Source organism: Camellia sinensis, chromosome 10 (assembly GCF_055761805.1).
Source record: "Camellia sinensis isolate YWXY chromosome 10, ASM5576180v1, whole genome shotgun sequence".
Classification (NCBI taxonomy): Eukaryota; Viridiplantae; Streptophyta; class Magnoliopsida; order Ericales; family Theaceae; genus Camellia; species Camellia sinensis.
In genome coordinates, this window is record NC_138970.1 from 54,730,953 (window position 1) to 54,803,041 (window position 72,089).

The following is a 72,089-nucleotide window of genomic DNA, read 5'->3' on the forward strand; positions in this document are numbered from 1 at the left end:
GCCTGGTTTGTTGATCTCTTCTGAGTGCAGGATTATAGCTGAAAGGAACGTTTCTGATACAACAACCCTTCTCCCGGCTTGCCCCTTGATTCAAACTGCCCCCAACTTGAGTAGCAAAAATATCATCCACAGTTTTTGCAACCACTGCAAGCACTTGCTGTTTGTTTAGTCCTTCGGCCTTCAAAGCCTCAACAGCCAATAGAAGATGTTCATGGGGACCAATGCCTGCCCCTACCTTGTTCTTACCATCTGCCTCCACTTTGCCAGGGGATTGGCATTCCTCAAATATAGCCCGTTCCAAGACTGGGGAGCCTTTTGACATGAACTGCCTGGTATGTGACGTGGTTAATGACGAAGCCGATGTCCCGGAGGCCAAATCTGTCACAGTTCTCTGAAGATCTTCGATCATTCTCTTCAGCTCAGAAGTAGTGGGTTCACGGGTTTGAGATGATTGGGGTCCAGGTGCATCCATCATGCATAAGTCCATGCTTTCTGGAATGAACACCTCAGGCTTGGGTAGATGGGCTAGGGTGATGTATATGCTGGGGTCGAAGGTGGATAGTAGTGTATGGATGAGGTTGAGATGGGGAGGTGATGAATCAATACTAACCTGAGGTCCTTATGGTGGAGCTAGGGTCTCTTCGTCAATAAGATCCTAAATCTTATGATGGAGGCGGATGCAACGGTTCATATCATGACCGTGTTGTTGATGATAGGCACAGCATTTAGCTGGGTCATATCTTGTTGGAAGAGGATTTGGAAGGGGTTGGGGTTCTAGGAGTTCTAGGTGCCCTTCTTCTTGCAGCTTTTTCAAAGCTTGGGAGAGACTCATGTAAAGGGGATGGAATTTTTGGGCTTGGGGCCGAGTTGAAGTGGTTGGTTCTTGGTCATTGAGGGAAGTGATGATAGTGTCTACTTCTGAGCATTTCGCAGCTGTGCTACCATCAGTAGTAGCATTGGAACTGCGAGCAACATTTCTCTTCGAAGGCTCATTATCTTTTGCAAAGATCCCTTGTCTGATGGCATCCTCGATTTGAACCCCCATTTCATGAAGGGCTGGAAAGGTAAACAGAGGTAGAGCGACCATCTTTTGAAACAACTTGCCATGCAGATTCTGAACAATCATCCTGATCTGATCTTTGTCGGAAGGCCTTGTAGTCATCATTGAGGCCTTTGCTCTCCATCTTGTCACGAGTCATGACCTCGATCTGTGTGTTGTAGGAGTATTGAGCAATAAAGGCCTCAGCCAGCCCTTCCCAGTTCTGTTTCACAGAGTTCTCCAATTTTGCATACCAGATTGCGGCTATCCCAGACAGGGTTCGGCCGAATAGTGACAATTTCTGGGCTGTGGTCAAACCTATTGGCCTCAAAATATCAAAAAATAGTTGGAGGTGCACCATTGGGTCTTCAGAGCCATCGAGTCGATCAATATGCGACATCTTGAACCGATCCGGTAATGTCACCACTGAGTTGGTATAACCATCCTCTATATCATGAATAGAGTGGGCCCCCTGAGACTTTTTGAACAATTTCTCAAGCCTGCTCACTTTCAATGCCGTGGGGTCCGTCTTGAACTCAAAGGGGGAGTCTGGCAGGTTGGTGGGTGTTTTAGACAGTGGGGTAGCACCAGGGGCGGAGCTGGCCCGCCTGGAACGTCCGTATCATCCTGGACGTGGGTTGCCTCCCTGAGTATGGGAACTCTTGGTGGGGGAGGAGCCTGGTGTGAAGTAGATACTCCAGTTTGCTGCTCTAACCTGGCAATTGTCTCTGCCTGTTGGGCTATGACCACAGCCTGTTGCTTGGTGAATTCCATTTGACGGACAGCATCTTGCTGCATGGCTTTCATACTATCCTGGAGTTAGCGCACCATCTCTTCCAGACCCGACATATTGCCCTGATCTAACTGAGCAACTGGTATACCTGTGTCGGCAGTAGGCTCAGAAATCTCAACCTGGCTGTTCAAAGACCACTGAGCTGGTAGCTACTGTACTGGTGGTCTGTGCCTGACCGACCTTTTCACCCTGCCTCTGGTAAAGGAACACTGATTGCCCTTGAACTGAATCTCTGACCCAACAAAGTTTATCAACACAAGTTCGGTGTACCCGGGGAATATTGGGGCCTTCTGAAGCTATGGTTCCAAGACTGCCTAGCAAAAGAGAAAACAGACAGCATCTCAGCCTGATTTCACCTGAACAGATATGAGCATAGTTGAATGAGTGTGCTCTCTATTGAATTCTGCTCAAAATTCTGCCGGAAAACTGATACCCTCAGGTAAAACTGATTCTTCCAAATACTGATGCCCACAGGCCTGATGCCCAAACTTGTAGACTGATACATGCATTCCTGTAGAGACGCACTCTAAAAGCACAAAACAAGCAAGTGAGAGCCAAAACAACCCTATGTTGGGGTAGGGTTTCCCTGTCCTATTTTGTCAGGAGCTAGGGTTTCACTACGCACGCAGTGATTTCAAACAACCTATATCGGGTAAGCAACCTGTCCTAGTTTGGAATGGTCACAATGGATTCCGAATATGCACTAGGTTGAATGGTCAAAAGGGTGCCCCGGTAAAACCGGGGTTTGTGTTCCCATGCTGGCAGAGCCCACAACCGGTCAGCCTTATGGTCATGCCTTGACAAGACAAGCCTCCGGCAAACCGTTCAGGAATAGCAGATGGCAAACACGGTGTCCTAGGCGCACCAATGCAAATGCAATGCAAAGAAACACACAAGTGTAGTCAAAACAAGATATCATGAGTTCGAGTCAAGTTCTCTAAATCCTCAGCGGAGTTGCCAGAAACTGTAGACGTCCCCGAATGCCCCGGGAGGACGAGTCCCGTTCTGTTCGTTTTGGGCTCACTACAGTTCGGACTCTCAAATTGTCACGGTTCTAAATCTGAACCAAAGAGTCCAAATCCGGCAAATCGTTTTGAGAAAACAGATTTTTTAGAAAGAAGTGCCAAACATGGACTGCTTTGCCAGATACAGAGTCGCCACCTAAATATTTTATTTTGGGAAATTTAGGAAACCCTGACTCGTTGCCTAAGGCCACGTGTCCGTCATCACCAAAGTTGCCTCGGCTCGGGAACTTGGGTACGATTAGGGAAGGTCACTTCGTGAGCACCCCCGCTCGCCCAATCAAAGATCGGCCTCTACTAACCATGATATCAAGTTTTGAAAACATTGTGTGTTCTTATTCCGATTTTTTAGCCTAGGTTTACTATGTGATGCGCACAGCATACAAGTATAGACCGGGTCGCCTGAATTAGAACAAAACATTTCATGTGTGTTTATTTGAAAATGGTTTGATGGTGCTACCCGTAAGTAGGCTAAGACGTGGATTTGCCACCCTCGGGTGGGCTTAGAAAAACATGATTTTGCCACTATCTAATGGGCTTTAAAACACACATTTTTAACGAATTGCTCCAACTCAAGTAACCCAACCTTCACCCACAGGCATTCAGGCAGTTATATCACATAAGCAGTTAGCCTCATGGTAAGCATGCTATTCATTGCAGTCACTCACACGCATGCAAGGATGCTAAAGCATAAAAGCTTACCGAGTACTCCAAGCCAAAACAGAAGCTAATTAGAAATCCATGCATGATCCTAATTATACAGAAATGCCTAATGCAACACATGCAGAATGCAACTATAGCAGGCTCGGCTATTCTAAACATGGCATATGAAATGCTACAACTAACATGTATTCAACTTCGAATTGAAAATACAATGCAGTTAGTATGATGCGCCGAGCCCGGTGCATGAAAAACAGATGAATGAATGCAAACATGCTATCATACTGTATGCTAATTGAAACATGTCCTAATCTAACCATCATAAGCGGATAAATAAAAGGGAGAAAGACGTAGGGTTGGAAGACATACATCACACGCACGCACACTTATTACAATATTGCCCTCGCACAAAGGGTCCGAATAAATATACAGTCCCGAATGAATAAATAATACAGTCCCGAATAAATAATACAGTCCAAATATGTACAAAAATCCTAATTAATCACCAAATTAACTAGGAAAACAATAAAACTAACATGCAAGCCAGGGACTGCCTTGACTCTTCTTCAGATGAAGAATGATGCACATCCGGGTTGCCTTGCGCAGAAATCCACGGCGATGCCCCGATTAGCCTCTGTTTTGCAATAATTTCTTGGAAAGCGCGCCAAGCACCGAAAGACTGTTGATTCATGATTTGCTACAACAGAGAGCAGGAAAGGGGCATAGCAATGTATTTTCACAAATGTATGCATGCCTCGATCCTCGTGCCACCAATCATGCATCTCGATGCATGATGGCCGAGGGGTCGAACTATGCAACTCGATATAGAATGAATGCATATGAAAACACGACAAGACCTAACACCATCACGGATAATCCGGAGTGTCGGCGACTGGGAATTGAGACACGTTCCGTCACTCGGAGTACGAAACGTACCTCGTTTCCCGTGCTTGGGCTAACTCCTATCCCAAACACAATGCAATATACATGAGATGCATGAATGCAACTAAGATACAACCTAGCATACACAATGCTATGAAATGGCATACACGATGCACGAGGTAACATGGCATACACAATGCGCTAACAAACAACCTAGCATACGCAATGCTATGAAATGAAATGACATACACAATGCATAATGGACTTACATAAACATGAGTGGACCTCAGCCACACTCACATAAGAGGCCATTAAATGAAAATGAGACTCTCGAAGTACGTGCACGCATGCACGCAAACCGAGGACCGACCCTAAGGCACCAAATGCCACTCTAACAAGACATGGCAAGGCATGGAATATGATATGCATATATGAAAATTTCAGAAGCGAAATATGATGCAAAACAGCCCCGGATCATGGAAACATGGCACCCGATGCATGAAATGGTACCCGAAATGCAAAACTAGGCATATGCATTGGCCTATAGCTATACAAAACATGCATTATTTGAACATGATGTGTGAATACAGATTCAAGGCAGTCCCAAAAAAAGCATATTTACAGTTTTAAGCAAGGCCAAACAATGAACATAAATAGGGCTAAACCAATATACAAAAATGGCCCTAAATGTGAGATAAAGAAGCAAGTCATGGTTTCTGGCCTCAAACAAAAGAGGGCCCTTCTACAATGTTGAATAGGGGCCCAAAATATGGTATTCTACAGTTGGTGGCCGAGCCAAAAACAGTACACAAGCATGCTCAAAATACTATACAAAATAAGGCCTAAAAAGAGGTCTAAACACAAGGAGGAAAAAGGAAACATCAAACAGCAAAAGACCCTTGATGAAACATGAAGAGGGGGTCAAAATAAGGCCATTTACAGTTTGGACCAAAGTCCAGAAACACAAACACAAGGGGCTAACAAATCATGCAAAAATGAGGCCAAAAGAGGGATATAAAGGCAAGTGGCAAATGGAAGCCACAAACAGTGATGAGCCCTTCAACAATGTTGAAGAAAGGCTCAAAATAAGCTTCTTTACAGTTCATACTAGAGCTCAAAACAGTTTACATATAGGCCTAAAATAATATGCAAGAAAATGGCATACAAAGAAGGTAATGAAGCAAGTGCAAAAAGGGAGCCTCAAACGGTGAGAGGCCCTTAAAAAAACATGAAATAGAGCTCAAAAAATGATATTTTCAGTTAGGGTCGGAGCCCCAACATGCAAGCACAAAGAGCTAAGATGTGAACCAAGAAAAGGGTCAAATGGGGAGAAGAGGACTTACCCTTGAAGACTAATCTTTGACAGCCTTTTGGGCCAAGAAATGCTACCTCCTAAGCTCTGAGAAGACCCTCCAAGCTGCTGGAATGGAGTGGTGGTGTGGTGCTAGGTGATGGTGAGGAAATGGTATAAGAATCAAAGGGTTTTTTAAGGCTTAGAGTAGAGAGAGAGAGAGAGAGAGAGAGAGAGATTTAATGTGAGAGCTCCAAAACAAAATTTTCTAACCCCTAAAACACAGCTGGGGGGTCTGTTATATAGACACAAGAGGGTGGAAAAAAGGGGGGAAAATGGGGGGGAAATGAAATTCAAATTTCCCCACAAAATTGGCCTAAAAGGGAGATAAAGGGGCAAGTGATAGTAGGAGATCTCAAACCAAAGAGAGCTCTTCAACAAAGTTGAAGAGGGGCTCAAAATAAGACACTTTGTAGTTTATGACAAGCCACGAAAATAAATACAAGTAGGCCTAAACTATCATGCAAGAAAAGGCCTACAAGAGGGGTAAAGAAGCAAGTGGCAGTAGGAGGTCTCAAACAGCAAAAGATCCTTAATCAAACATGAAAAGCACCTCAAAATATGACTAACTCAAGTTTGGGTCGGAGCCCAAAAATGCATAATGAAGGTTCGGGAGCCAAAACACGCAGTTCGGGGCCCCGAAAGTGGGCTGTTAGGCACCGGAAGTGGTGTCCGACCACGAAGTTGGTCTCTTGGACCACAGTGTCCCTCAAAACGGAGGAAATAAGGTATGTACCAAAAATCGGACCAAACAGAGGTGGTTAAGCGGTCCCGAACAGAGGCACACGGCCGACAGCTCCGAAAAACCAGGAACTGGGCTCCAAACGGGAAAAATGGCCTACGACCACAAAACGTAGCCTACGGCCACTGAGAGATGGTCTACGAGACCTCTCCCTCCCTTTGGGAAGAAAAAAATAGAGAAAACAGGGCTTGGTTCGCAAACCGAGGCAAAGCACAAAAGAGTCCGGAAGTCCGGAGGCAAGGCTTGCAGCCGGGACTCCGCAACCTCAGAACGAGCACAATATGCAATATCACCGAGCACTCAATCGGTGATGTCTGAGTCTAAAGGTCGGTCAAAAATAGGGTGTCTACAGTTGCCCCTCTTTGACAGAACTCGAAAGTCATAAGGGACGGGAGTAAATGTCAAAGCCCAAAGACGACCCATTTTTGACAAGGCCGAAGACTTAGACAAACATACAAAATAACACAGATGTGCCCGTAGGCATGCCCGCAGGCAGGGGCAAAATGCAACTACCAATGCAAGAAGCTGAACATAACTTATGATCATGCAAAGAAAACTGTAATGAAGCATACCATGCAACAGTTTTAAGCAAGTGAATACAAATCTAACTTCATTTCATCCAGAAAGGATGTAAGAAAATTATGCAATTCTCACTGCGTCTCACGCGGAGAAGGCTAAAAGCGACTACTGAGAATACCTGGAGTCTTACACACAACATCTCTTTGCGTATCACACATAGGAGAGGAAGAAGGTAAATCTCTCAACGTATCACACGCAAAAGAGGAAAGGTAAACTTCTCAGCGTATCACACGCAAGAGAAGAAAGGCAAAATCCTCAGCGTATCACACGCAAGAGAAAACCTCTCAGCATATCACATGCAAGGAAGGAAAGATAAATTTCTCAGCGTATCACACGCAAGAGAAAACCTCTCAGCATATCACATGCAAGAGAGAAAAGGAAAATTTCTCAGTGTATCACACGCAAGAGAAAACCTCTCAGCATATCACATGCAAGAGAGAAAAGGGGAATTTCTCAGCGTATCACACGCAAGAGAAAACCTCTCAGCATATCACATGCAAGGGAGGAAAGATAAATTTCTCAGCGTGTCACACGCAAGAGAAAACCTCTCAGTATCACATGCAAGAGAGAAAATTGAAATTTCTCAGCATATCACACGCAAGAGAAAACCTCTCAGCATATCACATGCAAGAGAGAAAAGGGAAATTTCTCAGCGTATCACATGCAAGAGAAAACCTCTCAGCATATCACATGCAAGAGAGAAAAGGGAAATTCTCTGCGTATCACACGCAAGAGAAAAGGGAAATTCTCAGCGTATCACATGCAAGAGAGAAAATGGGAATTTATCAGCGTACACACGCAAGAGAAAACCTCTCAGCATATCACATGCAAGAGAGAAAAGGGAAATTTCTTAGCGTATCACACGCAAGAGAAAACCTCTCAGCATATCACATGCAAGAGAGAAAAGGAAAATTTCTCAGCGTATCATACGCAAGAGAAAACCTCTCAGCATATCACATGCAAGAGAGGAAAGGTAAATTTCTCAGCATATCACTCGCAAGAAAAAACCTCTCAGCATATCACATGCAAGAGAGGAAAGGTAAATTTCTCAGAGTATCACACGCAAGAGAAGACCTCTCTGCATATCACACGCAAGAGAGGAAAGGTATGAATGAACACCGGAACTTGTCCGAATGTTCGAAACCGAAGATGTCCTAACGCACCGCATGCGAGACGAGAAAACACGACAATTGCAAGTGAAAAGGTGCATAACGATACAGGTGAAGTGTACATAACAATGCAAGTAATGAGCATAACAATGCTAGATAGATGTGCATAACAATGCAAGTAATGAGCATAAGAATGCTAGATAGATGTGCATAACAATGCAACGAATGAGCATAACAATGCTAGATAGATGTGCATAACAATGCAACGAATGAGCATAACAATGCCAGTGGAACGCGCGTGACAACACCCGTTTGAAACAAAAATACCGAATAAGGGAGTACAAGCCTTAAGTAGACCAAATTCCAAACGCAACCTCCGATTTACCTCTCGAAGGGGTCACGATACATTCCAAAAAGGATACACCTCGTGCATGCTGACTGACGATGAGCTACACATCGAAGACATGAGTTGAAAATTCCGCAGAAATATTTTGAGCTGAAAAGAGTGGGTTCTTCTTGCACTTTCTTGATTGTACTTCCAAACCGCAGTTACTACCTTTCCTTCCTGGCCATGTTCACACTTGTGTTTATATACATTGTGTATGTAACTGTGTTTATATACTTGAATATAACTGTGTTTATATACATTGTGTATGTGTCACACTTGTGTTATTATGCATTCTTGTATGTTGAGATGGTTGGGAATGTGCTTGCACTTCGAATGAAAGGTACCAGTACCTTCCAGCTAGCGCATAGAGAACTTGGCGGCGCTTAAAATGAGAGGTACCAGTACCTTCCAGCTAGCACTTGGAGAACTTGGCAGAGGTACCATTACCTTTCAGCCGGTGTCTGGTAAATTGGGATTTTAGTATGGAAAGGTGTATCCTTGACTTGGCATTTTGTTACGGAAAGATGTACCATTGACTTATTGTACTTAAGGTAGATAGAGCAGAATTCATTTATCATTATTGTCTCAGTGTATCTGGGTATATCATGGGTTATGATGGTTATTGTTCTAAAAGGCCGTGTTGCCTCAATTGTTGAAGCAAATAGTTATTGATTTCTTGTTGTTTTCCTTTTGTATTAAAGGCATAGTTAAATAGTTATGAATGTGTTGGAAACGAACGTAAGTATTATGGTGTGATGGTGAAAAATGTGAAAGACTTTGAATACTTGTGTAAACATGTTTTGAAAAGGCAAATTAGGTATAAGTCTCGGAAGTGAGAGAAAACGTAATGGGCTTTGTGAAATTGTTTTCGTGAACATGTTATTGTCATATGAATTTTGGGAAAAAGGGTGACAAGAAGAAAGAAAAAAATAAATTACTTATGTTGTTGAATGAAATCAATGATTTTGAGAAAAATTCTTATATAAGTATTTTCTGTATAAACCGTCACTTTATGTATATGATATGATCTAAAGCATTCATGATCATAGCTATCTGTATGTTGTTATTGTTTAAGATCATATTGGGATCCCTACTGGACTTTGTATTCATCTCACGTTGCTAATCCTTTTTCAGGTGAACGTCGAGAAGGGTTTCAAGATCAAGGATCTTCTTTATGTGTTGGCCACAGGGGCCTTTTGTTTGTAGGCTGAATGCCATAGATGTAAAAGGGTTAAACCATTAATTTTACTTTAAAGATGTAAGCCTGCAGGCAATTTATTTAGCTATGTACATGTTGCATTTTCGGATGAGAGAATCTTTATCTATTCTTACAAATGATGTAAAGAGTTTCCGCATGTTATCTCTGAAATTGAATAAACTTAACAAATTTGGTAATGGATTCCGAGTAATAAAATGTGGGGTGTGACATTAATTTTTGTCAAAAAAACAATATAGAAAACAATTGATGGTGCTCTACAAAAATTATGAAACCCCTTTATGTGAATACTTACCTCATTTTTGATGGGTTGCTTGAAAAAACTATTTTGATTATTACTCTCATCCATTATTTAATTTTGTTCAAACTTTCTTTTAGGGTTTAGGGTTTCAAATTAATAAAAAACAATGATGTCGATGATGATGGTGAGTTTTGGTAGGGTGGCAGAAGAAGAAGAAGAAGAAGAAGAAGAAGAAGAAGAAGAAGAAATAACTTTGATTTCTTGGAAAAGAAGATACAAAGATTTAAATAGGAATAACTGATATCATGAGAGAAAAAAAATTATTTTAGAGTTTAATATGTGTTGTTCTTTTTAGTAATTTCTTATTAGGATATAATAGAAATTTAAATTTATGAATTTAAATTAAGCATACTGAGACATTTTTTGGGTTCAAATACAATCCCCCGACTACATAGATAGGAAGTTTACGTCAAAAAATTTAGAGGTCCATCTATCTGATACCAATAAATTTTGAGTTGTATGTTGTCAACATGGGTTTACTAACCTAGTCTGCCAAGCCCAACCCAACTCTCTTTTAATAGAACTTTAGTATTGATATTTTGATCCATAAGGCTGGGTTGGACTAGTTTTTTTAATCCATTTAATTTTTAGGCCTAACTTGAATTTAATTTGAATTTGAATTTAATTATTTATTTATTTTTGTGGGTGTTGGACTTAAATTACCACAATGGTCCTATGATTGGACTAAGCCGAATTTAGGTAAACACAAAATTTCTTAATAAATAGGGTAATTTTATTTAGGCTTCATTTGGGAAGAAGGATTGGGGCTATTTTAGTCACAAAAATACAAAATAGATTTTTTAGCTCAATAAGACAAAACATCACATTCAACCCATAATCATTACATTCTTTCTCTCACAAAAAATCAAAAAACCCAAAAACCCCTTTTCAAACGAGACTTTTTAGTCCCAAGCTAAAATAGTTAAAAAGCCAAAAAGCCAATCCACTTCCCAAACGAAGCCTTATATACCATTGATCCTGTCAGCCCATATCATTACTTAGTAAACATACATAATAATTTTTAGATTGTGAATATATTTCAGTTCACACAATAACTTTCCCTAAGCTAATAAATTGGTACACATCACAACAAAAATGTTCTTTTTTTTTTAATATATATATATATATGAATATTTATTTTTTTGATCAACATGAATAATTTGAACAAACTAATTTTGTTCAAATGTAAATAATTGAACTTTTTATAAATGTTCAACTCTAATTGCTTGAATACGTGACAAACGAATAAGCCACCTTCAATACGAACGAGACCAACAAAAAAGTAAACTGACCTTTCCATTAATATATTGTTTCAAATTAATAATCTGAGTGTCATCCATGGTGTGCAAATCTTCGAAACCAATTGATTTCAACATTCTCAAAAATCCTAAATGTAGCATTTGTACCCCTTTTAAAACTTTTGGGAAGTGTATTTGAATCATTTACTATGTTATGGGAATCTTTGGTGTTGTTGTATCTTCGTTTTGGATGAGTGAAAATTGGTTTAAACTTGTTGGGATTGCTCATTCACTCTTGTTTAAGTTGAAAATTTGTTTGGAAGCTTAAAATTCTATTCTAGGGTCGACACCAACCTTCCTAAGGGTCGACCCTTACCTGTTGGTGAAGTTTCTGGAAGTGTTGCTAGAAAATAGGGTAGACACCAGACTGGAGAGGGTCGACCCTCTTATGTCCGTGTGTTAGATGCTGGGAGATAGGGTAGACACCAAACTGGGAGAGGGTCGACCCTCTTATGTCTGTGTGTTGCTTACTGGAAGATAGGGTCGACCCCCTCCTGTCTAAGGGTCGACCCCTGCTTGTTTTTTTCCAGATCTTTGGGGTTCGAATGGGCCCCACCCTTGGGGGGTTTTTGGGCCTATTATTTTATTTGACCTTGGGGCTATTTGCTACTAGTATAAATAGACCCAAACCACTTTCCTCTCATTACTTTTTCTCCTTTTTTCCTCTCAACCTGTGATTTCTCTCCTCTCTCTCTAAAACTTAACTTTTCACATTTAGATCTTCAGATCTACTCACCTAGAGCCATCTTTTCACCTTGGTCCTTTGGGAAAGGTTCTAGATCTTGTCAAGGGCTTTCTATTGATCCAAGTGGTTCGTGGTTTCGTCACCGATAATTTTTAGATTGTTTTCTCTTCGCTTCAAGAGGTAGGGATTTCTTTGCTCCTTTCCAATACTTCATTTGTGGATAAACATGTGGTAGTTTTTATTGCATAAAAACAATATTCATTATGGATTTTCTGGAAAGCCATGAAAAGGGGGATCTAGGGTTTGATATTTGTGAATGGTGTTGTTAAATTGTTTGTTGTTGAGTAATTTGGGAAATGATTTACTATGTTTATGAAGAAAGGGAGGAAGGCCCTAATTTGATATTATTGATATAATGGGTTTAAAAAGTGGGGAGTTGAATAATCTTTATATTTTGCTTATATGGGTTGGATAATTGTATTTATATCAAAAGAAAATAAAAAGAGGAGTAACCACGGTGTCGGTAATGTTTTAGACTAATCACGTGAAGTTGAGTTGAGTTATGGTTTTGATACCAATGGGATTGGTTTGTAAAATAAAGAGAATATGGATTGGGTTTTGGTTTTGGTTTTGGTATTGTAAAATGACGAGAATGAATTCTTGGAGAATGGTTGGAGTTGTGTGGATTGGAAAAAAAAAGAAAAGTGGTCTGTTGAGGTCCGATCTTGGAACCTTCACATAATATCATTGTTATTGGACTGAAAGTCATGCGAGAATTGGATTTTTGTTTTCCTTTCATATTAGATGCAGAAATGGATAGATGTGACTGTAAATGGTGGGATTGGATATTTGGAATCTCTCACCTATGAAAATACTGATGGTTTATCTATTCGGAGATTGTATATATGTTTAGAAATACATGTTTTGAGCTATCGGTGGAGGATAGCTATGATTGTTGTAGAAATTGCATGTGGATTAGGTGAATTGAAATTAATCACTTGTGCTTGTCATTGAATATGACTATAACTATATACATTGGATATGTATGGCTATTTGGGAGTGGAAAATGGATGTACTCCATATGTGATTATGTGTTCATATAAATTGTGTATGTATTACACTTATGTTGTTATGCATTCTAGTATGTTGAAATGGTTGGGAATGTGCTTGCACTTCGAATGAGAAGTACCAGTACCTTCTAGCTAGTGCATGGAGAACTTGGCAGAGGTGTATCCTTGACTTGGAATTTCATTATGGAAAGGTGTATCCTTGGCTTGGCATTTTGTTATGGAAAGGTATATCCTTGACTTGGCATTTCATTATGGAAAGGTGTATCCTTAGCTTACCTTGCTTAAGCCAGATAGAGAAGAACTTATTTATCATTATTGTCTCAGTGTATCTGTGTATATTATGGGTTATGATGGTTATGGTTTTGGAACGCTGAGTTGCCTCATTCGTTGAGTAGATAGTTGTTAGTTGCTTGTTGTTTTCCCTTTGTACTGAATGTATATATGTGTAGACATGAATTTGTTGGAAACAGACATAAGTACTATATTGAGATTGTGAATAATGTGAAGGACATCAAATACACAAGAACATGTTTCAAAAGATAAATCAGGTGTAAGTCTGGAAAGTGAAAGAAAAGGTAATGGCTTGGTGAATTTGTTTTCTTCTGAAATTTGTTATAATCATATGAATTTTTGGAAAAAGGTAACAAGAAGAAAGAAAAGTGAATTGCTTATGTTATTGAATGAAATGAACGATTTTAAGAAAAGTTCTTATATTCGTATATTTCTGTATAAACCGTCACATTATTTATACAGTATGAGACTAAGCATTCATGATCATAGCTATCTGTAAGTTGCTATTGTTTAGGATCATGTTGAAATCCCTACTGGACTTTATGTTCATCCCACGTTGCTAATCTTTTTTTAGGTGAACGTCAAGATGGGATTCAAGATCGAGGATCTTCTTTATGTGTTGGCCATGGCGCCTTTTATTTGTGGGCAAAATGCCATTAATGTAAAAAGAGTTAAACCCTTTCTATTACTTTAAAGATGTAAGCCCGCGGGCAATTTATTTAGTCATGTATATGTTGCATTTTCGGATGAGAGAATCTTTATCTATTCTTACAAATGATGTAAAGAGTTTTTGCATGTTATCTTTGAGATTGAACAAACTTAATGAATTTGGTAATGGATTCCGAGTAACAAAATGTGGGGTGTGACATAAACAATGGAGTACATCCCCTATCTCCTCCCAAACAATGATACGTATACAAGGTATTTAAAAGCGTTGTCATATACAATGACTAACCAAATCACATATCCAATGGTTTAATCAAACTGTCATATTCAATGACATAATTCAAATGATTAGTTTCAATTTACCTAATCCTCCTGTAGTTTCTACAATAATTGTAGCTATCCTCCACCGATAGCCCAAAACAAATATTTCTAAACAGATATACAATCCATCAAATAGATAATTTATCAAATTTCCATAGGTGAGTGATTTAACAAATCCAACTACACCATTCAATTATACACCCTTCCAATTTCATATTTCTCACATCAATTTCATTGTTTATTCAAAATAGTTCTTTAACACAAATTAGGGAAAACTTTCCCCTTTTTCCCAATATCATACCTAAAACCCAACCTCACCATTTATTTTCATATAACATCACAAGCAAGCCCTCATCTACATATATGAAGCCAAATATAGAAAACCCCTCTTTCAAAATTCAAACCCAAACCCTAGCGTCACCCAAATCTTTCCAAACTCCACCATTTATACAAAATGACAAATACCTAGGTTAAAACCCATACCAAGGAGTAGAATATCCCTACCTCAAGAGTAGAAGCCCAAATGAGAGGAAGAAGAACTTCAAAAATTGCTCCAAACTCGGTTTTGTCGGATCAAGAGGAAGCCCACGAGATGGTCTAACTCTTTAACAAAGGGACTAGGGTTGAGAAGTGCATGGATCTTGAAGTATTTGTAGAGAGAGAGAGAGAAAGAGAGCTTTAGAGAGAGAATGTGCCGGATTAGGGTTTTGGGAAGAAATGAAATCGAAAAGTGATGTAAAAAGACCCAGCTGCGCATTGATATGTGCGTTCTTCGCTCGAGCGAAGGAGTTGTTGCTCGAGCGATCAGACACAACAAATGACCTCGCTCGAGCATAAGAAGCTTCGCTCGAGCGCAGAATACAAAGCTTCAGGTCTACCATAGATGCACACGCTCGCTGTAGCGCAAGAAACCTCACTCGAGCGAAGAACCAATTTCACAAGACTCGCTCGAGCACATAAAGCCTCGCTCGAGCGAAGAACTTCACCTTCCCAGAAAAGCTGTGTCTGAAAGAGAGACCTGAGGACTCTCAATTCTCACTCGAGCGCAAGAAACCTCGCTCAAGCGAAGAAGCAAATTACACAAGGCTCGCTTGAGCACAAGAAGCCTCGCTCGAGCGAAGAGGCCAAAATCTGGGCAACAACAATCTAAACCAAGTAACAACCAACCTGTTCCAAACACGTCCAACATATTCTTAAGCTCAAATTCAAAGAGTTAAAGGAGGAAAACGAGACATAGACGCAATATACAACCACGGAACCCGAGTCCGGAACGTAATAAAGGTCGGGTCAAAACCAGGATCACTATAAGTGGTGAAATTACTACTATATATTGTCCTTAAATATTATATATTGTCTTTAAATGTTATAGGGAGAATAACATATCATTGAGTATTTTGAAAATAAAATTCAAATTAATGATAAATTTTATAATTTTTTCCATGAATTAATAATTATTTTTTTAAAGTACAATTTATTTATATCTTCCCCTATATTATATATACTCAGGGACAGAGGCAGTGTGTGCCCAGGGGGGCACATGCCCCCCCTCACACTACAAGAAAAATCAGTTTTGGTGGCTAAAATTCAATTTTTCGTCGCTGAAAGTAGCACAATTGGCAACTAAAATGGAATTAGTAGCCAAAAGTGAAGACTTTTGGCGACTAAAACAGTTTAGTAGCCAAATGTATGGTTATTGGCGACTAAAAATCAATTTAGTCATCGATTATATGGGTTTTAGCGACTAAAGGTTTTTTAGTAGCCAAAAGTGAAGCTTTTTGGCGACTAAAATAATTTAGTAGCCAAAAGTATAGGTTTTGGCGACTAAAAAATAGTTTGGTCGCCGATTATACGTGTTTACCGACAAAAATAAAATTTGTAGCCAAAAGTGAAGCTTTTTGGCTACTAAAAAAAATTTAGTAGCTAAAAGTCTACAATTGCCGACAAAAATTCAGTTTAGTAGCCAAAAGTGGAGGTTTTTGGTGACTAAAAACAAGTTTAGTCGCCAAAAGTGGTTATTTTTAGGCGAAACTTATTTTTTTAGAGACACAAAAATAATTAGTAGCCCAAAATTATAGAATGGGCGACTAAAAAATAGATTTAGTCGCCAAAAGTTGCCTCAATTTTTTTTAGTAAATAAGTTACTTTTTCCATAAATTATATTGAATAAAAATAATTATATTTATATATATAGTTTTATATACTATATAAATAATATATATTACATATACTATATAAATAATATATATTACATATATATTCATGTGGTGTTGTAATGGCATGGAGGAGGGAGTGTGTTGCTCTGCTAAAGGTGCAGAAGGTAGAAGGTCCGTGGTTCGAATCTCAGAAAAAGCAAAAAAGTTAGTTTTTTTTTTCCACCGAACAACCTTTGGCAACTAAAACTATTGGTCGCCAAAAGTGTTTCTTTTCGCGACTAAAACTATTGGTCGCCAAAAGTGTTTCTTTTCGCGACTAAACAGTTTGGTCGGCGCTCATTGACTATTGGCGACTAAAACATTAGTCGCTAAATGTATAATTTTAAAAAGTGGAATTGATTATTGGCGACCAAAACTTTGGTTGCTAAAGACTTGTGTTTTTGCCGACTAAAACCTTTTTGGTCGCCAAAACCTCCGGCGACCATGTTTTCGCGACAAAACCGGTGACAAAAAAATTTAGTCAGGAAAACTAAAAACAAGGTTTTTGGCGACTAAAAGTGGACTTTTGGCGACTAAAAATTTAGTCGCCAAAGGTGATTTTTCTTGTAGTGTCAAGTTTTGATAATTATATTGATACCCCTATATATATATATATATTATCTATATATAGATTATATTATATATATCTTCTATAAAATTATAATAATATCCATTCTTCAAATTATAATAGCCTCTCTATTATAAATTTTCTTTCTAATTGCAATGAACCTACTAAAATAAGTCCTTCTATTATACACCTCCAAAAGGGGTGTACCATATACTAGTTATTACTTTATGGTATTGATATTATAAATTTTCATAACCAAATTATTTTCATTCATAACTAAAATGACTACTATATAAATTATAACTAAACAACACATCTTCAATTATAAAACACACACACACACACGCACGCACGCACACACACACACACACAAAAAAAATTGTTTTTACAATAACTCATAACTAATATCAGAATGAGTCATTACGAATCATTACTTGATGTATAATCAAAGATCTCTTCAATCATAACCAAAATAACAACCACAAGAAGTTATATCCAACACTATACTGTGTCATAACTAAATACCACAAAGATTATAACTGCGACATATGATAGACATTTTTTTTGGGGGCAAATTACACTAATAGTCCCTATAGTTTGGGACTCGTGTCACTTTGGTCCCTGACTTTTTAATTGTAATACATTTGACCTTGAATTTTGAATCTTGTTCCAAATAAGGACAATTGAAGATATAATTGTTTAATTTCAAGGGCAAAATCGTCAATTTAATAAAATATAACTAATTTGAAAAAAATAAATGTCAAAAAAATGTTTTTAATTTTTTAAAAATTATTTGTATCCACCAATGATAAAATTATGTAAAATTGATAAAAATTAATAAAAATTACATGATTAATTTTTAAAAATTAATTTTACATGATCATTATCCAAACACATAACAAAAATTAATTTGGTAAAAAAAATAAATAAATGTCTAAAAGATTTATCAATTTTATATAATTTTATTTTTAGTGGGTAGAAATAATTTTTAAAAATTCAAAAATGTTTGTTTGACATTTATTTTTGTGAAATTAGTTTATATTTTATCAAATTGATGATTTTACCCTTGAAAAATCTAATGATATCATCAATTGTCCTTATTTGGAATAAGATTCAAAATTTAGGATCAATGTGTCACAATTGAAAATTCAAGGACCAAAGTGACACAAGCCCTAAACTATAGGGACTATTAGTGTAATTTATCCTTTTTTTTTTTTTTTGCATTGTGTTTTATAGAATTTATCTACTAAAATATATCATTTCTATCTCAACTTATCTTCTTTTTTAATTTTTCAATCCACCTAAAATAGTTACTCCACAATATTTGTATAGAATTTAACCTCAAATCCTTTAATTTAAAATTCACATCTATCCAAATAAATTCTTAATATTTACGTTTAGTAATATCTCATTGTTGTTTATTATGAGGAAAAAATAAAATCAATATTGTTATTAATTTGTGCCCTCTCTTCACTGAATTCCTGTCTCTGCCATTGTATATATTGATGTCAAATTAAACAATTACTCTCCCTTGTATCTAATGAATTTACCTAATTATTCTTATTTTTCCAATAATATATACATTATTCAAAAATAAAAATATGAGTGCTTAGATGCAAATCATTATTTGAACAAAATAAAATAATTTTTTTAGTCTACCAGACAGCATGATTATTTCTTATTCGTTTAACCAACAAATGACTAACAGTATTGGCCAAAGTGTTAAGCCAAAATTGTAATGCAAACTGTAATTTCATTATTACATGAGGGAGATTAGTCTAATTTCAATTTAGCACCAAATTTCCAATTAAATTTGATGTCGTATTTTGAAAATAAAAATTGACCTGGCTCACTTCAGTCTTTACACAGGTACTCTATCTGAATTTCTGAAACCCATCAAGTTCTAGCTTGGAACTTCACATCCATTGAATTGCCAACAAATCTCTGGGGACAGAAGACAACATGGGAGTGAAAGTAGCTGTTCCAGTCATTTATGGGTTGTTGTTTCTTGCAATATTGGCTTTACCATTTGTGCTTAGAGCTTTTAGAATACAAAGAGAGAGGCTTGCAAGGAAAGTAGACATTGAAGTGATGATAGCAGCATCAAATGGACCACAACTCTTCCCTTACAAGAAACTTTCAAAGGCGACTCGCAACTTCAGCAAAGACAACTTGTTGGGAATTGGAGGTTTTGGCAGTGTTTACAAATGGGTTATGTCGAAACCTCCCACCACTATTGCTGTAAAAAAAATCAATGCCACATCCAAACTGTTAGTGTAGCATTATGTTAGTGTATCATTATGTTAGTGTAGTGCATTATGTTAGTGCATCATTATCTTTGTGTAGTGTAGCATTATGTTAGTGTATCATTATGTTAGTGTAGTGTAGCATTATGTTAGTGTAGCATTATGTTAGTGTAGTGTTATTTAATTGTTCATAGGCATCCAAGGCATCCTCTATAAATAGAGTGCCTTCTTTGTGTAATTGAAATATACAACATATAGAAACAATTGTGCCTCTCTCTCTCTCTCTCTATTCGCTCATCTCTATCTTCTCTTACTTTCTCCAATTATTATTTCATGGTATCAGAGCACAGTGTTACATTTCTGGCATTTTGCAATTTTGGTGTTTAGTCCCATCCACAGCGGCACTACATCAAACCACTCGGAATTTCCTCACGATTCCAACGGCACCAAGCCCGGCCTCAGAAAACCTTTCACGCGCCCACACGCGCCGCCAGTGTCCACTGCGCGTCACCATTTCCGCCACCACTCTCACACGCGCCCGCACGCGCCATCCGTTGTTTCTCCCTTCCGACACGCGCCTACACGCGCCCACACGACCCGCGGCTGACGTCAGCCCTGCCTCTCCCGTACGCCGCGCCTGTTACTGTGCGCCTCTCGTGCGCCGTTTCACTACTGTGCACCCGCGTGCGCCGAATCCGCTACCATGCGCCGCGTCTGCGCCTGCCGCTACCGTGCACCGCCGCTTCCTGCTAACGTGTTCCTTCCTGCACTCTGCTAACGTGCGCCGCTGACATATTTGTTGACATCATCTCTGTCCAGCATACCTTTCCTGGCTATTTTCGACCTTCCGGACTCACTGGTACACTCTGTTTTACCTAATTTTGCTCCTACAGGTCTATCATATTACTTTAAACCCTATTCAACTAGTATTATGGATCGTCATGATGCCTCCCATCCTATTTCCGTTATTTTGAATGGTTCAAACTATGTTCTGTGGGCCCAAGCCATGTCCTCCTTCCTAAAAGGAAAGAAGCTCTGGCGAATTGTCACCGGGGATGTGACTAAACCGGTGAAAGACAGTGACACTAATGAAACTACTGTTCCTACTGCTATATTTGAAGACCGACTTGAGGAATGGGACAGTAAGAATTACCAAATCATTACCTGGTTTCGTAATACCTCTGTTACATCTATCAGTCTTCAGTTTGGTCGCTTTCAGCTTGACTCTGTAACTACTCCTGCAAAAGACATCTGGGATTTCTTGAAAGAACGATACCAGACTACTGGTCTTGCCCACCAATATCAACTTTAGAACCAACTTCACCGCATGCGCCAAGAATCCACTCAGTCCATTAATGACTTCCTTTCTCAAATGTACTCTGTTTGGGATCAGCTTGCTCTTTCAGAACGAACATGGCATACCCCCGAAGATGCTGTTTTATTTACTATCTATCGCAACCAGCAAAGGTTGGTGCATTTTCTTATGGCTCTTACTTCCTCCTTTGAGCCCGTACGTGCCTCTCTGCTTCATCGCCATCCATTGCCCACTCTTGAACAAGAAATTTCTGAGTTGCTATCAGAGGAGACGCGTCTCGGTAGTCTTCAAACTCATCATGTGGACTCTGTTTTGGCCACTCCTCCATACCGGCCATCATTTACCCAACGGACCATTGCTTGCCTCTATTGTCAGAATCGGGGTCTTCCTTCAACCCATCACCTGGTCAATTGCCCCGTCAGATCCTGCCGCTACTGCAACAAACTTGGTCCTGGTCATCTGCAACAGGATTGTTTTCGCAATCCATCCCGATCATCGTCCAATAGCCACTCCTCTCGCGGTGGCTCTGCCCGGGGAAGCTTTCATCGTTCCGGGAATCAGTCTCATCACACTGCTACTACTGCTTCTAGGAATCAGCCTCATCTCACTACTGCTGCTGCTTCCGGGAATCAGTCTCCCCACACTGATGCTGTCACCTCTGCGGGGTTCTCTGAGTCGTCTGCTCCGTCTACCCCTCGCTTTTCTCCAACGGATGTAGAGGCCATGCTCAAACAACTTCTCTCCCCATCTGGTACACCTCCTCCTACTGCTTTGTCTGTAATCCCAGGTAACTCTTCTTGGTATTTTGACTCTGCCTGTTGTAATCATATGACCTCCAGTTCTACTATCTTTTCTTCCTTCTCTTCATCTCCTCATATTCCCTCAATACATACTGATGATGGTTCCCTCACGTCTGTCCGTCATGTTGGTACTGTTTCCACCTCTTCTTTATCTATCCCTCAAGTTTATCATATCCCTGCTCTTACCTTAAACCTTATTTCCATTGGTCAATTATGTGAACTTGGTCTAACTGTCACATTTTCTGCTACTGATTGTTTGGTACAGGACCCTCAGACGGGGCAGACTATTGGGATCGGCCGTAAGCATGGACGTCTCTATGAACTCATTCACCTTCATGTTCCTGCCTCTCCTCCGATTGCTGCTCCTACATCTACTTCCTCATTATCTCCCTTTCATCTTTGGCATTGTCGTTTAGGGCATATTTCTGTTAATCGCTTACGGTCTTTGGTTTCTAGTGGACAGTTGGGTCAATGTAATTCCCGATAATTTCGATTGTATCCCCTGTCAACTTGCCAAACAACCTGCTTTATCATTTAATAAAAGTATTTCAGTTTCCCTTGCACCTTTTGATCTTATCCATTCCGATATTTGGGGGCGCTCCCCTACTACTACTATGGGGGGATCCCGCTATTTTGTTGTCTTTATTGATGATTTTTCCCGGTTTACTTGGCTTTTTCTCATGAAAACTAGGTCTGAACTTAAACACATTTATTATAGATTTGCCCAAATGGTCCACACCCAATTCTCCAAAACCATCAAAATTTTTCGCTCTGACAATGCTATGGAATATCGGGATTCTGATTTCCTTTCCTTTTTTCAGCATCATGGTACACTGCCTCATCGTTCTTGTGCTGGCACGTCCCAGCAAAATGGCCGTGCTGAACGGAAACATAGGCATATTCTTGACACTACTCGCGCCCTTCTTCTCTCTTCTTCCTGCCCTGAAAACTTTTGGGGGGAAGCTGCCCTCACTGCTGTTTACACTATCAACTATGCTCCTTCTCCTGTCATCCATAATCAAACTCCCTTTGAACGTCTACATGGCACTCCCCCTCCTTACGCCAATCTCTGGGTTTTTGGCTCTGCTTGCTTTGTTCTACTTCAATCCCATGAACACACCAAGCTTGAACCTCGTTCTCGTCTTTGTTGCTTTCTTGGGTATGGAATTGAACATAAAGGCTTTCGCTGTTGGGATCCTCTCTCTAAACGTCTTCGTATCTCCCACCATGTCGTTTTCTGGGAGCACCAAATGTTTTCCTCGCTATCCTCTTTTCACTTACCCGCACTCTCCACTACTGTACTGTTTACTAATCCTTCTGTAGATCTTTTCTCTGCTGATTTTGATACAGGTTCCTCCTCCATCGAGACGCCCTTGCTCACTTCTGATCCTATCCAGCCTGCTCTCCCTAAAGGTCTACCTCTTATTGCCACACCTCCTTCTCCACCGGTTCTTCCTCCCACCGATCCTCCTACGGGTCGACCACGCCAGGTAACTCAACCTCCTATCCATCTTCGTGATTATATTGTTGGATCTGCTGCCTTCTCTACTTATGAACCTACCTCCTATCGTGAGGCTTGTACTAATCCTCTTTGGCAGCAAGCTATGACCGATGAACTACAGGCCTTGGACAAAGCTCATACTTGGGATCTTGTTGATCTTCCTCCTGGCAAGACTGCCATTGGCTGCAAATGGGTTTACAAAATCAAAACACATTCTGATGGCTCTATTGAACGCTACAAAGCTCGTCTTGTTGCCAAGGGTTTCAACCAGGAATATGGTATTGATTATGAGGAGACATTCTCTCCTGTTGCTCGGCTAACCTCTGTTCGCAGTTTACTTGCTGTTGCTGCTGCTCGCCACTGGGGGCTCTTTCAGATGGATGTCAAAAATGCTTTCCTCAATGGTCATCTTATTGAGGAGGTCTACATGCAACCTCCACCTGGGTCCACTTTTCCCCCTCATCAGGTTTGCAAACTACAGCGTGCTCTCTATGGCCTCAAGCAAGCACCTCGTGCTTGGTTTGCTACGTTCAGTTCTACCATTCATGATTTTGGGTTCACCTCTAGCTCCTATGACTCTGTTCTTTTTATCCAGACTACTTCTCATGGTACCACTCTTCTTCTTCTGTATGTGGATGATATGATTATCACTGGTAATGATGAAGCTGGTATTCTCCACCTCAAACAGTTTCTCCACCGCCAGTTTGAGATGAAGGACCTTGGTACTCTTAACTACTTCTTAGGCCTTGAAGTCTCTCATGATTCTACTGGTTCCTATTTGTCCCAGGCCAAATATGCATCCGATCTTCTGGCTCGTGCTGGTCTGACTGATTGCAAAACTACCTCTACTCCAGTCGATCCTCAGATTCGTCTCACTCCTCTCGATGGGACTCTTCTCTCTGATGCTACTCTTTATCGCCAACTCGTCGGTAGCCTTGTCTATCTCACAGTAACTCGTCCTGACATTGCCTATGCTGTTCACATTGTCAGTCAGTACATGTCGGCTCCTCGCACTCCCCACTATACTGCTCTACTCCGCATCCTTCGCTACCTCAAAGGCACTCTGTTCCATGGTCTTCACTTCTCTGCTTCCTCCTCTCGTGAACTGCGTGCCTTTTCCGATGCTAATTGGGCTGGGGATCCTACGGATCGACGCTCCACCACGGGATTCTGCTTCTTCTTAGGGGACTCTCTTCTTGCTTGGCGTAGCAAAAAAACAATCCCTCACTGCCCGCTCTAGCACCGAAGCTGAATACCGAGCTCTTGCTGATACTACTCAGGAACTTCTCTGGCTTCGCTGGCTCCTTGCTGATATGGATGTTTCTTCTTCTGATCCTACCCCTCTCTATTGTGACAATCAGAGTGCCATTCAGATTGCTCACAATGATGTTTTTTCATGATCGCACCAAACATATTGAGATTGATTGTCATTTCATTCGCCAGCATGTTACCTGTGGTACTGTTCGTCTTTTCCCTATCGCTTCCGTCGATCAACCTGTTGATATCTTCACTAAGGCTCATCCTCCTGGCCGCTTCAATGATCTTGTTTCCAAACTCAACTTGGTTGATGCTTTCCCTCCTTGAGTTTGCGGGGGGATGTTAGTGTAGCATTATGTTAGTGTATCATTATGTTAGTGTAGTGCATTATGTTAGTGCATCATTATCTTTGTGTAGTGTAGCATTATGTTAGTGTATCATTATGTTAGTGTAGTGTAGCATTATGTTAGTGTAGCATTATGTTAGTGTAGTGTTATTTAATTGTTCATAGGCATCCAAGGCATCCTCTATAAATAGAGTGCCTTCTTTGTGTAATTGAAATATACAACATATAGAAACAATTGTGCCTCTCTCTCTCTCTCTCTATTCGCTCATCTCTATCTTCTCTTACTTTCTCCAATTATTATTTCACAAACAAGGTTTGCTTGCTTTTCATTTCCCGTTTATTAGTACTGATAGCACTTTAAAATTTTAATTGGACTCATACTCCACTAGGATTAATGCAGTGCTACCACTATCAAGTATTGCCAGCACTTGTCCTAAAAATATACCCATTTTTTTTACCTGATCAAAGTTTATATATTCTATAACGTAAGGTCTTTTTTTTCTTTTTTTTCTTTTTTTGGTTTTAGGACTTGGATTGTTGTTGTTAAGATTTGATTTATAATTAATGTTTTATTTTATTGATATTAATTTGAAATAAAATTATGTATAGCATTGCTCTTTTGAAAATTGTCATCATGTGTTCACGTATCAAAACCATTTTTCTGTCTAATCTAGGTTAGAAGGAATACTTGGCAGAAATCTGCACTATTAGCCGCCAAAGGCACAAAAACATTCTACACCTCCGAGGTTGGTGCCATGACCATGTCCAACTCCAACTAGTTTACGAATATATGCCTAATGGCAGCCTTCACTGCTTCATCGGCAAGGACAACACCTTCCTTGATTGGGCAACCAGGTACAAGGTATTACTGGGATTAGCATTAGTATTAGTTTATCTACATGACGGGTGTGGCAACCCTATTGTACATAGAGATGTGAAGCCAAACAATGTCATGTTGGATTCACAATACAATGCACATATAGGCGACTTTGACCTTGCCAAGCTACTTCAAAACGAAGCCTCGGTCACAACCAGAATAGCAGGGACACCAGGGTATTTGACGCCAGAGGTTAGCTTCATGGGTAGGGCTACCCCAGAGTCCGATGTTTACAACTTTGGAAAGGTGGTTTTGTAAGTGGTTTATGGAAAGAGATCAAAGGCATCATGGATGAGAATAGTTTAGTGGATGGCGTATGGACGTTATACGAAAAGGGTGTCTATGCATTGCTTGATTGCGTGGATAGATTGCTTGAAGGGAAATTTGATGAGGAGGAAGTGAAGAGGAGTTTGGTTGTAGGGCTTGCTTGTTTGCATCCAGATTTTATGCTCCGGCCTTGGATGAGAAAGGTGGTTCAAGTTTTCATGAATCCTAATGAGCCTCCCCTGAATTTGCCCGAATTGCAGCCTAATTTGGTATGCTTGTCACTTAACTCTTCTACAATCACTACAGGAAATTAGGGATTTAACGGCGTTTATTTAACGGCGTTTAAGTAAATGTCACTTTTTCTAACATTTAACGGCGTTTTTTAAACGTCACATTTGTTATAAATTAAAACGGTACCATTTTGTGAGTGGAAGACGTTTGAAAAGCGCCTTCAAATCCGGCTCTCTTCACACCCACTTCTGTCTCTCCAAACCTTCATTTTGAAAACCCTATTTTGAGCACTGCCGTCTAGACGATTGAATCCTGTCTCACTCACTCTCTTGCTCTCTCTTTCTCGCAGAGAATCGAATTTGTTTCTCCAAATCTCCCTCTCAGAGGATCGATTGTTCTTCAGTCTCTTACTCAGTGATTCTTCTTCGATTCTTCTTCAGTTCGGCGATTCATCTCAGGATTACGATTTCGAAGTTCAATTTTGAGCACAGCTTCGTGATTTATCTCCATGGATTTGGAACTCTTCGTCTTCTTCGATCAGAGGTTAGTTGTTCTGTTTGTGATTTATCTCTGTTCTGGATCAATGTTTTGCTTAGTGAATACTTTTTTGTTTAGGGCTCTATATAGGTTTTAAGCCCTTAGGGCTCTCGATTCTTCTTCACTCTTTTACTCAGTGATTCTTCTTCGATTCTTCTACAGGCCAGTGATTCATCTCGGGATTGTGATTTCAAGTTCGATTTTGAGCACAGCTTCATGATTTATCTCCTTCGTCTTCTTCGATCAGAGGTTAGTTTTTCTGTTTGTGATTTATCTCTGTTTTGGATCAGTGTTTTGAAAAATGCTGAATCGGTGTTTTGAAAATTTGGTCTCAGTTCATACTCCTTGAACACGCTGATGGTGAAACCTGCTACCATCTCTTATTAGTGGTATGTGTTATCTTCCCACATCTTTGAATGGCAACAATTCTCAACTTAACCTGGCTCTTCCCTTCTGGCTTCTCGAGTTTACTTTTATCCTTTTGATGCTTGCAATCATATCATCTTCTAAAAAAACTGGTAAGCACAGGCATGTGAATGAAAATGTTTGAGGCACTTGGTCTCTTGAAAGCCCCAAAGAAAACTTCATATATTTTGTAGACAAATTTAAATAGTCCTGCTTTTCTTCCTGATGTGTGAAAGTGAAATATTGATTGAGATGGTCCATGCTGTATATTGTTCATCAATCCCTCTGAAAAAAAAATGAAACTGGTAGATTGTGATTCTTGAGCACCTTCATTGCTATCCAAATATGGTTTGTTATTTAAATTTTAAGCTAAATATAGGGTTTCGATAATTTTTTAGGAGAAATTGGAATCATCAAATTACAGATTAATAGGCCTATCCTCTCAGCTAATGTTCTAAAGATAATTTGCGTGCGACTTTTACAAGTTTTAGGAAACATGTGGCTTTGTTTATAGGCTATTGGCAGTCTCCCTAGTCCAGCCTTGGGCATTTTTATTTTTAAGAAAATGTATCGTTCAAAAACTTCACTTGTTCTGGATGTTTTTTTAGTGCCTTTAAATCATGTTAGACATTCTGCTTCTTAAATGTATCTTCTCCAAGCAAGGTTAGGTAGAACCGTTGCTGTGATGCACCTAGAGACGCATACTACTCAATAAGTTCTCGAGAGATTGAATTTTCTACTTGTTGAAATACCTATTTTCTCATATTTGATTCACCTAAGCTGATGTAAACATTGCTCTTTTTAAGTCCTAATTTGAACATCTCTCTCTCTTTACTGTGCAGTTTTGATCCATCATTGAGTTATGAAGAGCGGGAAAAAAGGAAGAGACAGGCTGTCGAAAGAGCTGTTTTTCTCCAGGATCTGCTAGTCTCAACTCTGTCAGTATCTGTTAATCTGTTTTTCTGCTGCTGTGTGGCTGGTCTGCTACTCTGTATCTGATGCTAATCTGCTAATCTGCTGTGTATCTGCTGCTGTTTTTGGCCTCTGCTAGCACTAGGTTGCATGCCTCTATTTGATTTGTTTGTATTTGGATTAGGTTGCATGCCTCTATTTTGATTTGTATATGCTGTATCGCTGCCTCTGTTGGTTGCTGTATTGTCCATGCGCTGTAAAAAGTGCATGTAATGCTATACGTACGAAGAAAACTTGCAAAATGATCTGGCATGTCAGTAACTGCCTTCTTTTTAAAACACAGGTTGATGTGGGTGTCACATCAGGTTGTAAATAGAGTTTTTGTACAAATTTTAAGTAAGTGTAGCATTTTAATATAATGGAAGAACATTTTCCTTAATTCTGGTTGACCAACTTAGTTGACAGTTCTGGTTGACCTTTGAATGGCTAAAATATATTTGCTTTTAGCTTGCCACTGCTCAATGCATGTGATGTGGAATATCTAGATGATGGCTCTGATTTGATTAAAAAAAAAAGCTTTTATGTGGCAATATTGAAATTTTCCTTTTCCTTATATTTTCTTTCATTATTTTTACTTTTTCTTTTTGCAAAAGTTTTGTGTTGCTAATATGAGTGTCTAATATTCTGGCCACTATTTTTGACTCAGCTAATTTATGGATTTGCCTCCGGGGATCCTTTGCGGTTCAGAAGAACTGCTGGACACAAGGATTTGTTTTACATTGATGACAAGGATTTGGAATTTAAAGATGTAAGAGATTGCTTCTTATGCCAACTGTCTTAATTTGGCCAGATCATTTTTCCATGTTTCTTTTCTTATTTATTTATTTATTGCTTTTTTTCCCTTAAATTTTAACATGTAGGTGATTGAAGCGCCTTTGCCAAAAACACTGCTTTATACTTCAATTGTTTGTCACTGGCTGGCTATTGAAGGTGTACAACCTGCTAGTCCAGAAAATGCTCCTGTGGAAGGTCTATACATAACTTAAAAGTTCAATTGGACATACATGAAAACATTTTTCTTATTTGGAACACTAGAAGGATTCAATCACTACTAGATCTTATTTACTTGAACCCCTTCCATTTTGTAGCCATTAGAGCCCATAAAGAGGTCCTTATATTTGAAATGATTGTGCAATCGTAGTTATTGCTGCTCCTTCTGATAACAAAAAACCTAAGCAGAAATACGATCTTCCTGTCGACATTAAATTACCTGTTAAACACATACTGTCTAGGGAGCTTCACTTATATGCTTTACTTTTTTTTCCACATAGATACATTTGTTTGTTTGCTACTCTTATGTGTTTTAGAATGGTATTTAGATTGCTTAATTCAAGGTTATGTATTACAGATCAAATATACAGAGCGTGTACTTGGTTTGATACTTGTATCCCGTTTATGCAAGTCTGCCTCATGGATTGAATGGTTGTACAATAAGGTGTTTTAGCATTCCTTGATTTCATTTCTACATGATGAATGACATTAATCTATCTGTGCTGCTGGGGATAGTGCAGCATACCGTAGGAGTTCTGTTTATGGGGATGATGTAGTCATTGTCACGTTAGTAACTCACACTATTTAAAGTTCTCTTTTTTGCTCAAGTTTGTGAAGTAATATATCTTTACACTTTTTGTGCTTTTCGCTCTGTACAGGGCATATCGGACTGCACTTTGCAAGTCAAAGAGGGGGGGTTTCAAGGATACTTATCCTGATGATTTACTCGCACCTGTTCTGAGGGTTTGTTTTCTTTGTTGTCTTCTAATGTGTTGATATGTCCTCTAAAACAAGGTTCAATGAGATTTAGAATATTCTGTTCTTATGATGAGTATTTGGTATAGGCATTGAGAGAGAGAACAAATATGAATCCAAGTGAAGTTGGAGACGTTGTGGGCACGGTATTTGTTTCAGTCCCTTGCATTGTTGAATGCTGATATATATCTTATCCCCATTGCCCAGAAACTGTGCCGATTAGAACCGTGAATAGGCAGTGTTCTTCTGGTCTTCAGGCAGTTGCTGATGTAGCTGCAGCTATTAAAGCTGGATTTTATGATATTGGTAAGGGTCATCTATTATTGGCGGATGGTTTGGATGTCAGCAATCTTGATGCCTTATCTGTTCTTTATTTATTTCTTTAAAAATGTATGCATCTTCTATATAGGTATTGGTGCTGGGTTGGAATCCATGACAGCAAACCCAGTGGCATGGGAAGGATCAGTCAATCCAAGAGTATGATCTTTTATATTTCTTTCAATGTGTTTATTGTGGACTTGGATGAATTTTCTTGGGGAGGTAATTTCCTTGACATGATTTCCATAGGTGCTGGTCAGATCTTCCTATATTTACATGAGGTCAAGACAGTGGCACAACACCAAGATTGCCTGAAGAGGTGTGCTTTCATATTTCTCATTCATTTCATCTATGCTTTCCAGTAGCTTTATCAGAAGTTGGGTAGTTGTTGGGAAGAATGCAAGGTTAAGCACGAAGGCTGTTGCTTCTAATCTAAGTTTTGATCAGCAGTGCAGACACTGTGAAAAGGTGCTCTCTTTTTTATTCTATTACAGTTGTGTTAAGAGATTTAGTAGTGTACGTGTTATTACTTGGTTGGGAAGGAGGGGAACTTCTTTCATCTATAATGAGGGTGCTTAACTGTCAAAACAGTTCCTTTTAAAATGAAATGCATGCCACGGAACTTAACAAAAAATTATGGGGTATTCTGGGGTTTATGTGACTTCCTTTTCAACATCTAAGTAATTCAAATATTTATCGTATAATAAAATTTAGGGGGCATTACTTGCTGCAATTAGTAAAAGCTAGTGTTATCTACTAATGCCGGAGTTTATATCTGCGTCCAGCCACCCTTCAACACTCCATATTTTGTGAGACTGATATTGGGTGATGGCATGATTTTACCATATTATTTTGGCTATGATATCCTTTCAACACCCTTACTGTATTTGATTTTAAATAGGCTACTGATTCTTTATGTTCTAAATCAATGGGATAAGCCTCCTCGACTTCTTGGCCTCGTTTGTTCATAGATAAGGAGAGCGGGTTTGTAATAAATAATTGTGGGATAAATAATCATGTGACTGACATTGCATTGCGTACAAATTTCCCAGATTTTGGATATATTCAGTCTATTTATTAAAATAAAGTCCAATGGAACACAAGGAAACTTGTCGTTATATGTTGGTCATTGCTATTTCCTATCATTTTCATCATTTTCATCAAAAAAAATACAAGTTTTGTGAAAACATTTTCCAAAAAGGACCTGTTTTCAGAAAAACAAGTTTTGTGTGTTTTGCAAAAAAACAAAACAAGAAAACACAACCAAAGAAAAAGTTTCAAGTGTAATATATTTCAGTTCTGTTAGTTACTAACTTATTGACTAATGATATACACCAATTTACTGTGTTTTGCGTCAGAATTAAAATAAACATGCTTCCTACAAGGAAGTCACAATCAAGTTCTCCAGGAGCACCTTCTCATAGAGCATGGCGAACACCAATGGCAACTCCACTATCTTCAGGTCATCAGACACCAGTTTCTTCTTATCATCACACTCTGATACTACGGTCCCCAATTTCATCCTTTGTTCAGTCTCCATTTATACGACCAACTCTCTCTGCTTAACTAAATTAGATTTGGAGAAAGTTTCATGGCATTTGGATTCATGGGTTTTTTCTGATATTAGTCTTCTTAATTTTTTCTTTCTTTTCTATCAAATCCTTAGGTACCCATTTCCAAAAGAATCAGAATTTCAGAATTTGATCATCAAATTTCAAAAATTGACCATTTCATGGTTTGAACACTCTGGGGATTTCTAATTTGACACCACCTCTCTCTCTCTCTCTCTTCTTGATCCATCACCATAACCTCATACAATGTATGGAACTGAGGGCGGAATAGACATGGCCTTAGAATTTCAGTCCCATATCCCCATTTTGAGGCCAAGCATTAATGCCAGGAGGGCAAACCTAACTGTAAAGTTTCAAGATCTTTATGGGTTCACAGTAGAAGGAAATGTTGATGATATTAATGTATTGAATGAGGTTAGAGAGAAGGTGAGGCAACAGGGTAGGGTTTGGTGGGCTTTGGAGGCCAGCAAAGGGGCCAATTGGTATTTGCAGACTCAAATTTCATCAACCCTTAAATCTTCCCTTACATTTTCAGCTTTAGGTAATGCAGTTACCCTCAAGAAGCTCATCAGGAAGGGGATTCCGCCGGTTTTATGGCCTAAGGTCTGGTTTTCGCTCTCTGGGGCGGCTAAGAAGAAGTCCACGGTTCCAGAGACCTATTACAATGACTTGACCAAGGCTGTTGAGGGTAAGGTCACACCGGCAACGCTGCAGATCGATCATGTGAGTTATTGCCTTCGGTGTTACATTGATTGTTTGTGGCATTTCTTGGATTTGATTGTTATGGCATCGCTATTACTCCATTGTGAATGATCATGTTTACTCTGGATTGTTGGTTGGTTGTTTTGGATGAAATGGTTATGGCATTATTGTTCTTGTTGTTGCATTGTTTGATGTTGTTTGGATACAAAAGTTGAGAAAATTTGCAGTTGGAATCTATTATAACACACTTATCTTAATTATCTTCTCTGTTTGATGCTGAATATGAAATTTCCTGGTTCAGTTGAGTTTGTTTAGTTTGCATTGTATTACTTTTACAGCATAAATTTTGTCATACTCTGCATTGTGTCAAGCGGCCCATTTCAAAGTGCTGGAAATTGTTAGGGCGAATTGGGAAATGCTATTGATTCAAAGGAACATGAATTCTCAAACTCTCCAAGTCTTAGTTTATTAACATAGATGAATTTTATAAAGATCAATTTAAGATGTATTTATATGTTTGTCCATTGTCTTTGTTTTGGAATATATCCGGTGTGTATATTGGCCACAGTTAGTATGGGTATAAAGGGGCAAGGTTAGACTATGTGTCCCATGTCCCCCTCATCCCTTGTTTGGTGGACTCAAATGAGGCCAGCTGTGATTGACTGGTTGGGGCGAATAATCCCATGTAGAGGGTACTACTTAATCCCACTCTGGGCATTCTGTTAATGATGAGACTAAAGTGTGGACCATTTTGATTTTTTTGGGCGAATTACATTTCTAGACCATTTTCATTTTAATTGATGTATTTAAAGTCTGAATTGTTTCTATTCTTAGGTATGTAATGCATTGTTTTTTATTTTTAATTTTGTATTCAAGCTTAGTTTATTTATTATTTTAATAAACATTAATTATTAGTTCTTAATAATTGTTTAATAGGTTTTTTTTTTTGTTCAATTATATAAAATTAACAAAATCTAAAAATTAAAAAAAAGGCTATGGCGGCGTTTAAAAAACGTCACTATATCACATCCCAATGGTAAGATTTTAAAAATGTGTAAATGTTTATGACGGCGTTTTCAAAAACGTCGCTCCCAACGGTAAGATTTTTAAAATGTATAAATGTTTATGACGGCGTTTTCAAAACGTCGCTAAATGTCAGAGTGACGTCACAGTACACTTAAGTGGGTCATTTGGCGGCGTTTTTAAAACGCCGCCTATAATAATACAACGACGTTTTTAAACGCCATGAAGTTATAGCGACGGCCGCGTCATCGGCGTTTGATACTAAACGTCGCAAAAAGAATTATTGACGTTTTTAGTACCTTTAGCGGCGTTTTTTAAACGCCGCTAAAAGTGAATTTTCCAGCAGTGAATAACTTCAACTACAACAGATTTAGGTTGTAGCAAAGTCGATGGCGGAGGTTCTATGGAGACTTTGCCAGATAAGACCACAGTCCAATATGGGTCGTGTCATGTATAGGAGGTTCTTGGAAAATTGATGTATAAAATGTAGCCTTTTATGCAGCAAATTGAATATGGTAGAGTGCAGCTACACAGGGTGATTGAAAATTTAATTTCAATTATCTTAAGTTTTTGCATTCTTTTTGAGTAATTGTAAAGCATGACAGTTGGTTTACTATATCTTAAGAGTATTGTTATTCAAGACAAAAAAATTAGATCAAATTTTCAAATCCAGTGATGTGGTAATTAATTAGGATATTTAAGGCAATACTGTCTCTTATATCTTTTCTAATAATTAACCAATTATATCACTTACACATAATTGGATCTAGAAAGTGGACTTGTATATCATTTTTTATATTTTAATGGTGCATAATAAGTTTAAGCAAGAATTTACCTATAACAAAGATGTGAGATTTCATTTTATTTTATATTTTTTTATTATTCTCAACAAGAAAGACACATGATTCGGGATAAAATAAATTTTTTAAAATAAATCTACGTTTACATTTTATTGAAATAAATCCACTTATAATATGCATATTGTAAATATTATATTGAAACAAATAATTTGAAATTTACAAAGGAAAATGCTAATGACCGCTCATTTTTTTTTTTTTTTTTTTTTGATCAGCAAAAAGAAGCTTTATTGATGTAAAATTAGTACAAGGTACAAAATACAATACACCAATAAAGAAAAGAGGAGTGCAGGAGCATCACAATGAGCTGAATGATCCCAACTAGGTTGGCACCAAAAAACCCATCCTATCATATGCTAATGACCGCTCATTGCGTCATCATTAGACTCGATATGTATATATTGTAATGTATATATATATATATGTAAACGTATTTTGAAAAATGTAAAAAGTATATTGAGATTTTAATTATTTTGATTTTATATCTTTCTTAAAAACAACCGATAGGTTGCATTAACTTGACCCATGTACAAAATATTTAGGAAGTCCAGAATGGTATATATGGATTTGTGAATATTTAAGTGAATAAAGATTTTTGTATTAAGATTTTGAATTTGATTGGAGAAAAGAAAAGAGGACGAAGTGATATGCTATTAGACTAAATTTTGATTTTATTATACTCTACATCATATAAATTGTCAATAATGTTCCGGACCCCCTTTCCCTCCCACCCCCTTTGACCCCCTCTTAACATGATTGGCCAGTTTTTCTTTCTCTCTTTCTTTTTTTTCCTTCTCTTCCAATCACCACCCGCCACGTGTGTGTGGGGGTGGTGAGGGTGGTGATTGGAGGGGTCTCAATGATTACCCATAAATTGTTTGTTAGGTCTTGTGGATCTTGTACAGTGGGTCTTTGGTCCAATAAAGAGTTCGGGGACCTCTCTCAAGGGAAGGGGTTCCAATGGGGGGTTTGGATACTTTGATAATTTATTTTTTTTTGTTGTTGTTTACGTGTTATTTTAATTTTTATGTTTATAAATAATAATAAAAAAAAGGTTGTCTATTTTTTGGAGAGAGTCGTAATCTTTTTCTGATTATAGCGAAAATTGCAGTAACTATTCTCTTTGATTCATGTTATTTTTTTTGTTTACTATTTTGTGTCCCATCAATCCTAATTAGGAAAACTGATTTCCTAACATTGTCATATATATATACTAGCATTATACACGTGCGATGCACGGTAAAAAAATAATATTAATATTATATATTATTTAAAAAATATTTTAAAATATAGACAAAAAAGAGATTTAAAATCAAATGATTTTTAATTATTTTTATAATAATTACAATTATTATTATTTTAGTCTTGTCATCAATGGTGTGTTCTACATATTAAAAACAAAAATGTGTTATAACGTGATTAGTAAAAAATAAAGGCAAAAAATAGAATAAATTATAAAAATTATACTTACAGTAAAACATAAAAATAAAAAAAAAAAATTTGTGTCATTGAAATTTTGTAATTGTAGTTTATCTTATGTTAGAGTTCATCAGATAATATAGCAAATCAAATATGCCAATTAATTTTTACCCTTTTATCTTCTTTATGAAACTCAATAAAAATGGTTGACATTAAGATTAATTTACAGAATAAAATAGCAAAGCGAACAAAAGGAGTCCCTTTTCTTCATTATTCCAAATCTCCCTTCAAATATATCAATTATAATTAAGCCAACCATTAAAAATCAAAATTAAAGTTCAAACTTAAGCTACGCCCATCTAAGGCCTACCAAAAAACCATTATTTTGGTTTGGCTCCACCATTAAGCTCTTGTTTGGGATGAGTTAATTTAGCCTGACTTTTTACCCATTTTAACCTAATTAAAAAAGTTGTGTTTGGGATAAACTTTGGCTTTTTGTAGTTGATTAATAGTTGTACGAGAAAAAGTGAAATGATTATGGTTTAGATATGATATTTTATCTTATTGACTAAATGAACATGTTTTGTTTTTATTGATTAATTTAACCAAAATAGCTCATGCCAAAGTCTAAGACCAATATTTTGTTAATTTTAAAATTAATATGTATATATATAAATTCAATTTTCATATTAAAAATATTAATTACACCAATACTCATTCAACTATTTAGGAATATTAACTTATTCCTTAAGATAATTTTTCTTCCTCTAGACCCACTAAAACAATTCTCATTATTTGAATTATATGCAACTATTAAAATTAACATATTAAACAAATAAATAAAACATATTTATATATAAAATAACGTAAATGAACACCCACAAACTTTAGTTTAACTATTTTAGTGTTTAAGAACTAATCTATTGATAAAAACTCGAATTTAGACTTGATTCTTTTTTTGACCTAATTTTTTAGGCTGTACAGGTTATTTCACTACAAGAAATTTCACTTTTTGGCGACTAAATTTTTAGTCGCCAAAAGTACGATTTTTAGTTGCCAAATATTTTTCCCGACTAAATATTTTGATCGTCGGATTGGTCGCGGGAAGGTTGTCGGGAAAGGTATTGGTGACTAAAAAATATTTAGTCGCCAAAAGTCCTATAAATGGCGACTAATATTTTTAGTCTCCAAAAATCTATTGCCGCTACTAAAACTTTGGTCGCCAAAACTTGAAGTATCTATGGTGACCAAAGTTTTAGTCGCCAAAAGGTTTTTTTCTCATCTTATTTTTTTATTTTTTTCATTTTATTTTTTTTAACTGCTAAATTATTAGTCGCCTAAAGTCTGCTTTCATTTCAGCTACTAATTATTCATTTTTTGCTACTAATTGTTTAGTTGCCAAAAACATGATTTTACTTTATTTTTTCATTAATTTGTCCACAACATGTATGTATTCCATGCAACATGTATCATATATATAAATAAAACAATACATCTATTATCAATCATTCCACAATTTGCATCTATTTCACTTCCAACCATCCAAAAAAGAATAACTTTTAATGTCAAATTTCATACAAATTAAGTATATTCCAACTTAAAATAATTATATTATTCCATACAAAACAGAGAATCATACCAAAACATGTCCTCTGTACACAAATATATTCACTATCATGCCAAATATATTCCCTAAAGAAGATATATTTATTGCTGTAAAGTGAGTTGATGATGATGTCCATAAGCCGAGACATCTCAGCCTAAAATTCAAACTTCTCTGCATTACTGTGGAGTGATCTCTTCAACAAGTTTCCCTAAACCACATAATTACAAAACACGTCAGAAGAAGAAGGAAAATGGAGAGATGGAGACAGAGAGGGAAAGGAAAAGAATTAGAAAATTCTAGTTCTCCAAGGAAAAATGTCCATACCTTCCATTGAGATAGGAAGCTATTAAAACAAATAACATGTATCCAAAATTAGAATGAAGAACAAAATATAGACGAAATATATAAGATCCTTTTTCACAATATAATTCTTAATAAAATGGAATAAACTTTGTTTATGTGCCCAGAAAGTTACAAGAACAGATTGGCTAAAACCATGTCTATATGGAAAGAAAAGAATTTGTTCAATGATCATAAGAGTTAGCAATCTTACCCAAGTGATAGCAGTCAAGCTAGTAAATTCACCTGGGGAGGCTGCCCTTTGTACCACTATTTCAGTCATGCGACCATAATCTACAGACTTCAAGAGTAGCACTGCTCAAAGTCAGAGAATTACTAATGAAAGATAAAATATTTTGTCTTAAAAATTGTCTATATAAGATACATTGATTTGCATTTCACTCCACCAGCTTTCCCAACCTGAAACTCATAGAACTCCAAAAAACAATTTTGTATAGTGGAGGAGAGTATACTTCCATTTGGTTGCCAAGAAACTATAGGAAAACAGTTATGATTTCTAATTGTGTGACCAAATGCATCTCTTGAAACTAAACTTCAATAGTACAGAGCCAGACAAAACAGCCAAGTTTACATTAAGTTTACAAACTTTCAACACCAAAACATTAACAAAGCACAATTAGATTTACAGTATATGCATCTTCCTAAATTATGTTATGATTTTTGTTTTCTATAAAGATCAAAACAGATAATATGATAACACACTATTATTTCCCATTCAATCAAACTCAAGGTTGAAGTTAATTTTTTTTATATGTTTTATAGGATACTATTTCCCATTCAGACAAAATCAAAAATTGAGTTGCTCTCATTGTGCGCAAGCATGAACTTAAAAAATTTATAAAAAAAATCACAACCATGTATTAACAGGCCTCTCCTATTATTATTATTATTATTATTATTATTATTATTATGGACTTGACTCAGAATAAGTCTACAGACAAGGGAACTGTTACATTAATTCTGACTCATCCATAGTCCCCATCCCAGAGCACAAAACAAGCCCAAATTCGCATCATCTACAAAACACATCACCTGCCAAGCCCACTCCAAAAAAAATAGATTCTTCTCTCCATTGCAAAACAGTCCGCATCAGACCAGACTCCCAAAATTGCACCGCCACAAGAAAATGCCAAATAATTAATTTTTTCAACTTATTTAAACTAATTTTATCTCATGACACATTTTTAGAATTTTAAAATTGATTGTACTTGTGAGAGTGCACAAGACAACATGACAAACATATTTTTTTTCTAGACATGGGATCCTATTTCAGGTTTCAATCTTTTATCACTCAGGAGGAACATTAGACCACAAGTATACACGTGTTCAATGTAGCTCCAATACACACATCCACATATTTGGTAATGATAGATGGACTGTTTCTTTACTTTGTAGGGGAAAAATTGTAAATCAAAGTATTATATTACAGCGGGAAAAAATATCAGAATCATACCTTGTAGCGAAAAATATCGTGGGTAAATCACGTGCTTCCAAAATCTGAACAACGAACTCAGCAGTGGAGTGATACTACAAAATAAGTATCACCCACACAAGTCACAGTCCAAAATGACTTGATCATTGTTTTATGGGAGAGAGTCAGAGAGAGAGTCTGGAAAAAATGGTTGTGGGTAAAAATCACATAACGTATATCTGATATACGTATCTCATAGATTAACTATATAATCTAATATATAACCACATATATATCAATCTATCCATCTATCCATATCTGTTGATATGATAGATATAGATATCCTGAATGGTTATCCAAATAAGTTTTGAATTCAAATTCAAACTTATATGGATAAGATTCAAAAGGTTCAGGTTCAAAGGGTCATGCCACATGGGTGCCCAATTTCTAACATCTCCCACTCGCACATGAGTTGGCATGACACTGCCACATCTCTTATCTCAATCTCCCCAAAAAAGAACAATCTCATACTAGCCAATGCACCGTGCGACTGCTGAGAACACCTGCATGTGGGAGCTCTATACTAGAAACTCAAAATGAGCCAGCATAGAGACATCAACTCAAAAAGAACAGAAATAGTGTTTTATATACCCCAGACCCATCTAATTACACCGGTCCAAAAAAAAAAAAACATCTCTAATCCCTAAAAAAAGAGCATGTTTGACCCTCTCAATTCTTGCAATATATTCACACTCAATCCGCCTCTCATACAGAGCGATGTGAGTTACCAGCAGTGAATATACAACAGTGGTGTAATACTAGATGATCTTCCCTTTGCCCTCATGCCATTTAGTTTAGGATTGACCGCTTTCCTAGTGATGTCCCTTAAGGCCGAATCATACATGACCGCAGGCAACATACCAAAGTAGCAGAACATCAACTCCTTACCTTATGACATAGTCAAAAGTCACAAAAGGGTACATAAATGAAAGTCATATCAGTAATGACACGTAAGACTCACACGGTGAGGAAACAGGGATCCATTCTCTCACCTCATTACTCGGTCGCCAAGCACATATAGTATGAATACATGCTACGATAGAGTAACTCTTCCATAAAGAGTGACGTCAAACTCGATACACCGTACAGATATTAGTCTAGTTGCTTTCTAGCACCTAACCCGAATTCTTTCTTTGCTCGCCTTCCAGGTGCCAAATGAGATCTCACATCTGGCTAATCATAACAGGCACAACATGGAAAGTGGGTACTAACATCCATGTTTGGTCCTTAACACGACCTCATCTTGGTTGTAACCAAGGCAACATGCATAGTGGATTATTTAAGCCTCTCTTGGCTCCAAATAAAAATAAATCACTAGTCTCATCCTTGCTCGCTCCCAAGCGCCAAGGGCGATTGCTCGTGTGAGTGAGCCAATCTTGCCTACCGACATCATCATCTGCTAATCATTATGACACAAACCATAATAGTGTCAACATCCCATCATCTCAAAATAAGTGATCGATTTTAAAAAAATGACCACAACTTGCGCAATTATAGATTCCAAACATAAGCCTTATTAGCACCTCTTGCGATAAGTATATACAACGGAATCCACCATATGCGCCTCACATGAAGTAATTTAAGATCACTACCTGTTGCGCAATAACCTCTCTAAAGATATTTTGATGACCAATTTGCGTTCATTCTTAATGCGCCCAAGTAGCGCAGATGCGCCCAACTAGCGCATTGAATCTTACAAGGAGCAAGGTCAATATCTAAACAACTCAGTTGACCATTTACCAAAGATAACACTTATCATGCCGAATACGCCCACATAGCGTACTTTAGGCTCCCACAACAAAGAAAAGATCAAGGAATATAGGTCATCTATTCTCCCAAAGACAATCCGAGGATTCATTCAATAGCTAAGGCTCTGGCTTTTACCGATAGGTAAGTCAATGGGTTTGCAATTTTGCATCTAGAATCGTTCTAGGATATTCCTTATGTAAGTCATCGAAGACAAAACATGAATTCTCCCAAAGCAATCCCTAAGGATCGTACATCCGAGCATATAAATTACATCACCCATGTCCATCATATCTAAAATAGAGGACTGCCCACCCTAGGTGGCGACAACCTTATAAATTCCTAGCTCATAATGACTAAGTAAGGAAAAACTTCTTTTGGACCATTGATCATGCCTCAGTGGTCTTCATCGATCATCGTTGGCCTATCATGGCTTGACGAAATCTAAGAACCACTATTTGGATAACTGTTTTAGGCTGTAAAAGATTTATTGGAAGTAGCAACCTTTTTGCGCTCCTAACTTTTTACCATAAAAGCAGAAGGTAAATCCCTACGGATCTACTTATCCAATTCTCTAACGAGAAAGTTGGGTCACAATGTCCATAAATCAATGTTCCGAACTTATGTCAATCATAGCCTAAGTCAAAATAACCTCACTCCCCAGGAGGAAGTCTTCTCATGGTCTATACTTTTCTCAATGGTGCGACCTTTCGGTATCTAGCGAGCCTTACGCCTCAATAATGACTATCCAAATTACGCATAACTTTATAACAGTTTTGCATCATAATGGAAAGTCAACCAAATTATAAAAATGGTTAATCCTCAAAGACTTTGTCTTTGACTACGCCACATTGATCCACTTTCTAAAAATAGGGGACCAGAGCCTTAGGCATTATCCTAGGCTCTTTATCATCTTGCGGAGCAATCATGAATGTTTCCCTCTCAATCAACCAGTGATGACGTGAAAAATTTTCACATTCGCTACCACGCAACTAAGAATGTAGAGTATTCTTCTCTAATGGAGTAATCCATTAGTAGGCACATCGCCCCCACTGTCCGTAGGATATTGGAAATTTCTTTCCATTCTCAACTAGGCTACATAAAGCGTTATGCTTAGGTTTCTCTATCTTATAGAGTTCCAAAACTCTATTCACGTTACCTTTACTAAGAAAACTTTATGTGACTTAGTTACACTACCACAAAGCTGCTTACCTATATGCACATGACCCGGAGGGTTTGAATGACCTCGTACAATAATGCGCCACATAACCCTTTGTGTTTACAAGACAGCATACAATAATGCGCTATAGAACCCTAGGTCTTAACTTCGTAATCTTATGTGAAGTAGAATAAAGATAAGCTGCTTAACGGTTACAGATTGCCCATAGATGGCTCTCTGCTAACCCATTACTCAAAATGGAGTGTAAAATCTGATATGGAGGGCACTTAGTTAGGGATATAGGCAACAAACTAGTGCAATTCCCAATTGGGAAACATTTTGCGCCATTATCCACCTAACATTAACAATACTTAATTCCTTATCTCTACTAGACCAATGTGTTATTGAGTATTAGGAATAATCAATTTTCTAAGCATCCATCTCTCTTCACAGAGCTTTCTAAAAATAACTCAAATAGATACTTGCCACCTTGGTCAAAACTAAAAGCACAAAAGCTCTTATCTAATTGATCTCAACCTCATATGTGCAGTGTCAAAAAAACATCTCAAAACTTTTGACTTGTGGGAGATCAAATAGTCTTGACTCAGATGCGTATCGTAATCTATAAATGTGTCGAGATTGAGGCTTAGCTATCATACCCTCACACATATCTAGTCACAAATATCATAGTGGATTAAATGCGCCAATACAAATGACCTTCTATGGCTTTCCTACTTACTTGTGTGCAACCATTGCGAACAAAGTTACACATTCACATGACAGCAGGATGTCAGAAGCAAGTGGGCCCGAGAAGGCCTACTCAAACCATCATGTCATCATCTCATTAATGTGATTAAGTATAATAAGCCACTGGTTCATGACCAATGTCATAAACTAATTCCAATCATCTTAATGTGTGAGTTCTCAAAGACAAGGTTTAAAGGTTTAGGCCCAACTAGGTAATGACTCACGACTAATTCATATTCACTAGATCATAAAAGGATGTCATGGAGATATCAAGTGCGCCTAAGTCACAAATTTAACTAGTAAGTGCTAATCCCCTGCACCTTCAAGTCAATTTTATTCTCCATACACTTTACTACATCTAGTTGAAAGATGACGATACTCCTCTTGCCATCTCTGTTTCTCGCTTCATAGTTACTTGCAATAAATTCTACTATCCACAAGAAGAAGAGAATAAGCTATCAATCTATGACAGCTCCTGAAGTAACTTAAGCGCGAATTAGGCTGAAGAGTCTAATTCAACACAATGCTCTCACAAGCGATGCGTCAAATTCTTAGAGTCACAACAACCTTGTCAGCCTTGACCTTTTCATTATTATGTTGCAACGTTTGCGCTTAGTGGTAAACGTTATTCAGAAACGTTAGCCTAGCTAAGGAATCATACAAAGAAGCCCCTCCTCATGTCTCACACTCAAGTGTGGAAACAGTAAGTATCCAGGCTTAGACAAGTTGACAATGCTAATAGATTTTGCAGCCACTAAGCGCTAATCTTTGCACTTCACGTGATATTTCAACGCACACTATTATAGTGCATGAAATTTTGCTCCATCCACTGCCAATAATTTGGTAGAGAGCAAAACACTGCTCATATTGGCTACTCATCTTACATTTAATGACTAATTTATTTAAGCTCGTATTTCTTGGATGACGTGACTCTTGAATGTTACTTCATCCAATGATGTAACATTATTTACAAGTCAAATTACAAAGTCAATCTGCGCAGCTCAATAGTCAAAATCATATACAGATCTATTGAGGGCTTACTAATTTCATAACTCTAAAACTCGCCAACCAAAACTACGTAGCGTGCCACTAACCATAGCGCACACATTAGTTTTTATTATGCCAAATAAGGCAACAAAACCACGGCGACTTTGAGTCATGTTTCCTTACTTTGGCTCAATTAAGGTCTGACCTCAAGTCTCCAAGACTTTTGCTCATCTAAAGAATAGGATTATATTGTTCACATTTGAACATCTCTACTAAGTCTAGGTCAACCAAATAACTTTCATAAGCTAAGTCAATTTAGAGAGAAATTCGTATTGGGATTAATTTTGATTAGCATAATATAATTTTGCCACAAAAATCTAAATTAAATAGTGACAATATTACACAGGTTGCAAGATCGAAAATCCGCTATGCTCGTAATCATCTCTTGCGACACAGGTGACAATTATCCAAAATTTAATTTAATTTATGCGCAAAATATTGGTTTTCGGGAGTAAATCTACAAATATTTCTCTCAATCGAACAACCTCCCACTGACTATGGCATGTCAAAGCATGATAAATTCCATACAATAGCATCTTAATGTAAATTTACAAATAACTCATGCTATATTCATTTAATAATGGAATTCAAATAAATAAATAAATAACTAATCATGCTATTCTAATTACAACATATTAGAAACTCTAAAAAAAATAATATGTTGTATTAAATATTCAAATTATGCCATAACAGAATGTACATCATCCTTAATTTTTCTGGAATTTTTCTGAATTTTTCTGAAATTTTAAATAACTAATAAACACACATAAAATTAGAAATAAATATTTTAGAATCTAGTAAAATGCTACATTTATACCAGTAAACAGTAAACCATAATAGTAGTCTACAATAAAAAATTTGGTTCCAGAAACTTAATCATGCAACACCAGATGCATTTTAAACCAGAAATAATGAATTATTATTTCAGGAAAAATATTTTTTATTTTCATAAAATTTTCAAAATTTTACAGAATATAAAAAATTTAATTCTGAGTCTAACGGTACCAACCACGCTTAAAACAAAGCTATAACGAATTAATTATGACCATTTAACGTAATTCAGAATTAAAAAAGAACAAACAGAGCCTTAGAACCAAGCCAGCTGGGAAAAACAGCTCGGCTCGGCTCGCGCCGCTCAACTCAGCGCAACTCGGCGCGAGGCGGCTCAACGGCGGGGCGGCGCATGGCGCACGCGTGGCTGCGCACGTGTAACAAGCCCGCGGGGGACCTCGCTACAGCTCGGACTCGACTTTTGTTGTCACGGTTCTAAATCTGAACCAAAGAGTCCAAATCCGGCAAATCGTTTTAAGAAAACAGATTTTTGAAAGAAGTGCCAAATATGGACTGCTTTGCCAGATATAGAGTCGCCACCTAAATATTTTATTTTGGGAAATTTAGGAAACCCTGACTCGGTGCCAAAAGGCCACGTGTCCGTCATCACCAAAGTTGCCTCGGCTCGGGAACTTGGGTACGATTGGGGAAGGTCACTTCGTGAGCACCCCCGCTCGCCCGGTCATAGACCGGCCTCTACTAACCATGATATCAATTTTTGAAAACATTGTATGTTCTTATTCCGGTTATTAGCCTAGGTTACTATGTGATGCTCGCAGCATATAAATATAGACTGGGTCGTCCGAATTGGAACAAAACATTTCATACTTGTTTATTTGAAAATGGTTTGATGGTGCTACCCGCAGGTAGGCTAAGACACGGATTTGCCACCCTCAGGTGGGCTTTTGGAAAAGATGGTTTTGACACTATCTAGTGGGCTTAAAACAAACATTTGATGAATTGTCCCATTTCAAGTAACCCAACCTTCACCCACAGGCATTCAGGCAGTTATATCACATGAGCACATAGCCTCATGGTAAGCATGCTATTCATGGCATTTACTCACACGCATGCAAGGATGCTAAAGCATAGAACTTACCGAGTACTCCAAGCCAAAACAAAAACTGTATTAGAAATCATGCATGACCCTAAGTATACAGAAATGCCTAATGCAACACATGTAAAATGCAACTATGGCAAGCTCGGCTATTCTAAGATGGCATATGAAATGTTACAACTAACATGTATTCAACTTGGAATTGAAAATACAATGCAGTTAGTATGATGCGCCGAGCCCGGTGCATGCAATACAGATGAATGATGCAAACATGCTATCATATTGTATGCTAATTTAAATATGGCCTAATCTAACCATCAAAAGCGGATAAATAAAAGGGAGAAAGACGTGGGGTTGGAAGACATACATTACACTCACCCACACTTATTACAGTTGTGCCCTCACTCGGAGGATCCGAATAAATAATACAGTCCAAATATTACAGTCCCGAATAAGAGAATATTACAGTCCAAAATATTACAAAATCCTAATTAATTAATGAATTAACTAAGAAAGCAAATAAATCTGGCGTGCAAGCCAGGGACTGCCTTGCTTCTGGTGGATGATGCATGTCCGGACTGTCTTGCGCGGAAATCCACCGGAATGCCCCAATTAGCCTCTGTTTACACCTGTTATTTTTTGAAAAGCGTGCCAAGTCCCGGAAAGTTGCTGATTCCTGATTTTGCTGCAACAGAGAGCAAGAAAGGGGCATAGCAATGTATTTGCACAAATATATGCATGTCTCGATCCTCGTGCCACCAATCACGCATACCGAGGCATGATGGCAGAGGAGTCGAAATGCACAACTCAATATAGGATGAATGCACATGAAACTACAGCTAAAACCTAACTCCATCATGGATAATCCGGAGTGTCGGTGACTGGGGAATTGAGACACATTCCGTCACTCGGAGTACGAAATGTACCTCGTTTCCCGTGCCCGGGCTAACTCCTATTCCGGACATGATGCAATATGCATGATATGCATGAAATACAACTAATATACAATCTTGGCATACACAATGCTATGGAATGATATGCCTCGAAATACGTGCACTCGGGCACGCAAACCGAGAAAATGACGGAATGCAATGAAAATGAGATGCCTCGAAGTACGTGCACACGGGCACGCAAACCGAGGCGATGATAGATACAGTAAAAATGAGATGCCTCGAAGTACGTGCACACGGGCACGCAAACCGAGGTGATGATAAATGCAGTGAAAATGAGATGCCTCGAAGTACGTGCACACGGGCACGCAAACCGAGGCGATGATAGATCCAATAAAAATGAGATGCCTCGAAGTACGTGCACACAGACACGCAAACCGAGGCGATGACAGATACAATAAAAATGAGATGCCTCGAAATACGTGTACACTAGCACGCAAACCGAGGCGATGACAGATACAATAAAAATGAGATGCCTCGAAGTACGTGCACACTAACACGCAAACCGAGGCGATGCTAAAATGACATGGAACATGGCAAATGGGCTTATACCAACATGAGTGAGCCTCAGCCACACTCACATCGGATGCCGTCGGATAAAAACGGAGTGCCTCGAAATGCGTGCACACGGGCACGCAAACCGAGGCGGTGCATACGCAATGCAAATGATATGGAAAATGACAAATGGACTTATACTAACATGAGAGAGCCTCAGCCACACTCACATAAGATGCCGTCGGATAAAAACGGAGTGCCTCGAAATGCGTGCACACGGGCACGCAAACCGAGGCGGTGCATACGCAATGCAAATGATATGGAAAATGACAAATGGACTTATACTAACATGAGAGAGCCTCAGCCACACTCACATAAGATGCCGTCGGATAAAAACAGAGTGCCTCGAAATGCGTGCACACGGGCACGCAAACCGAGGCGGTGCATACGCAATGCAAATGATATGGAAAATGACAAATGGACTTATACTAACATGAGAGAGCCTCAGCCACACTCACATAAGATGCCGTTGGCAGAAAATGAGGTGCCTCGAAATGCGTGCACACGAGCACGCAAACCGAGGCAATGCAAAACGCGATGAAATGTGGCAAAAATGATATGCAAGCATACTAATGAAATTCCAGCACTAAAATATGGGGGAAAACAGCCCCGAAATGAAGCGAAATGACATGAAATGCAAGGAAATGTCCCGAAATGCAACATTAGGCACCCGAAATGGCCTATAGCTATATCAAACATGCACAATATGGACATTCAATGCAAAGACAGAAGCTAGACAGTCCCAAAAGATGCACTTTCACAGTTATAAACATGGCCAAACAGCAAGCGTAGGTAAAGGAAACATAGCATGCAAGAATAGGGGCCAAAAGAGGGGTAATGAAGCAAGTGATATAAGCAAAACTCAAACTGAAAAATTTCCTTCTACAACACTGAATATGGATCAAAAATATGAACATTTACAGTATATGGCAGCCTCAAAATCAGTATACAAACATGCTAAAAATATGATGCAAAATGAGGCTCAAAAGGTGTTAAAACATGAAGTATACAAAATAATCACCAAACAGAAAAAACGTGTGAATGAAACATGAAGTATAGGCCAAAATAAGACCACTTTCAGTTCGGACCAAGGTCCAAAAACAGAAGCAAAGAGGGCTACCAATTTATGCAAAAATGGAGCCAAACAAGGGATATAACTACAAGTGACACATGGAGGCACCAAATGGTGAGGGGCCCTTCAACAATGTTGAAGAAGGGCCCAAAATAAGCACATTTACAGATTACAACATGCTCAAAAACAGATTACATATAGGCTAAAAATAGCATGCAAAATGTTGACATACAAGAGGGTCAATGAAGCAAGTGCATCATGGAGGGCTCAAACAGGGTTGAGCCCTTAATGAAAAGTGAAAATGAGCTCAAAAGAGGGCCACTTTCAGTTATGGCCGGAGCTCAACACAAAAAGCATGCATGGCTTACATATTGATCAAGAAAAAGGGTCAAAAGGGTCAAAGTATTACTTACCCTTGAAGATCAACACTTTTGTTGCTTCTTGGATGGATTTGCAGCTTCTTTCGCCTTCAAGAATCCTTCCTTGTTGCTGGAAATGAGATGGTGGTGGTAGAGCTTGGTGGTGTAGAAGGAATGATGGTTAGGGACTTAGGGTTTTTTCAAGAATTGAGAAGGAAGAAGATGGAGTTGGCTATGGAAGCTTGAAGATGAAAGTTTCTAACCCTTGTCAAGAAGGACCTCAGCTGGTTATATGGACAAGAAGATGGGTGTAAAGGTGGGGCCAAAAGGAGGCAATCTTTCCCCACAAAATATCCCCGAATTGGGATATTTTCTGGGGGGAAACAGCTGGACAGCTGTAAAGCACACACAGTGAGGAAGCAGGCCGGCCCATTGCTTTGGCTGCAGGTGGCTGGCCGGCCACCCCCCCTAGCCGGCCGGCTAGGGGTCAAAAGGTTCAATCAAATTTGGTGGCCGGCCACCACATGGTGATGTTCCCCTAGGTCTCCTCATCACAACCATGTGGTTCAAAGTCCAAGAAAATGGGTCCAAGGGGTTCAACATTGGCTCGGAAAGAGGGGTTCAAAAGGGTCAATCAACATTAATGGCCGGCCACCACTTTTTAGTGGCCTCCCATGTGTGTACATCACAAATATGTGGTTGAAAGTTCGAGAAAATGGGCCCAAGGTGTTCAACATTGCAGTTAAAGAGGAGGGGCAAAAATGGAAAGAAAAATTAGTGGTCGGCCATGGGTTTTTAGGAGCCTCCCAGGTGTGTAGATCACAGATATGTGTTTGAAAGTTGGCAACACTAACCCTAGGGTATTCAACATTAGCCCGGAAGTGCGAAAAACGGGCGTCGGGAGGCTCCGGAGGAGAGATAACTGGTTGCTGCAACAATTGCTGGCCTCCCACCCTTCAGTGACCTTCCTGGTGATAAAACAGAGGTACCTGCCAAAAATGAACGAAAACCGATGCAAAACGAATGTTCGGGGGCCAAAACACGCAGTTCGGGGCCCCGGAAACTGCCCGTTAAACACCGAAAGTGGCGTTCGGCCACGAAGTGGGTTTCTCAGACCCCAGTGTCCCTCAAAAGGGAGAAAATAAGATGTATGCCAAAAATCAGAGCAAACGGAGATGGTTAGGCGGTCCCGAACCGAGGCACACGGCCTGACGGCTCCGAAAACCGGGAACCGGACTCCGAAATGGGCAAAATGGCCTACGGCCACCAAATGTAGCCCACGGCCACTGAGAGATGGTCTACGGGACCTCTCCCTCCCCTCAGGAAAAGAAACAGAGAAAACCGAGTCTGGTTCGCAAACCGAGACAAGGCACAGAAAAGGGTTCGGGAGTCCGGAGGCAGGGCTCACGGCCGCAACTCCGAAACTTCTGAACAAGCACATTATGCAACATCACCAAGCGCTCAATCGGTGACGCCTGAGTCTTAAGGTCGGTCAAAAATGGGGTGTCTACAGCACGTGGCGCGGCTAACGTGCGCATGGGAAGGGCGCGGACAGCGCTCGCGTGGAGCGCGTGGGAAGAGCGCCTAGCATGTGGTGGTGTGTGAGCTCCCGTGGTGGTGCGTCGAAGCACGTAGAACCGCTGGGCGGCGTTATATAGCGCGTGAGGCACACGCGCCGCCTTTCACAGTGTTTTCTGGTCTAATTTTTGTACTGCCGGACTCCACTTTTCGCAATAAATACATTTATAGTCTCAAAAATGACATTTAATGGACATAAAAATGAGATGTATCACATTCTCAATCTAATTTTCATGCAAATAATATGTATGTATATTTGTATAAAATTATACACATATTTTATCGCATACAACTTAGCACGAAAATACCCATATTAGGCTCTGATACCAATGTAAATCAAAGTATTATATTACAGCGGGAAAAAATATCAGAATCATACCTTGTAGCGAAGAACCTCGTGGGTAAATCACGTGCTTCCAAAATCTGAACAACGAACTCAGCAATGGAGTGATACTACAAAATGAGTATCACCCACACAAGTCACAGTGCAAAATGACTTGATCGTTGTTTTATGGGAGAGAGTCAGAGAGAGAGTCTGGAAAAAAATGGTTATGGGTAAAAACCACATAACATATATCTAATATACTTATCTCATAGATTAACTATATAATCTGATACATAACCACATATATATATATATATATATATATATATATATATATCAATCTATCCATCTATCCATATCTATTGATATGATAGATATAGATATCCTGAATGGTTATCCAAATAAGTTTTGAATTCAAATTCAAACTTATACGGATAAGGTTCAAAAGGTTCAGGTTCAAAGGGTCATGCCACATGGGCTCCCAATTTCTAACAAAAACATATTTTCCAAGGCAAAAAAAAAAAAAACAAAGCCAACATGCACAGAGCTGAGGCAAGCTAAAAATCCTTTTTAAATTGTAAACCATTTTCCAGAATCAGAAAAATTATTGTAACAAGAAAAACCAGCTATAATTTTCCACCACAACGCTATAAAACTTACCATACTCAAACTCGCTTCAAAGTAAAACATAATATAATTTAGCTTTACAGTTACCAAACAAAGCTGGAGAAAGAACAGAAGATGAACAAGGAATGGATATCAAAGATGGAAATAGAAATTGATTTTTGACAATGGGACTTGGTGAAGATAGGCATTATACTATTCATAGCGGCCATAATGAAGTACATGACAAAACACTGAATTAATCATTATATATTGAAGGATGTGCTGTCGAATTGCTATTTTGCCTGGTCATTTAATAACATTAATTATTCATTAGTAATTATGTAGTGTACTAATGCTACAAAATATTTTGACCAAAAAAATTAAGCCTTACATTAGTTCATATGAAGTGACTTCCTTGCATGAATAAGTTCACGAAGGATCCTACTTACCTGCTTAGATAAAACTTCATATTCGTCTTCCCAGCCACTATGAGCTTTCTCTAGTGATGAAATTTTTTTGTACTTGTTTTTTAGTTCTGCTAGAGGCAACTCCCTGGAGATTGAGTGAAATGAAGAATAAAATTGAAGGTAATAATACTACAGAACTTAGTAACCATAATGACAAAATAAATAATAATAAGGCACTAATTAACACTACAAAACACAATGAATCCTAATAACCATAAATTTTGATACCTCACTGCCTCCCCTACAGCAGGGCGGAATATCATATACATTCCAGAAGCAGAACTGGAGTACAATTCAACTTGAGTTTGGCATATAAACAAGCATAACCGAGAGAGAGAGAGAGAGAGAGAGAGAGAGAGAGAGAGAGAGAGAGAGAGAGAGATGAAATGGCTGTAGACCAAAACCACATATGTGAACTTCAACTTGAGTTTGGCATATAAACAAACATGTAATAGGCAAAATCGAGCTAAAATGGCTGCAGAACAAAATCGCCTCGAATTACATTTTCTAGGCTTATTTTTAATATTTAATCAAATATTAGAACCCTTAAACTATCTCATACTAGTTACAGACTGATAAAGATAATTTTTAATGATTAGGTAAATGTCACATTGACAAAATATTGAGTCGATTAGCTTTTAGCTCACTTCTAATATTTAGTCGAATATCACAAGTCAATCTTAATATTTAGTTCCTTGTACTCTCCAAACCATTCTGGCGATACACCATACTGTTTTATAAAGGAATTCAACTCACTAAGGTCAGCTACTATGTACTTTGCAAATCTAAGTACACCTGCTTAGATTAAGCAGGCATATATGGGTCTAAAAGAAATAGAACAGAAACAATATGAAGAACTAGTTGTGTCTCTATTGTATCTGCATAATTCATAATTTATATGCATTCAAGTCTTAATAAATTAGGAATTGGTGCTAGAGTGGAACGTGTAACGCCCCGAATTAAATCAACATAAACTAACCACATTAATCAACATTCGCTAAACAGTGACAATAATCCTTCCATCTTTACATAGTTAAGAAATGAGTTTATACAAAAGTTTCACATGCAAATATACATTCAATGACAAAAAAAATCTAAATCTATAGCATGTGCAGCATCTAGTCACAAATAATTAAAATGCCCTTAAGGGCTTACATCTTCCAAGGCAATAGCTCGGTTACACAAAATGGTCTCTCGGACCCATACATGTTCAGCCCTTGGCTTACAAAAAATTTGCAACAAAATAAGAGAGCTATTTACTCTTCACAAAATATCCACGCCGTCAATTCGGTGGAATCACCACATCTTTACCTGCACCAATATCCCATAGGGGTGAGCATAAAGCCTAGTAGATGAAACCTTAACAAAGTATATACATTTATGTAAGATATCCAACATTAAATGCAATGCGATGCCATGCTTTACTTCAAAATCACCATGCTTTCAATGACATTTTGCAATCTCATAAATTCCAAAATTTCCAATTTAATCATAAGGGGCGGTAAATACGACTCTGGTAATTCCTAGGTTGGTGTCTGCAAGTAGACTCTACAAGTACTACCAAATTGTCATTTTTGCCGGTATTAACTGGAAGGCTCGACTCCTATCCGCGCGGGTTTCTGGTCTTTCACCATGGACACTCAGGCCAACTGATCAAATTCATCTACACTCCTAACCAGACTTACCAACATATTTACCCCATAACATTTCCATAATTTCAATCACAATGATTCATTCGCAATGAAAGTTCAAGTTTCCTTTTCAAAACAATTTTCATGATATGCAAGACATAAGCAATGTCGACACAACATTTGCCCATACTACTACTTGTCTCTCTACAGTGTTCATAACTATAATTAACCTTCCGTAGAGGTTCATAAGTTATATTTTTCTTTCCTTTCCATGCCATTCCATCAGTAGCCAAGCATTTATCATCAAATGCCCATGTGCAACAATAAAACCACACTTCATACTCTTTCAACATTTTAATCATTTCAAAACATAGCAATGTAGGGGTGTCACCCCTATGTTCCAAATCTTTCATATGTTAAGAATTTCTTCATCCATGTAATTATATATATATTCATTTGCATACCATCACACATTTTTCATTCTCTTGATCTATCATGGTTTACAACAATACACCCACAAACATGTACATAAATATATACATATATATATATCAATATGAACTTTCATCCCCTTTTATTTAAGAAAACCCTCAAATTTTTAGGGTTTCACAAAACCCTAACATTTTCCATCTTTTTTGTAAAACCTCATTTTATTCCTTAATCTCAACCCATGTTTGCCCAAAATTTCAAGAAAACATCTTTTAAAGAAAACAAGATAGATTTATTCCACTAAATCATCAATTTCTTGAGCCACCAAAACCCATTTTCAAAATAGTAGTAGTAGCTCACCAAAACCAACAAAAAACTTACACAAACATATATATAACTCAAAGGAGACCCTACCTCAATGTTTGATGAAGAAATGAGAGATGAAACCCAAGCTTTGATGGATGATTTCCTCAATTCCAACTACACCAAAGGGAGCCCTAGCCTTTGGTCTCCAAAGCTTGAGGGAAAGAGATGATGATGATGATGAATCTAGATCTAAGGAATAGCAAGAATGAAGGAGTTTTAGTGTTTAAGGGGTTTTCTAGAGAGAATGAGGAGGAAAATAGGGTTTAGAATGAGAGAGGAAAACCCCAAAATGAGATACAATTTGGCCAAAAAGAGGAATAAAAACAGAGGTTCAGACTACCCAGTTGGCCGCACGTGCGGCGCCCCTCCCCGCACGTGCAGAATGTGCAAAGCGCTTCTCCCGCACGTGCTATACCCCTTCCCGCACCTCACTCCGCACGTTCCTTTTAGGTAGTGTGCAACTATCTGATGCTCAACCTTCACCGCACGTGCGGCCTCACTCCCCGCATGTGCGGCCCATCCCTGCACGTGCGACCCTAGCCCAACAGCCCATAATTTTCTGTCTCAATGCTCGGGCACTCTAGACTAGACCTCACACTCCCCCGGAATAAAGGGACTTCAACACCGAATCAAAAACAAGAATACGAATTACATTGAGAAGAACCCTCTGGACAATACAAACCCCAAACACTCAACAAGGCTCCAAAATAACCCGACACCCTATCAAAGTAAATTCAAGGTTAAACGAGGGAGAGTGAAACTAGAGACACACTCGGTCATCACAACCTCCCCACCATAGGAAATTTCGTCCCCGAATTTAAACAAACTAATCAAACGAAGGTTTTTAGCGATTACGATTATTTTCACAATCATTAACAAATTGCCACTTTAGTGTTCAATCAACATTTACCATTCCTTTCATCATCATTTCATAAATACAACAATCATCTATACAAGACATATGAAATAAAACATCTTTAGCAAAATATCATTCCTTCACCATCTCATGCTTGGATTAACAATACATACAACAACATGTGACCCACAATTCGACACTTGTCCCTTCAACACATGGGAACATTACAATTTAAAATAAACGACTGAGCATACTCAAACAAATCCGGATACTTGGAGCGAACCTCCGCCTCCCGTTCCCATGTTGCTTCCTCAATCCCATGGTGCCTCCACAATACCTTCACTAACGGTATAGTTCTACCCCATAACACTTGCTTCCGGGTATCTAATATCTAGACCGGCCGCTCTTCGTAAGAGGCATCTTCATCTACCTCCAAATCAACCCAATGTAGCACTTGAGAAGGGTCGGGTTCGCACTTCCTAAGCATTGACACATGAAACACGTTGTGGACGCCCAAAAGTTGTGGCGGTAAAGCTAACCGATATGTCACTTCCCCAATTCTCTCCAATATCTCGAAAGGCCCAATGAACCTCGGAGATAACTTACCACTCTTACCGAACCTCATTAATCCCCGTCTAGGTGAGATCTTAAGAAATACATAATCACCCACTTCAAAGGACCAAGGTCGTCTCCTCTTATCGGCATAACTTTTCTATCGGCTTTGGGCCCTAGCTAACCTCCTCCGAATGAGAGCAACCTTCTCGGTTGTCTCCCTAACAATCTTCGGACCCAACAACGATGCATCCCCCACCTCGGCCCAACAAATAGGCGATCTACAAGGTTGGCCATACAAGGCCTCAAATGGTGCCATCTCGATACTAGCTTGGTAACTATTATTGTAGGCAATCTCGATCAACGGTAAATGTCTCTCCCAAGACCCCTTGAAATCTAGGACACAAGCTCTAAGCATATCCTCCAAAATCTGAATAGTGCGTTTCGACTACCCATCGGTTTGAGGGTGATAAGTGGTGTTAACAGTCAACTTGGTTCCCAATGCCTCTTGAAGCCTTTGCCACAACCGGGTGGTAAAACGAGGATCCCTATCTGACACAATGGTTACCAGAACCCCATGAAGCCGAACGATCTCCCCAACATACAACTCTGCTAGGTGCTCAACTGAGTCACTAGTACGTATTGGAATGAAATATGTGGACTTAGTCAACCTATCAACAATTACTCAAATGGCATCATTGCCCCGCTGTGTTCTAGGAAGTCCAACTACAAAGTCCATGGTAACATGCTCCCACTTCCATTTGACTATTGGCAAGGGTTGTAACAAACCCGCTGGTCTCTGGTGTTAGGCCTTCACTTGCTGACGAGTTAGGCACTTGGACACAAAGGATGCCACATCCCGCTTCATACCCCTCCACCAAAATTGATGGCTAAGATCACGATACATTTTGGTGCCTCCCGGATGTACCGCAAGGCGTGAATGATGGAACTCCTGAAGCACTTCCTCTCTACAAGATTCAGGCATAAATAGGCGATCTAGGTAACGTACACTCTGATCCGAGTAAATGTTCAAACCTTTCTCTTCCTTCCCATTGGAGATTCTATCATGAATTAACTCTACTTCCCGGTCTCCCCGTTGTGCTTCTACAACTTTGCTAATAAAAGGTAGGTTGGGCACTCAAGGCGATCAATGTTGCACCCTCTTCGAAATCTCCCAATTGCAATTCAAACTTGCTGACTTCGCCCAACATAACCCACTCCCGGATGGCCGCACTTGCCAAGCTACTTACGATTTTTCGACTTAAGCCGTCGGCCACTACATTGGCCTTTCTCGAGTGATAGTGTAACTCAAAGTCATAGTCTTCTAAAAACTCCATCCACCTCCATTGACGTAAATTCAAATCTTTCTGGGAAAACAAATACTTCAAGCTCTTATGATCGGAGAAAACCTCAAACTTCTCACCATACAAGTAATGCCTCCAAATTTTCAAGGCAAACACTACTGCGGCTAACTCTAAGTCGTGAGTAGGGTAATTTTTCTCATGAATTTTCAATTGCCGTGAACCGTAGGCTACGACCTTTCCCCCTTGCATCAAAACACAACCAAGCCCATCCCCAGATGCATCACAATAAACGGTGTAACCCAAGCCTCTCTCCGGAATTATCAACACCGGTGCCGTAGTCAACCTAGTTTTGAGTTCTTGGAAAGACTCTTCACAAGCCTCACTCCACACAAACTTAACCCCTTTTCTAGTCAACCTAGTCAAAGGTATGGCTAATTTAGAGAAGTCCCTCACAAAACGCCGATAGTACCCCGCTAATCCCAAGAAAATCCAGATCTCAAAAACACTTTTAGGTTGCTCCCAATCTTGCACCGAATCTATCTTTGATGAATCTACGGTTACTCCCTGACTTGACACTACATGGCCCAAAAACTTCACCTCAGTGAGCCAAAACTTAAACTTCTCAAACTTGGCATACAATTGATGTGCTCTAAGCAATTCAAGCACCACCCTCATGTAAGCCTCGTGTTCTTCCTCGGAAGTCGAATAGATTAGGATGTCGTCTACAAAGACGACCACAAAATGGTCCAAGTACTCCCTAAAAATTTGGTTCATCAAGTCCATAAAAGAATCCGGTGTGTTAGTCAACCCAAACGGCATTACAAGGAACTCATTGTGGCCGTAACGCGTGCGAAAGGCCGTTTTCTGGATGTCCTCCTCCCGGACTCTCAATTAATGGTACCCTGACCTCAAATCTATCTTTGAAAAGCAACAAGACCCTCTAAGTTGATCAAACAAGTCATCTATTCTGGGTAAAGTGTATTTGTTCTTGGCAGTAACACGATTCAATTTACAATAGTCGATACACAATCGTAACGACCCATCCTTCTTCTTCGCAAAGAGAGCGAGCGCTCCTCAAGGTGACGTACTAGGGCGAATGAAGCCCTTGTCTAGAAGCTCTTAAAGTTGAATCTTCAACTCATGCTACTCCGTGGGTGCAAATTTATACGGTGCCATAGAAATTGGTGCCGTTCCCGGCACTAAGTCGATGGTGAATTCAATCTCCCAGTGGGGTGGCAAACTAGTAAGGTCCTGCGGAAACACATCTGGGTATTCACACACTACCCTTGGCAACTCAACTCGAGTCCCGCCACTCTCATCATCCGAAAGAGTAAAAAGAAGACCACTAAGCTCGTTCCTACTACGAGGATCGAATACTGGCGACAAGGCCCTATCAACTCGGTCTCCTAGAAAGTAAAACAATCACCACCCGAGCTGCACGCTGTGACCCTCTGACGAAAACAATCAATCACTGCCCAATACGAAGACAACCAATCCATGCCTAGAATGATGTCAAAACTCGACATGTCTAGCAATACAAAAGCAAACGGAAGTCTACGCCCAACAACATCTATCTCACAATCGCGACATCCCCGATCTAAGTCGATTGTACCCCCAACTGATGACTCAACTCTGAGCGGAGACGCCAACTGTGCCACCTCTAACCCCAATGCAGATGCGAATCCAGCAGATATGAATGAATGAGACCCACCCTTATCTATCAACACACGGGCCAAAGAATTACATACAACAAAAATACCTCTCACAACTGAGGATCCTGGCAACTGCTCTGGCGCGGCAACAGCGTACACGCGCCCTTGTGGCCTCTGATCAACCTGCTCATCTGTAGACACCTCATTTTTTACCGTCCTCAAGAGTTGGACGTCACCGTTTGAACACTCGATGATCATCCTTGTTTGTGTTCGTCTTGAGCTCCCGGAGGTTTCGGCTACGTGCCTTGCCTCAGGATCTCTAGACTCGACTGTTTTGTGTTTGGTTTTGCACCAAACACTTGTGTTTTTGCTTTGGAGGGCAGGGAATGGCTTTTTGGCCATCCCCACACTCTACCGGCCATGGCTTGAGGCCACCGGCTGTGTTTTGTTGCGATCGGCCAAATGTTTGGCCGACCGGCACTCTAGATGGTCGACCGGCCATCTATTTTGGTCAAATTGCATTTTTGACTGGCCGACCACTGTTCATCTGCTTTTACAGATATTTTTATGCCAGCTGTGCTAGCTGGCATACACTTTGCTTCCCTCTATACACGTGTATGGAGGGATCTCCCTCTTGACTAGTTGTTTGGAAAGCTTTACAAGAGGGATTGTCTATAAGAGGGAGCCTCTTCTCCCTCCATTAGGGTTACAAAATTTTTCAGAGCTTTGAGTTTTAGGGTTAGGGTTTGTTCATACTCTATCTCTATATCTCTCCCTCTTTTGAGTGTTGTGTGTGTGTTTAGTCTTAGTTTTGCACACAAACACCTACCATTACACCATACCTTAGTTGCTGAGGCATAAGGGGCTTGTTCTTGGAGGTTTTGGACTGGTTTGAACCTAAGGAAGCTGCTGGTCTTCCATTTTTGAAGAGGGTCATCAAGGGTAAGAACTTCACCCTTTATTTCCCATTTTTTCATAGCTTTTTTTTACCTATCTTGCAACTATTTTTATACTTTGGGTATAACATATAAAAGTCTTGTTTTTGCCTGCTCTAAATAGTTGTTTAAGAGTGTTTTGAGCTTCAGGGTTGTTTGACCCCTTTTAGGGCTTGTTTGGCCCCATTTTGTGCCATTTTGGTTGAGCTCCAGGACCACCTTGTTTGGGCCTCCTCACCACTGAAATCTTGAGGGATTTCAGTGGTGAGGATGGTGCCTTGAGGTCCTAAGAAGGAGAGGGCCACCCCCTCTCTTTGTTGTCCATGAAAAGGGCCATTTTAGCCTCATGTGTGAGCACCATTTTCAAGTTCATGGTGGCCATATCTTAGCTGCTATTTAGTGTTATTTTGCCATGCTATAGCACTATTTTATGCTGGTTTAGGCACACCATGAGAAGGTATTCGATTCAAAACGTCCGAAACGCGAAGGTATTCGCGAATCAAACGACCATATGAGCACGAAAACCGAAGAAAACGGTGAATGGAAGGGAGAAAAATAACCTAGAGAGAGGGAGAAGTAATTTTTGACCAAGAACAAATGAAGAAAATAGGGCTAGAGGCCCTATTTTAAAAGACTCGAGGCCAAAAGACAAAACTGCCTCGATTCAGGCAGATTTGGCCGGTCGGCCACACTATTGGCTGGTCGGCCAAATATTTGGCCGATGAAACTTTTTGATGGCCGATGAACAACCGGTGATCTCCTCCAATGGCTGGTGAGCCTCCTACACTCTTGTTTGGGTCAGATAAGTGGTTTGGGGCCCTCATTTCTCAAGATAGTGCAAGAACAGGCATTTTTGAAACTTAACCGGTCTCCGTTTTGACCTCGGACCGCGTCTTCGGAATGCCATCCTCGAATATGTGCAAGGCGTATCCTTTTTGGTATCCTTTTACCTCTTGCGAGATTCGAAAGCTGCCCCGCAAGAGTTGCTTTACAAATGCTTTGTCGTGAACATGCGTTGGTTATACGTCATTTTATTCGCATTATTGTGCATGCATTTCGTATCGCCATGCTCATCTTACTTGCATTGTTATGCACCTCTCCTGGTCTGGCGAGACCTTAAACCCACTCGGTCTGGCAAGACCTTAAATACGCTCGGTTTAGTAGACCTTAAATCCTTCGAAGGTGCGAAACCTTTGGCATCTGCATTATCATGCATGATCCTCTTCACGCGTTGCTATACGCACCTTACATGCGTTATCATGCATCTCGAGCAACACGCGTTGTCGCGCATTCGAGTCCACATGCATTACCATGCATTTCAAGCGACACGCGTCATCGCATATTCGAGTTCACACGCATTGCAAAAGCCGCGCATTGTCGCGCATTTCAAGATCATTCGCATTGTCATGCATCTCAAAAGCCGCGCGTTGTCGCCCGTTTCAAAATCATGCATCATCATGCATTTGCATTTCAAAAAAAAAAGGAAAAAAACAAAAACAACATGCATTTGCATTTCAAAAACAAAAACAAAAACACAAAAAAAACATGCATTATCATGCATCTCCCCTTCGTCATGCATTGTCATGCATTCAAAAAAACAAAACAAAAAAACAAACATGCATATGTCATGCATTTCATTGTAAATAGTGCATATGTCATGCATCATTGTAAATAGTGCATATGTCGTGCATCATTGTAAATAGTGCGTATGTCATGCATACCACTGTAAATAGTGCATATGTCATGCATCACTGTAAATATTGCATATGTCATGCATTTTACTATATATATTCCATTCCATCGCATATTTCTAAATATTGCATTGTAGCTTGCATGCATTCACTGCATCACCCCCATCTATGGCTTGCGCCTTTCCATGTTGAGCTTGGTCTGGTATGTACCCATACTTTTCACGTCGAAGCATAGTTCTACATGTGTACGCGCCTATTCCACTGCTGGTATTGTGGTTTGAGGGTTGCGGCACCTTTTCTGTGTTAGATGTGGCTTGTTTGTGTCCATGCTTTTCCTAGGCAAGATACGATTTGGGCCGCAGGCCTTATCCATTGTAAATATTCCATTTCATTGCATATTTGTATATGTTACATTGCAGCTTGCATACATTTGCCGCATCACATCCAACTATGGCTTGTGCCCTTCCATGTTGAGCTCGGTCTGGTATGTGCCCATACTTTTCACGTCGAAGCACGGATCTGAGACTTTTGTGTACGCACCTATTCCACTGCTGGTATTGTGGTTTGAGGGTTGCGGCACCGTTTTTGTGTTAGACGCGGTTTGCATGTGTACATGCCTTTCCTAGGCAAGATATGTTTCGGTCACGCGCCATATCCACTGTATATACTGCATTGTAGTGTAGTTCGATTGCATCCAGCATTAGGATCATAATCTTTTCTGAGTAGAGCATGCCTCACTTATGTCATTCCACCCAATTACTTGTTCCTGTGTCCGTCTACATCACTCATAGTTTTGCATGTGTACGCGCCTATTCCACTGCTGGTATTGTGGTTTGAGGGTTACGGCACATTTTCTATGGTAGACGGACTTTGCATCTCCATCAATCTATTTGGCATTTGTGTGGTTTTGTACCGCTCGTGGTTCGATTATGATTCAATTGCATTGCATTATTGTTTGCATTGTTTATACATAGTTTTGTATATACTACATATCATTTTGCATTCATTTTGCATTGTCATGCATGTTGCTAACAATATTGTACCTATTAAGTTGCTTTCTTTTACAGGCACGATATTGTATGTACGGTTCATTTGAAGTTGGTGCAACCAGACGAACCGCGCAGGTATTGTATTCTCCGAGTGAGACATATCGAGAACTGTATAATTCTCTTACATCCTTTCTGCATTGTAGTGTAGTTGGATTGATGTATGCTAGCTTAAAACTGTTGCATGTTATGCTTCGTTATAGCTTTCTTTGCATAATCATAAGTTATGCTCGGCTTCTTGCATTATCAGTTGCATTTTGCCCCTGCCTTCGGGCGCATATCTTTATTGTCTTGCATGTTTTTTCTAAGTCTTCGGCCTTGTCAAAAATGGGTCGTCTATGGGCTTTGACACCCACTCCCGTCATTCTAATGACTTTCGAGTTCTGTCAAAGAGGGGCAACTATAGACACACCATTTTTGATCGTCCTCAAGACTTGGATATCACCGTTTGAACACTCGGTGATCATCCTTGTTTGTGTTTGTCTTCAGTTCCCAGAGGTCTCGGCTATGCGCCTTGCCTCAGGATCTCTCTACTCGACTGTTTTGTGTTTGGTTTTGTACCAAACACTTATGTTTTTGCTTTGGAGGGCAGGGAATGGTTTTTTGGCCATCCCCACACTCCACCGGCCATGGCTTGAGGCCACCGGCTGTGTTTTGTTGCCATCGGCCAAATGTTTGGCTGACCGGCACTCTAGATGGTCGACCGGCCATCTATTTTGGTCAAATTATATTTTTGGCTGGCTGACCACTGTTCATCTGCTTTTGCAGATATTTTTATGCCAGTTGTGCTAGCTGGCATACACTTTGCTCTCCTCTATACACGTGTATGGAGGGATCTCCCTCTTGACTAGCTTGTTTGGAAAGCTTTACAAGAGGGATTGTCTATAAGAGGAAGCCTCTTCTCCCTCCATTAGGGTTACAAAAATTTTCAGATCTTTGAGTTTTAGGGTTAGGGTTTGTTCATACTCTATCTCTATATCTCTCCCTCTCTTGAGTGTTGTGTGTGTGTTTAGTCTTAGTTTTGCACACAAACACCTACCATTACACCATACCTTAGTTGCTGAGGCATAAGGGGCTTGTTCTTGGAGGTTTTGGACTGGTTTGAACCTAAGGAAGCTGCTGGTCTTCCATTTTTGAAGAGGGTCATCAAGGGTAAGAACTTCACCCTTATTCTCCATTTTAGCATAGCTTTTTTTACCTATCTTGCAACTGTTTTCAGACTTTGTGTATAACATATAAAAGTCTTGTTTTTGCCTGCTCTAAATAGTTGTATAAGAGTGTTTGGAGCTTCGGGGTTGTTTGACCCCTCTTAGGGCTTGTTTGGCCCCATTTTGTGCCATTTTGGTTGAGCTCCGGGACCACCTTGTTTGGGCGTCCTCACCACTGAAATCTTGAGGGATTTCAGTGGTGAGGATGGTGCCTTGAGATCCTAAGAAGGAGAGGGCCACCCCCTCTCCTTGTTGTCCTTGAAAAGTGCCGTTTTAGCCTCATGTGTGAGCACCATTTTCAAGTTCATGTTGGCCATATCTTAGCTGCTATTTAGTGTTATTTTTCCATGCTAATGCACTGTTTTATGTTGGTTTAGGCACATAATGCTTGTTTAGCATATATGTCTTGTAATGCCATCATTTACCTTAACATGTACTTAGCATGTAGATTACCATGCTTGCTTGTTTTGGCCAAGCTTTGTGAAGCTTTTAGGCTTGTTTTGCCATGCTTAAGGTCTGATGTAGGTTGTCTTAGCCATGCTTGCCATGCTTTGTTTAGCCTCTTTGCATTCTTGGCTTGTAAGCCTCAAGTGTATGAACCATGAGCATGCATTACTTGCATTATTCCAATGGTTTGGAACCATTTAACATGTCATTTCAGTCCTCATGACATGCTTGCATGCTTGCATTTGATGCCCCTTTAATGTGTTAAAAGGTTGTTGTCTTATACCCCTTGTTTAGGCCCTTGTGCATGCTTGCATGTTTAAGCCATTTAGATGCCATCTAGATGTGTTATTGGCTTTGGCTTAATATGCTAAAACTCTTATTTTGGTTGCTTAATTCATGCCATGTTCGGTTTTGCTAAGTGTAGTTCAATACACCTTTGCCTTGCCTTGAATTTTGGCTTTGCTTGCATGCCTTGTTTGTCTTGTCTAGTTGGTTTGGCACCTTTTATGACTTGATTTTCAGAGCTTATAATGCATGCCATTTGTCCATGTTTTCATTCTCTTAAATGTGCTTAAGAGTTGCTCTTCAATGCCTAAGTGTTGGTCCTTGTGTGCATGCATGCTTGTGTGTGTTTTGCCTCTCATTTCCATAGCATTTGGCCACTGTTTTGGGCTTAGTGTAGAGCTGCCCAAATTAGTTTAAGTCCAATATTCGCATGTTGTTGCATGCTCACCTTGTGTGTTGTTGCATACTTGTGTGTTGTTACATGTTTAGGTTGTTTAACATGTTTACTCCATGTGTTGTTGCATGCTTGAACATCCACATTGCATCTTGCACACTTGTTGGTTTGCATTGCCTCATGTCTTGCATGCTTGCTTGCATAGGTTGTATGCCTAGTATGCATTGTGCATTGTATGCCCATGTTGCATACTTAGTTAACATGCCTAGGTTGCATTGCATTGGCATGCATGCTTTGCCTCTTGAATTGAGTATGATAGAGGTTGAGCCTCACTTGCTTGTTTGATGTGCATTTCATTTGAAATCAAAGTGCATACTTGGTTTCTTGGGCCATCACGCATTGAAATGCGCGATTGGCGGTCTGAGAATCGAGAACCATGTCCCTTTAAGTCACAAACATGATAAGGGATGTGTTGGTGCACACATTTTCTTGAAATGCATTGCCATGCCTTGTTTTGCACTTTGCTGCTGTCAAAATAGATTCTGTAGGAAGTTTTGGCCGGTCGGCTACATACAGTGCCGACCGACCAACAATTTGTGGCCGATATCTCCACAGGTGGTCAATGACCATTACCCATGGCCGCTGACCATTCCTCATGGCCGGTGGTGTTCCACAGCACTTAGAGAAGCAACCTTGGAGTTTCTGTAATTTTCAGAGATGCCAAACAGTAAAAATAGAAGCAACTTGTGAATGGCAATGGACTTCCGAATGGAACCGAGCATGCATTACATTGGGCCCTCTTCCTGAGGCTGTTTATTGTTTTATTAGATTAGTTAATTGGCTTAACTAGTTTAATTTGTCTATAATAATTAATTAGCTAATAGGTTAATTAATTGTATTATTCTTTTGGTCCTTCCGAGCGAGGGCGAATTTGTAATAAGTGTGGGTGCGTGTGTACATGTCTTCCAACCCCTATTTCTTTCTCCCTTTTACTTACCTACTTTGATGGTTAGTATTAGGGCATATTTAATTTAGCATCCTTACGCTATGCATGCATGCATCATTCATCAGCATTGCATGCACCGGGCTCGGCGCATCATACTAACTGCATAGTATTTCAAATCAAACTTGAATACATGTTATCTGTCACATCTCACATCCCATTCATAGGTCAGCCGAGCCTATTCTAGTGACATTTTGTATGAGATACATTAGCCACCTTAACATGAATTAGGATCATGCATATGATTACTAACTAGTTCACTGTTTTGGCACGGAGTACGACGTAAGTATTTATGCTTTAGCATCTCGCATGAGTGTGAATGTTAACATGATAGCATGCTTACCATGTGGCCATATGCTTATGTGATATAACTGCATCAACGCCTATGGGTGAAGGTTGGATTGTTTGAATTGGGATAATTCATCGAAATTCATATTTTAGTCTACTCGCGAGTAGCAAAATTCAAACCATTTTCCAAAACAAACGAAAATGCGATGCTTTGTTCTGACTTAGGCAATTTAGTCTATACTTATTTTGCTGTACGCATCACATAGTTATTCTAGGCTAATAATCGGTATAAGAATGCATAATGTTTTCAAAACAAGATATTATGGTTAGTAGAGGCCGATCTTCGGATCGGGCAAGAGGGGGTGCTCATAGCTGACCTTCCCCAATCGTATCCAAGTTCCCGAGCCGAGGCAACTTTGGTGATGACGGACATGTAACCTTAGGCAAACGAGTTAGGGTTTCCTAAATTCTCCCAAAATAAAATATTTAGGTGGCGACTCTGTACCTGTCAGAACAGCCCATGTTTGGCACTTCTTTTCTAAAAATCTATTTTCCAAAAAGATTTGCCGGATTTGGACTCTTTGGTTTAGATTAAGAACCGTGACGATTTGAGAGTCCGAACTGTAGTGAGCCCAAAACGAACAGAACGGGACCCATCCTCCCAGGGCGTTTGGGGGACGTCTACAGTTTCTACCGACTCTACTGGGGATTTAGAGAGCTTGACTCGAACGCATGATATCTTGTTTTGACTACACTTGTGTGTTTCTTTGCATTGCATGAGCATTGGTGCGCCTAGGACACTGTGTTTGCCATCTGCTATTCCTGAACAGTTTGCCGGAGGCTTGGTTTGTCAAAGCATGCCATAAGGCTGATCAGTTATGGGCTCTGCCAGTATGGGAGCACAAACCCCGGTTTTACCGAGGCACCCTTCTGACCATTCGACCTAGTGCATATTCGGAATCCATAGTGACCATTCTAAAGATAAGACAGGTTGCTTACCCGATGTTAGGTTGTTTGAAACCATTGCGTGTGTAGTGAAACCCTAGCCCCTGACAAAATAGAACAGGGAAACCCTACCCCAACATAGGGGTGTTTTGGTTCTCATTTACTTGCTTTGTGCTTTTAGAGTGTATCTCTACAGGAACGCACATGTCAGTTTGCAAGTTTAGTACCAGGCCTAAGGGCATCTGTATCAGTGTTTCGGGAAATCGGTTATATCTGCGGGTATCAGGTTTAGTTTTTTGGGGTAATGATTTTGGGGAACAGTGATCAGTAGTAGAGTACAGTTATTCAGCTACGTCTGTGTCTGTTCCACCTGGGCTGAAATGCTGCTTGTTTTCCCTTTCAGTTCAGAGATTTGGGTTCAGAGATTTGGTGTTCTCCTTCACTGAGGCAAGGCAGACGTCTGATCCGTCAATCGCCGGTTGCATCATCACCGTTCAGTTCAGCGGACTTATGATGATGCAGAGTTCAGAGGAAATTGTGGTTATGGCAGCCACGTTAGACCAAGGGATCATCTTACAAGATGAGACCAATGTTGATGTACCGCATTCGCCCAGGTCGCCTGCTGCACACCCGATCTGGACCCCCCAGTTGTATCTGGCTCGTGAGCCCACCACATTCGAGTTAATGGGAATGATTGGTGACCTCCAGAGGTCTATGGCTGATCTCGCCTACGGAATGTTGGCTTCACCACCAACCACATCGTATGCTGGGAATTTTGTACCGCAGGAGCCCCCGCTACTGGGACAGATTGTGATCGAGCTCAGCCAACCTGAGGTTGTCTCAAGTTACAGCAATGACATGTCAACAACAACCGAGTTTCGCTCTGATATAGCAACCCAAACCCTTGATCAGGCTGAGGCTAGAGGTAAGAATAAAGTGGGAACAGATGCTAATCCCATTGAACAACTGCTGTGGGCAGTCGAGGCTTTGAAAGCCGGGGGGATGAATAAGCAGCAAGTATTTGCAGTCATGACTAAGACTGTGGATGATGCTTTCCCCACTCCAACCGAAGGCAGTTCAAGCTAGGGAGAAAATCGGGATAGGCCCCGTCATGCCAGAACAGTCCCTTCTGCTCCCAACCCTGCACCAGGAAAAGATCAGAAAGCTAAGGCAGTGCCTGCCGACCCTTTTGCTAGTGCGTCTAACAAGAATACTCAGACTTCAAAGTACCTGCCTCGAGGGCGCAGAGTCTTTCATGCCCTCTACATGCCTTTGTCTAGGACATTTCTAATTTTGGTTAAAAATGGGCATCTTAAACCCCTCGAGCCTCGGCCTCTCCCGAAGAATCTCTCTCTCACACATGATGCTACCTTGTACTATGCGTACCACCAACAGTCCGGTCACAGCACCGATGGTTGTTTCCGCCTTTATCATGAAATGCAAGATTTGATCGACAATGAGGTCATCCTCCCACCTACCTCAGCAAAGTCTGTCACTACTGAGCTATTGGACTTTGAGGATACTACAAGTTTCTGATCAGGGGTTGGACCACCTGCGAGCGACGCTCGGTGCATTTCGGATGTGGCGTCTAGCACGCACTTTTGAGCATCTGCGAATGCCAATTTTTGTGGCTTCTGACTTAGGTGTTGAGTCAATTCGGTGGTCTTGTTTTGAGTCTGTCTCTTTGTTTTGAGTCAGTCTTTTTGCTTAAGGGTCTGTCTTGTCACATCGAGTCAGCCCCATTGTATAGAATGTCGGGTGATTTCGGGGTTGTTGCCTCGAACACCGTTTTGTTTTGTAATTACCCTTTTGCTTTCTTTTGAGTCTGTCTCTACCGTGGAGCCAGTTACAACCAAGGAATCTTGAACGAAACAGTTGCGGCTATCATGTTTTCGTGCTTACTGCTATTTTGAGCTAGTTGTGCCAAAGGATTTGAATGAAATAGCAGTACATTTCACTTGCTCTCTTGTGCCCTGAAAATCATTGCATTGACCTAAGTTTTTCAAAACCTTTTCGAACACTGCGGTGAAAACAAAGGGGAAGGAATTCCTCGGGATTTGCAAAACTTTGATCAAATTGAGAGAAAGAGAGGCGTGCTAAGCCCTTAATGATTGAAATCATGCTTATCAGCGTGAGTACTGAGAAGGACCCTGGCTTGATCCAGACTGGTTCCACACTATCTTCAGCGCGAGCGATTTGTCGCTTCTTTAAAAACTTTCAAAAACAAAATATTTTGCACGGTTCTACGAAGACCTGTGTGGAATCGCTCTTGAGATTGTGCAGCTTAGGATCGCTATCAGCCGCAAGACTTGAGCCCTTGCTCTAAAACCTTGAACCACAATTCGGAGTGTTCAAGGGTCAACCATCAAGAGAGGCCTGTGTGGCCAGATTGGAAGCAGTGCTCGAACAAGAGACACTAAAGTCAGATCAAGAAGATCAGATCTCATCAGAAGAAGCTTGTGAAGCTAGAATAGAAGCACTCCTCCAACTAGGGGCAAAAATATCCGATGTGCTCGAAGAGCTGAAGATGGGTCCTTTAGCAAGTCAATACAACAGCCACCCTCCTGTATACGGATGACTTCGAAACCCTAAAACCATTTGGCATGGACTTGTTATACTTTTACCCTTTGAGAGGCTCGCTGGGCCGAAAACTCGGAAGGGCGACCCAGGCAAAAGTTAGAGCAAGAGAAAATACAAAGAAAAAAAAATGCAAAATAAATGAAAAGAGAAAAATAGAAAAAAAAGAAAAAAAGAAAAGAAAAGAAAAGAATTGAAAAAAGAAAGAAGAACAAAGCTCGCAAGGTCGAAAACCCGCAATGGGTGCCTTGGCAAAAGTTAGAGCCTAAAAAGTGAAGGTTAATACCCGAGTGTACCTTAACCGGAACTACGTAAGGCTCGATTCCCATGTTTGGGATATGTAGGCAACTTCATCCTGAAGTCCAACCCCCAACGCTTTCATAGCGACTAAGTCCATGTAATGGTTTTAATCATCCTTGATTCCCATGTTTGGGATATGTAGGCAGCTTCATCCTGAAGTCCAGCCCCCAACGCTTTCAAAGCGACTGTGTCCATATATTGGTTTTGACCATCTTCGTCTTCTCTGTATCCGAGAGTTCGGTTGTGATCATCACTAAGGAGGACTGTTTACAGTATGCTGCAGCATCATCTAGACAAGGGGCAACTTTTCGTTGCCATGAGTCGCCATTCAAACCAGGGGCAACTTTTCGTTGCCATGCAGTGTCCTTCAGAAAAGGGCAATTTTCCTTCCGATCTGAGGTTTTACATCTCGAGAGTAAGTTCTATGCTCATTAAGCAGTGACCGTTTGCAAAAATAGTTTTTGAGAACTTTTTACTGAGGTTGACTATTTTCTCGAAAATTATTCCATCTTTTCCAAAACTGGACCATTTTCTTGGACCCAAAAAAGGAAAATTTTCAGTGCTCATAGCCTGACTTGCATGATTTTAAATAAAAAATCGAACAAGTATGTTAATCTAACTCTCGTTTTGGTTAAATTTGTTTTAGTAGAAAATCAAAACAAAAAATGGTCAAAATGATGAACTAGGGGCACAGTCGAGTCAAGCTTCCTGTCTTTTCCCCATCGCCAGCATATTTGCCAGAAAGGGCACAGCTGAAGCTGTTGTTAAAGGGCCGAAAGCTCTCTCAACCTCCGAGCAATGAGGTATCAAGCCAAGTGCGAAGCACGAACCAGAATGGATCAAGATACTCCACACCCTTATCAGGAACATCGACTAAACGTCACCGGAAGAAATAGCTGCGAGCTAACAGTGTGGGGCATGAACCCACAACCTCTTGTTTATTCACCGACCATATCTGGGGAGGGATGAAAAATGAGAGAGTGAAGAATAGAGAGGTGTAAGACGAGAGAAAAGTGAGCAAAAAGCGTTTTTGAGAGAAAAAACCGAGCTTGAGGGCCGAGTGATGTGAGAATCACAAATCAGAAAGGGTGGGAACAATACCCGAAGGAACTGGCTCTTCATGATTTGAGGTCTTTTATTTTTGTAAACACGTCTATGTATCGTGTCTTTTGTTTTGTTTAACTCAACTTTTGTTTTGAGTCTTTTCCGAGTGTTACTCGTTGTGTCTAGGTAGTTTTCCTTCTGATTTTCGCTGTTGAGTCTTTTTCACTGAGTTCAGTCGTAGGCTCAATACCCCGGTTTGAGAAACCCTTTTTTCAAAAAACAATCACTTTGTGCTCAGAGTGCTGTGCCATTCTCCACATTTGTGCAAAACAGATTTGGTTCTTTCGTAAAGCCGCGGAGGTTCAACCCAGGTCGCGTGAAAACAATAAGCATATGGATTCCGGATTGCGTCTGAGTGTGTTTTAGATTCAGCAAATTCAACCTTTGTATTTCGTCTTGTCATATTGAACTGTTTGTTCAGGATTCGCTGTATGCAGATTAATCCCCAGCAGAGCATGAGCCGAGTGTTTGGACTGAGCAGTGAGTTGTTTAAGTTGTTTTGCTGTTAGCTGGTTCATTGCCTGGTTATTACAATACAAATGTTTGATTTTCGGACAGGAGATCAATCTCATTTACATTGAGGTGTAACATGATGCAATGCGATGCAATGTATGAAATATACAAATGTAACAATTTTTCAGACAAAAAGTTTGTTTCATTTCATCATCTTTTTCAAGTACAAAGTTTTGGAGAAAACAAAAACCTGCCCACGACAATACAAGGTATCCTAGCTACCAGCAAAAGAAAAGCAAAACAAGAAGAAGAAAAACAACAAAAATCTGGATCAATGTCAAATGGTCTCAGGCCTAGAGGTCCGTCCTCGTCCTTTTCCTGGACGAAGGTCCAGGAGCGTCATCATCAGCACCGTCATCTGAGCCCGAGTTAGCACCACCTCTGGTCTCCTCCTCAGATAACTCTGCCTCTGCCTCCGCCTCGGACTCATCATCGTCAGGAACTGGTGCCCGTGAGCAACTCCCAACATGAGTACGCTCTGCCTTGGTGCGGGGGTATACTCTGCCTTCTCCATCTCCCCCTCGAACCGGAACGGATGGTCCAACTGGAGCACCTCCTACAGTAGGAATCTGGAAGGGATGCTGAAAAGTACAAAAGGCAAACGTATCAGTATGCCGCACGACGCAAAACAAGGTACGAATGCAGAATGCAGTGTATGAGTACAGTGTGTGAATACAGTGAGCAGTATATCAGTTCAGAATGCAGTGTATGAGTACAGTGTATGAATGCTGTGAACAGTGTGTCAGTGCAGAATATAGTGTATAAGTATAGTGTATCAAATGCCGTGAGGGCCGTGTATCAAGTGTTGTGTTGTGCATCAAATTGTATGAAACAGTTTATGGTTTGAGACCGTGGTCAGAAGAACATACCAGAATACTATAAATCGCCAAAAGGTCGAGGCTCTGCTGGAGCATCCCCATCACAGAGGCGGTCAACTCCAGGGACTAGCAAGTGTACTCGGAGGAAGCCTGCAAAAGTGTTAGAAGCATCAGTATTCTGCGGAATATCAAATGAATTGAAATGAACTAACTGTGCAGAATGCAAAATGCAGTAGTACATACCGG

General features: G+C 39.6%; 2 protein-coding genes across 6 annotated transcripts; both read left to right on the forward strand.

The window, feature by feature from the left end:
• Nucleotides 1–19,135: 19,135 nt before the first annotated feature.
• Nucleotides 19,136–25,773, forward strand: LOC145800394 (L-type lectin-domain containing receptor kinase IX.2-like). Its single transcript, XM_082890061.1, has 2 exons — nt 19,136–19,443; nt 25,443–25,773. The coding sequence occupies exons 1-2, from the start codon at nt 19,136–19,138 to the stop codon at nt 25,771–25,773; spliced, it is 639 nt and encodes a 212-aa protein (XP_082746187.1).
• A 578-nt stretch (nt 25,774–26,351) lies between these two features.
• LOC114267979 (uncharacterized) lies at nt 26,352–32,524 on the forward strand. 5 transcript variants are annotated; one of them, XM_082891414.1, is made up of 9 exons: nt 26,352–26,556; nt 26,713–26,799; nt 27,798–28,012; nt 29,577–29,661; nt 29,763–29,979; nt 30,083–30,150; nt 30,241–30,310; nt 31,350–31,453; nt 31,658–32,524. In XM_082891414.1, exons 6-9 carry the CDS (start codon nt 30,126–30,128, stop codon nt 31,693–31,695), a joined length of 237 nt encoding a protein of 78 aa, XP_082747540.1. In that variant the 5' UTR covers nt 26,352–26,556; nt 26,713–26,799; nt 27,798–28,012; nt 29,577–29,661; nt 29,763–29,979; nt 30,083–30,125; the 3' UTR covers nt 31,696–32,524. The 5 variants fall into 5 exon arrangements, 2 of the variants coding, with proteins under 2 accessions (XP_082747540.1, XP_082747539.1); XR_014342019.1 differs by lacking the exons at nt 26,352–26,556; nt 26,713–26,799; nt 27,798–28,012 and adding exons at nt 28,547–28,675; nt 28,788–28,896; nt 29,276–29,484 and having other exon boundaries at nt 30,241–30,459; XM_082891413.1 differs by lacking the exons at nt 26,352–26,556; nt 26,713–26,799; nt 27,798–28,012 and adding exons at nt 28,547–28,675; nt 28,788–28,896; nt 29,276–29,484.
• The last annotated feature ends 39,565 nt before the right edge of the window (nt 32,525–72,089 follow it).

Coding starts and splice junctions, on each gene's coding strand:
- LOC145800394 (XM_082890061.1), top strand. CDS start 19,136: ATGGGAGTGAAAGTAGCTGTTCCAGTCATTTATGGGTTGTTGTTTCTT. Junction 19,444..25,442: donor ATCAATGCCACATCCAAACT/GTTAGTGTAGCA, acceptor GCCTAATGGCAG/CCTTCACTGCTTCATCGGCA.
- LOC114267979 (XM_082891414.1), top strand. CDS start 30,126: ATGGGAAGGATCAGTCAATCCAAGA. Junction 30,151..30,240: donor AAGGATCAGTCAATCCAAGA/GTATGATCTTTT, acceptor TGATTTCCATAG/GTGCTGGTCAGATCTTCCTA. Junction 31,454..31,657: donor GGCAACTCCACTATCTTCAG/GTCATCAGACAC, acceptor TCAAATCCTTAG/GTACCCATTTCCAAAAGAAT.